At 28.9% G+C, this 66,983-nt stretch overlaps 1 protein-coding gene across 2 annotated transcripts; it reads right to left on the bottom strand.

Moving 5' to 3' along the window:
- Nucleotides 1-13,395: 13,395 nt before the first annotated feature.
- Nucleotides 13,396-60,199, bottom strand: LOC107436307 (pantothenate kinase 3). Of its 2 annotated transcripts, none has more exons than XM_087157347.1 (9): nucleotides 59,753-60,199; nucleotides 44,338-44,447; nucleotides 39,164-39,327; nucleotides 35,355-35,528; nucleotides 32,972-33,216; nucleotides 30,341-30,517; nucleotides 24,944-25,067; nucleotides 16,927-17,052; nucleotides 13,396-13,540 (listed from the first exon to the last, which is right to left on the bottom strand). In XM_087157347.1, exons 1-9 carry the CDS (start codon nucleotides 59,803-59,805, stop codon nucleotides 13,490-13,492), a joined length of 1,224 nt encoding a protein of 407 aa, XP_087013473.1. In that variant the 5' UTR covers nucleotides 59,806-60,199; the 3' UTR covers nucleotides 13,396-13,489. The 2 variants fall into 2 exon arrangements, with proteins under 2 accessions (XP_087013473.1, XP_087013472.1); XM_087157346.1 differs by lacking the exon at nucleotides 59,753-60,199 and adding an exon at nucleotides 51,676-51,859.
- Between the last annotated feature and the right edge of the window lie 6,784 nt (nucleotides 60,200-66,983).

Here is a 66,983-nt window from a genome sequence, read left to right as displayed (position 1 = left end):
AGATTTTGAAAGGCATTCTTTAAGAATATAATTCATTGATAATTTAATTTCGGCAGTTTCATAGTCATTCATTTAATAAGGAAAAATGACAGCATTTTTTTACGAAAGTAGAAAGAGATTTTTAATGATGTGTTTATTTCGAAATGCCACATAATAGAAACGCCTTTTAGTTTAATTCAAAAGTGATTTAAGTAATTCCGTCATCATAATAATTATCCTCGATAATGATTATATAAATTTTGATAATCCTTGTTTTGTTCCGTAAATGATTGAATTATTGATAAATAAATTAAAAAATATATTCCTTAATTAAAAAAAAATTTGACTACATTTTACTTGGCACAGAAATACTTGGTGGTACTTTTCACAGAAAAATATAAAACCAAAAATGCTATTTCGGCAGTATAATTCCAGGAATGAATTTACTTTAAAGAAATTAATTTTCGAAATATCTTCCTTTATCTTTCTTTATTTTTTCACTGTCATTTCTAAAATTTTAAAGGTTTCTTTTATGTAAAAAACCTTAAAAAACAGCTAATTAAAAAATATTCGAAATAAGACTAATAATTTCTGCATAAATACTTTGCTTAAATCGTTTTTGAACTAATAGCTATTTGTTATAGTTTAAATATTTTCCCTCCATATTTTAGAAAATAAATAAAAACCTTTACTTATATACTTTTATATACAAATATTAAATACCTTACGATATGTATATATTTCAACATCAGCAGGTAAGACTCGTACCTAAAATTTATTCAATGAGCACCACTGTTATACCAAACATTCCAACAATTTTTTATCCCATTGAAAATCCGTAATTGAAGCTTACTCGCCATCATTATATATTTGAGATGGGAGCCTCAACAAAAGGGACTCCATGGGGCCCCGTGTCCCAAACAAGAATACGCGTGAGAAGAATTGTCAATATTTTTCACGTTCCACAAGTCAAGAAAATAGAAAGAAAAGGTACTAAGAAAAAAAAATCTTTTTTTCCAGAGGCACTTGGCGCTATTTGCTTGCTTTTTCAACCATCTAATCCTGTCATATATTTTACACTTTGAATAGAAGTATTTGTAAGCTTTTCGTCAATTTTTTTTCTTCCTACGCCATTGAATTTTTAACTTATTTAGGGTATTTTTTAGGATATAGTTCAACAAATATTTTTATTGCGTTTTGATCTGTTGAGATATTTTTTTCCTTACTTCACTATTTATTCATACTTAGAAATATGAAATAGAAATGTAAACACTGTTGAATATCTTCCTTTTTTTCCTTTTTTGAATGATTTGAATACTAAAATAAATTAGTATTTTTACAGCTTAAAAAAAGATTCGAAGATTTGAAAGAAAACAACGTATTTGTAGTTTTTAATTATGTCTAGACAAGTTCATCTTTGAGTGAGAATAAAATATGGATATTGCTTTAGTTTTTCACGTATTTATGTTGAGCCAAACAATTAATTTAGGGGCTCTCGTTGCAATTGGGGTTTTCAATTTATATTCATTTTTCTTTTAATATTTTGTTTTTTTTTACGACGAATACTAATGCGTCATCAATGGGTCGCAAAAGTACTGGATTTCGCTCTCCAGAAAAAGAGGGAGATATAAAAGAAAAGAAAAGAGCGAAAAAGAAGATAGGCTCAAACGATTTTGAACTGTTTCGACTTTTTTACTATTTATGATAAAAAGATGCAGAATTGGGGTTTTCAATTTATATTACTTTTTTTTTTTTAATATTTTTTTTTTTTTGCGACGAATACTAATGCGTCATTAATGGGTCGCAAAAGTACTGTATTTCGCTCTCCAGAAAAAGAGAGAGAAAGAGGGAGATAAAAAAGAAAGAAAAAGAAGATAGGCTCAAACGATTTTGAACTGTTTCGAATTTTTTAATATTTATGATAAAATGATGCTGGATTGGAGTTTTCAATTTATATTCATTTATTTTTTTAATATTTTTTTTTTTTTTTTGCGACGAATACTAATGCGTCATCAATGGGTCGCAAAAGTACTGGATTTCGCTCTCCAGAAAAAGAGAGAGAAAGAGGGACATAAAAAAGAAAAGAAAAGAAAAAGAAAGAAAGGAAAAAAAAGAAAGAAAAGATAGGCCCTAACGATTTTGAACTGGTTTGACTTTTTTACTATTTATGATAAAATGATGCATGAATTTTAAACTCTACACGTCTTAAACGGCTATCTTGAAATTTCCTGATTCCAGGTCCTATTATTGACACCAATGATAATTAATTTTGGTAATAGTTTTTTGTAAATGAACTAAAGTCTCTATACTGAAAAACGTAACTAATGGAGAAATGGTACTAATTAGTTTAAGAGAGCGTAAAAAATCTGCAAACTGTTACTGATGTCGATGATGCTTAATTAATTTTGGTAATCGGCACTAATTGAAATAAAAAACAAGCTATGCATTAAGAAGCAAAATTCATGTAGAAAATGTACTTATTCATTACGGGGAACAGCAAAACAATTATGTACACCAATGACGCTTAATTTTGATTATAGACGCTACTGGTATTCTGGGAATCGGTACAGTTACCAAATATACTCTTATATAGGTGCAAAGTATTTCATAAGTAAATTTCGTGCCTATTAAATCTGCACCAATACTGGGCACTTCCATGATAGATACTTTAAAAATGGGTTTTTTTTTATACCGCTCCTCGAATATATAAATACTTGGGGAAAGTTGCTTGACTGGTAATTAATATTAATTTTGATTACTTTGATGGGATGAACTACTAAATGCGTGTTTTGCTTAATTTAATAAAGTAAATCTACCGGAAGGGCAACAAATAATAATAAATAAATGGAGAAAAAAAAAACATCGGAATTATTTTAGCTTTATTAATGTCGGTATTCGTTTTTCAGCTTTGTGCATGATTTTATAGTGCTGTTCAGCATTGATTTTTTTTCCACCCTGTACGAAGAACGAATATTCAGCTAGTAATAAATAAAAAAATTAAATATAACTTACTTACTGTTTAATTATTGAAAATAATTAAAAATTTTAGATATTAATTAAATACCATTATCATAAAATGTTGCGTAATAAGGTAATATCATCGTATTTCTTTATTGTAGAAGAGCACTAATTTTAGCTTTAGGCATTCAATTCATAGTAAATAATTAAATTCAAAACGTAATAATAGCAAACAATACTAAGAATGATAAGTATATATAACAGGTAAATTAAGAATTCCCTTAAATTACGGATAAAAAAGTATTTTACAGGAAAACAAGATCTTTTAAACTTAGATTAATTTATTGGTGGTGGCAACCAAAGTAATATGAACCTTTACGTGTGAAAACTGGATCATACCATGTGATTTATCCGTCGAGCAATGAGAATGCACGCACAGGTAATCTTTTTCATCTGATTTTAATGTACATAAATAAATAAAAACATAAATTTTTACTTTTACCTTTTTCCTATTTGTTTTATACTGTAATAATAAATAAAGGAAATACTCGGGATTTCAAGCACATGCTGCCGAATAACATAAAATTCTTCCTAGAAGATATTTGTAGAAGTGTGAACTCCATAACTTCTTGTTTATTTTCAACTAATTCAGATCATATAAGGCAGTGGTTTTCAACTGGGCCGCATCCGGCCGGGGAAACTTTTTTTTTTGCGGCCTGCGAACTAAAATATATTAGTTGTTACTTTTTTGCGGACAATTTTCGTAAAAAATCTGTATGGATTTAAAATACTTTTCTCGTTAATAAAAACCTAATTTCTTCGTTTCTGTGAAATTTAACATACCAGCGGTGCAAACAAAATGTATTTCTCAGGTTTTGCATCCAAGAAAATATTTATTCAAATACAAAATCAATCGTGAATGTTGCTCTTTTTTATTTCATTTTTTTGTATTTTGTGAATATAATTTAACATGTGTGAATCAGAAATTTTCTCCAAGAAATTCACCGATTTAACTTTTTGAAACCACTCATTTCGGACGAAAATATTTACACACACATTTGTAAATTTTAAATGTAAATATCTATTCTCTGGTGGTTGCAGCAGACAAACCTCAATTTTCTCATTGAACATTTTGTGTGCTACTATATAAGTTTTAATACCAACCTTTTTAAAAAAAATTTTATGTCTTAACAATTAGATATCTGTTGCACATTAATTGCTTAATACATAGGTGCACATTAAAGTTATTGTAGGCCGAATTTTTTAATATGCAATTAAATATTTTTAAAAATCTACTTATTTTAATTTGTAATTCAATACTTTTGCTTTGTACAACTTGGTAAAAATCTGACAATAACATTTAATGTTCCTTCAAACATAAAAGAGTCCTACTTAAAAGTTTGTAAAGTTGAGGCCCGCCGTTTGATTTGTGTTTTCAATTGTGGCCCCCGGCCTCATGTAAGTTGAAAACCCATGATACAAAGGAAGAAAGCTCATATGTGTTTATGACATTTCTATGTAAGCGGAAGTCATATTTGGTTTTTTAATACATAATTCAACAGTGTGTACATTTCTGATGATATTTATATAAATTCGAAAGCCATAATGTTTTTAATTGTTATCCAATTTAGTTAAAGTTTTAACAATGTATGTAAAAGCGTAGTCATAACTTTTCTTTTTGTCATTCAACTTAGTTTAAGTTTTAACAGTCTTATGCAGGGCTCGAAAAACAGCCCGTCCGCCCGTCCTCGGCGGTCAAAAATTCCCCGCGGACAACGAATTTCTCGAATCCGACGTCCGCGCGGTCGGCCACTTTCCCGTTAATGTTCATGACACATTTTCAATTTTTTTTATCTTACAAGTGTCTAGCGCCTCACTTCTGAAATGACCCTCTAATCTAGAAATCCTGTTAAATCCTTCGTCAGACCAGATTTCTGTGCAGAAATCTCCGTAAATCATTGGCTTGATTGTGGAACTGGCAAACGTCATATTTTATTCATTTAAAAAACGCAGTACCCTTGGATAAATTGACATTGCAGATCACTTGACCTTTGTCATTTAAATTATTTCATAAAAGAAATACATTATTTTATATAAAAAAATACTAGGTTACTATTAGTATTTCTTTTATTACCGTATAATGTAATCCTAGAAACTACTAATTCATTGTGCAATTTATATAAATGTATGTAATAAATATGCGAAAATTATATTTTTATTTACTTAGAAGTTACGGGTTAGTTTTAAAGGAGGATGGGTACATTGTTGGACAAGCCGTCCTCGGGGACGGGTAAAATTTCTGAATTTTTTCGTGCCCTGGTCTTATGTATTTCTGTACACATATTTGTATAAACAGGGAAGCCAAAAATCTTTTTATTTTCACTCGTACTTCTCATTTTCCACTAATTTAGTTGAAATTTTTGAAGCATATATGTTTCTGAAATCATTTGAATAAATGCGGAAGTTATAAGTTTTTTAATTTTACGCTAACTTAACAGAGTGTATATTTCTGATGGCATCTGTTTAAATGCGAAAGCCATAATGTTTTTAATTGTCATCCAATTTAGTTGAAGTTTTAACAGCGTAGCAAAAATTTTAACAGTTCATATACTTCTAATGATGTTTAAATTCAAAAACTATAACTCAAGTAATTTCTATTCGATTTCGTTAAAGTTTTAACAGGACATGTATTTCTGAAGGCATGTGTATGATTACCGACTACATTAAGTTCTTAAAAATTAATTGTAGTGTTGTCCCTTAAAATAAAATGCTTATGGAGAAAAGAAAATATCCCTTTTTATTTTGTTTCAAATATTTATCTCTCACTCTTTCTCTCTATTGACGTTTTGCTTGATCTCTAGTGACGTTATGCTTGAATGAATTGTGAAAGTAAATATTGGAAGCTAAGCTTTTTTTTTCGTTTAAATTGTGGGAAAATAGTATAGACTTCTTGTTCTAAAATTCGCTTTCATGCATCAATTGTTCTAAGTGTTGTTTTTTAGTTGAAGAATTCCAGTAGAATTCACAGATTTTTTTATACTTTTTCTTAAACGTTTTTTCTTTTAGAGAGTTCATGTTACCATCTCTCATAGTCTTTCTCATATTCAAGATAATTCAGCTGGAAATATTTACATCTAAATAAAAATCCGCCCTCTTTTCGGATCACTAAAGGTATTCTTATACACTTCATTGTCTAAACAATAATTATTTTGTCATATAAGCCTTTTTTATGTATGAATGATTCTACAAAATTAGGAATATTTGTGTTTCAAACAGATGTTTTTTGCATGTTTTGAACAATTAAAATGTTGTTTTATCCACACTTTAATATTATATTTGTGATCTTAAACTATACCATAATAATCTTTATTATTCTTTTTTCATTGAAATACTATCCCTTCACCTGTCCTACATTTCTTGTGTTCCAGAAATACCGTAAACTGAAATCGATTTCCTCTTCTATTTTTCTCTAACAACTAATATGAGACAGATAACAAAAGTAAAACAAAATAAGTAAAACAAAATGATAGTTTTATCTCAGATGTGAAATAATATTTTATCCCATAGTTTTTGCGTCTTCCACTTAGTTGAAAAGTTTAAGTTTGCTAAGAATAAAGAGCTCAGTAACTTATTTTTCTGAATAAACAAGTTTGAAGATATTAAGTTCAAGATCCAAAACGTCAAAACATAGATAATGTAAAATTCATCGTTTTGTGTAAAATGTAATGATAATATTAATGAAATATTTTACAAATGGAATCGTTAATATATTTTTGACATTGCGCATGAATTTCCTGTCTCTAAAATTCAGATGGAGAAAAAAATTCTGGTAAAATTACTTTAATTTATGGTGATGACATTTCTTGTAAAGTAAAACAGAAAATGGTTTATAAAACAAAACTATAAACTGGTTAAACCATTCATTTTGTAATTTTTCCATTCATGTGGCAACAGTTTACCAGAAATTCTGGTTTTCAAAATTATACTCCTTATTACCACACATTTAGTAGGAAAATGCAAAATTGAAAAGTAAATTTAACCGAATAAATAGTTTTTATGCTATGCTCAAAGATATGATAAAATTACTAAATTTTGCCATATTATAAAACTATATTTTATAGTTAATTTTACCAAAATCATTACCAAAGCGTCTCGGTAAAAATTACCAAGCTTTTTGGTGTTCCCATAAAACGAGAAACACGCTAACTTTTACCACATTCTGATAGCTTTGATCATCTTTTTTTCAGTGCAAATACGTACTCCGCTGTAGGAATGTCTATACTTAAAAATAATTTTTGAAATAAATCAATACCTTGGACTAACCCAGCTGTCCCTGAAACTGCATAAATTATCCTAATTATTCAGGGTGTTTTGTTATTGAAATTAGGAACTAAAATTTTAGGTGATGTCATTTTAAAATCATTCGATATTTTAAAAACCATAAAAAATTTACGAAACACGACAGGCTTAAACAATGATATAGTGGGCATGACACAGGTGGGGAAAAAAACTGAACCCAGCTCAGCATATTCTGACAAGAATGATACACCTTGTGTTCAGTGCCAAGGTCAGCGTCTGGGATCTCTATAATCGTAATTTTATCGATGACACTGAAACAAAATAAAGCTGCAATTTCAAAAAGAAAAAAAAAGAAATACATTTTATAATTATGATAGCTATATATTATAATGTCTAATTATAAAAACTATGCTTTAGTATGTATAATTATGATGTAATAAAAAAGGTAGTAACTTCATTTATGCTATGCTCTTTCAAATAATTTACTTCCTTTAGGGAAATACGGGTCCCACGACCCATAGAAGTTCCCCAATAATTTTAATTTCATCAGACTTAATTTATAGCTAAGTATAGAATACGTATTGGTCTGGTATCAGTACAACGAATTTGATTAAATCATAACGATAAACATATATATCTTCATCTTTTGTTGATTAATTTTTTTAACTCGAATACAAGAGATGAGTTAGGGCAGGGATGGGCAAACTTTTTTGGTCGAGGGCCAAAAATCGAGAAAAAAAAAGTTTGATGGACCAAGTAAAAATTTCTAAAATAAAAAAAATACGATATACAAGTTTTAATTTAGATATTTAATGAGATGAATGAAATTGCGATTTCATTTCCTTATATTGAGGTTTGAAGTGAGATGCGCTTATTTTAAGGAACGAGGCTAAATGCTTGTCTATTAGTGTACTTCTGAAACGAAGGTTCAAAGTTGAAAACACTTGTTCACATACGTAAGATGAAGCAAACATAGCACTGACTTTCTGGGCATGAGATTAAAGTTTGGAAACTAACTTTTGGTAAAGATTTGTAAAACTCAAACTTTAGCATATTTCGAAACAACTGCTTCAGGTGATTGTTAGATTGCAACTCAATTAATTCAAGCTGCAAATCCGACCTTACTATTTCACAATAGCGTTGAAAGGCATGGTAGAAATATCCAATTCTGTTCTCATGGCATAATGATGAGATGCCACCGTAATGCCATCAACTCTGATGACTAAAAGCATATATGCGCAAATGCATACTTACTTACCCACACCATATAGAGCCGAATATCGGAAGATTTGAAAAATAATTTTTAGCTTACTTCTTTGCATAAGTAGAAAAACTTTTAAAAAATCGTATAAAATAGTTTTTTCCTCCCACAAATGAAACAACTTTCTTGAAAATTGGTCCTCAGATATATTTTCCATCGAACTAGCATAAGAATTTTTAATAATTTAAAAAAAAGAAGCAATGTTTTTAAATAGCAGTTGCATTTCTGTGCCAAAAATTGTACCTAATGTTAAAATAAATCATCCTCACATACAATCAGGGCCCGACTTAGCCTAATTGGGACCCGGGGCAAAAACTTCTTTGGGGGCCCACGCTGCTTTACTACTTCAGTAATGAAGAACTAATCTTTATAGAGTTATTTAAATTTTTCACCTCATTATACATATATAACAAAAAAATTAACTAGAACCTAAAATAGCTATAACCCCCCTCCCCCAATGGTCACGAAATATAGTCCGGTCCACTTTATCAATTTTCTGAGAATTCCATGTTCATCATGCCGATTGTAATTTTCTGATTGTTAATTTTGTCATCTAGCTGCAAAAAACCCATATCCTTGCTGACATTATGGCGAAATTTAGCTAAATTTTCTCAACTGTGATGGCTCAATTAGACCAATCAGAAACCTGTATTTTGTAAACATATCGCATTTTGCGATATGTAAAAATACATGCTTTTGATTGGCCAAACATGTCCATCGTAATTGCGAAAGTTTAGCTGAATTCCGCCTTAGAAAGCCATGGATTTACGTAATACAGATTTTTTGTGTTCATACAACAGATTAATGACGAAGCTAACATAAAACTGACGGATTTTATTTTGTTTAAAAAAAAATTTCATTACGGAAGGGAACCTAAAATGATCTTTTTATTCGAATTGGAGGCCCCCTCTGATGTGGGGCCCGGGGCAACTGCCCCGTATGCCCCTGACTTAGTCTGGCTCTGCATACAATAGGAATTCTTCATAATAATAGAACTTATAGAACTCACATAATAATAAGACTTACTTTTAGAATAAAAATTTATTTGAAAAAGGAAGAAAAAAAATCTGAAGGGTAGTAAACCCACTGACTTATTTTGGAATTGTTTTTGAGTTTAGCGAAAAAAGAAAACTTAAGATGAAATAATGGACTTTCGAAAAAACGCAAGTGTTGCTAAATAAAGCCGCTTTCAGCTACTCAAGAATACAATGCTCTTTGCAAAGATGATGAATATACTAATTTGTATTCTGTTTTCTTTTTGGATTCCTACTTAATTCAAGTACCTGCATCTACAGTTACAGCTAATGGAGTGGTTTCAGAATTCAAATTAATGCTGACAAAGAAACAGGCGCATAAATATGACGAAACAAAATTCTGGAACGATGAATCATTCTAAATGAAGTAGGGAATTCTTTTGGAAAGTATGGTGGATTTCAAACAATCACTTATTGATTTTATTGGTAGGACTCTAAAAATGAAGTTTATTTAACTACATTTAAAAAAAAAGGAAGCCGTAAAGATAAACTTGATCAAAGACATTGATATTTGTTTCATTTTAATGGGAGTAGTAAAGATTTTCATTGCATGGAAATGAAAAAAAAAAAAATTGTCGGAAAGTAAATTAATTCTTGTTACCATTTCAGGACTTAATCGAATAAACTTAAGGTCTATAGCGTTTCCCTCAAAAGATTTTTGAAATGAACAAGTTAAATTTTTTACGCATACATGGAACAAAATAAATAAATTTATTAGCAGTTTTAAAAGGTTTAGCTTCTTTTATTTAGTTCTAAATTAATTAAAAAGTGTTTTGTTTGCTATAATATATTTTTCAGACATTAATGATTTATTATTTAATCTTGATTTCTATACTATGCAATAATGCATCCAATTTTTAAAATAAAGATTATTACTCATAAATTATGAACGACAATAAAAAATGTTGCTAAAAAATAAAGGCAATAAATTTTAAACTAATTAATTAATAAATATAAACATACTCTTTTTTTATTTTCTTCTTTCTAACGTTGTCTAGGCAACAGTAGAACAACTAAATTCTACCAAACGGTTATAATTTTTTTCAATAATTTTCTAACATTTAAGAAATTGGAGTCTCAGGAAAACTCCTCGAGGAGTGTGTTAATTCGCGTAAACGTAATTAAATCACAACTTCAGTATATTTTGAAAGAACACCATCTACCTTTATTTACATATTTCAATATTCATATAGACACAAAAATCCATATTTTGAGTGTCTTGCTTGGCCTTTAAGCAAAGCTTTAATTTTAAATTATGCAGACTATTTTAAATTAAAGACTTGTCTGAACTTTAGAAATGGAAAAATAACTAAAAAATTTTAAAATGAATCTTTTAATAATTTTAAGAAAGTATTCATTTGGTGAGATTCTTCCAGTAGGAATTTTGTAAATTTTTGTGAGTTGAAATAAGTCAGCGTTTTAAATAGCTACTCAGATATTAAAAAATTGAATCACATAAGTTATTGATTTTCACGAAACTGTGACTTTTCTAGATTGGCATTTTGTGTCTTTTCTATAAGTCACATCGATATGAAATCAGTTAACAATCATGTATAACTATTGCAAACTCAAAGCACTTATAATAATAAACTAAAAAAAAAAATTATATCGCATGTCGATATCTCATTAGTTTCGTTATTAAAATATGCATTTAGGGAAAACTCTAAATTTGAAGATATCATATAATGATATAAAACTATTATTTAAATTGTAAATAAATCGAACTTGCTGACCAAACTATTGAATCGGTTTCTGTCTTATTTCCATTATTTATTTATTTATATATGATGCGAATGTTTTTTTCTACTGCTGCCATCTATTGATTGCTTATTAACATAGCTTTAAGTGTGATTTGAAAGAATCGATGTTTGCTCTGAATTTTTCTGTTTTCAGTTCCTTTAAAGCAGTGTTTCTTAACCTTTTTGATATAATGGATCCCTTTAAAAATCTTTTAAGAAGTCACAGACCACCCCCCCCCCGTGAAAAAAAATAATTGCAAAAAACATCAATTATTAGAAAACATTTAATTTTATTATTTTAATAGTATACAAAATTTTTAAAATTAAAATTTTTAATGCGAAGGTTGCTGCTGCTTTTCCTTAATTAATAAATTTAATTGGGGGATGGTTTTCGACAAAGCAACGTGTATATCATGTTCAACATTCAATCGATTTCGATGTTATATTTTTATTGTCACAAGTGTGGAAAATTCCGCTTCGCAAAGATACACTGTAGCAAACGGAATTATAGCTGCCATAGCTCGATTTACAAGCAATGGTTAGGCTTCCAAACGTTTTAAAAATTAGGAGTAGTCAGCGGACCCCTAAAATATAACTCATGAACCCCTTAGGGGTTCATGAACCTTAGGTTAAGAAACCCTGCTTTAAAGTGAGTTCATTTTTATCCCTTTTCATCGTAAAATTAAATGTTACTCTCCTCATTTAAATTAAATTTCCAGATTTAACAAAAGAAATTTTTAAGTATGTTTTGACAATGTTTTCTGCTTCCCTCTTCCAAATATATCAAAGAGACACGCGAATATATATTATAGTATTTAAATTAACAGTTTATTTAAAGTGCTGCCATCTATCGCAAAAAAATATGATTTGAATTATAGTATTAAAGAGTCAATGGTTGCTTCGTATTTATCAATTTCATATTAATGCTCAATAAATTTACAAGAAATTGACTTTTCTTTCCGCGTTAATGATGTAGTTGTAAATTTTATGTTCGAAAATTGTTCTAGTTCATTTAATATGACGTGTCATTTCAATTTAAATGCATTTTTACATTTATCAACAACAATGATTCCAGCTATTTTTCAAGAAGGGAATTGTAAGGAAAACACTAGTATTTAAATTATTAACTAATAATGTAAAACAAAGTTTCTTGCAAAAACTGCGTACACAAAATCTCTAGAATAAATTGTATTGCATATAACATTCATTCATTTATGTGTATATAACTGATATTTCGCTCTTAGAATTTTTTTCATCAAAATTCAATCAAATGCAGTTTGCAGTTGTGCCAATCAAATGCAGTTTGTACAATTTTCTTAAAAAATAAATGAACTTTTTTTTGTGCAATGTATTATATTTGTAAAGGAAATTTTATAAAATAATTAATTCTTAGAATACTAAATTTCAACTGTATACTAGTTAAAATGTGAGCATTTGCAATACATACTAGACAAATGTGTTGTAAATGCATCAGCAAAGTGTGAATGTTTTGAAACACTTGACATGAATTTCCATTATTGAGAATCGTAACATTTAAAAAAATGTAGATAGGAATATCTGCTATTGAGATTTGCAATATTAAAAAATGTATTTAAATAAGAAAATTTAGCATTAAAAATTTCTGTATGATTTTTTTAAATCTTCAGAAATTTTAAATGCCCATAATATCAGAGTTTGAAAAAAATCAAAATAATTTGAAAAATAAATTATTTATATTTATTGCTTTATGTTTAAGTTTCGATGTTCATTTAATTTCCATTTCAATACATAAATTACAAAACGTTTAGCCAAATTGATTTTGAATATATTTTGAATCATTTCTCTAAAACTGAAATAAATTTACAAAATATAACATCTTTTTAGTTTGCCTTTTTGGAAGATAATTTTTACTTTTTAAGCGTTTTTTTCAAGATTCAAATATTGCTTAAAAAATTCTCATATTTAGGAATATTGATGTAAGATATTATTCATGAAATAATATTAGTTCTTTTCTACTTTCTTAATAGAGATTTTAAAGTAGAAATATTTCTCTGCTGTAGTGCGAAAAAAAAAAGATTTAAACAGTATAGTTAATTTATTTAATTAAATTTTAAATCAATCGTTCAAATGAAAAAAACAAACAATATTTTAAACATAAGTATAATGTTTATAAAGAAAAAAAAAATGTTGTACAATATACAAAAGTTGCCCCATGTTAAATACAAGTGTTATGATAATCCTCAGTGACTCTTCATCAACTCTTGAAGACAACCGATAGCTCCAAAGTAACCCTGGAATTATGCATAAATGTTAATAAATGTTATGCTAGAAAAAAAAGTTCACCTTTGATAACACACAATATAATTCAAATCAAAGCAAATATTGATTTAAATATTGATATTTCTCTATTATCGTACTCGTTTATTTATTTACTAATTACTGAAATCAATTAAAAATGTTAAATTTAAAAAAATATATATATTTCAACACAAAGTAAGTTTTACTTTAAAAATCGTTTATCTATTATCGTATCGCATTGCAAACTTATTTTGGAAATAATTAAAAATATTACATTTGAAGAGAAATAAAAAGTACTGCAAATTTATTTCGAATCAAAGCGAGTATTACTTTAAATATTGTTTTTCTATTATGGTACCGAATAGCAAAGTTACTCTGGAATTAATTAAAAATCTAAAATTTAGAAAGTTTACTTTATTTCAAATATATTTCGAATCAAAATAAGCGAGGCATTTATCTATTTTTTCGAATTTGGAATGGAAAAAATATTTTAAAGTATTGCAAATATATTTCAAATCAAAGGTAAGGATTACTTTATTAATCGTTTATTATTTATCGTATCGTATTGCAAACTTATTTTGGAATTAATTAAAAATATTACATTTGAAAAGAAATAAAAAGTACTGTAAATATATTTCGAATCAAAGCAAGTATTACTTTAAATATTGTTTTTCTATTATGGTATCGATTAGCAAAGTTACTCTGAAATTAATTTAAAATGTTAAATTTAGAACAGTTTCCTTTATTTTAAATATATTTCGAATCAAAATAAGCGAGTCGTTTATCTATTTACTAATTACTACAATCAATTAAAAATGTTTAATTCGGAAGAAAAAAAACATTTTAAAGCATTGGAAATATATTTCAAAACAAAATAAGTATTACTTTAAAAATCGTATCGTATCGTATTGCAAGGTTTTTTGTAATTAATTGAAAATATTACATCTCAAAAGAAATAAAAATGACTGCAAATATATTTCGAATCAAAGCGAGTATTACTTTAAATATTATTTTTCCATTATGGTATCGAATAGCAAAGTTACTCTGGAATTAATAAAAAATTTTAAATTTATAACAGTTTGCATTATTTAAAATTTATTTCGAATAAAAATAAGAGAGTCAAAGTAACTATTACTAAATATCATCTATTTTTTATCATATCTTATGATAAAGCAACTGTAAAATTGATTAATTAATGAAAAATAGTAAACTCTGGAAAAGCAGTTCACATCACTGCAAAAAATATTTCGAATCAAAACAAATATTATTTCAAATATCGTTTATCAGTTACAAATGTAATTATAATGGTTCATAGAGGTAAAACCTTCTTCTTTAATTTTTTTTTCTTTGCATAAGAGGACTACAAATAACAGTCCTTTTATGCAAATATTATCCAACTGCATTTTACGCAAAAATGTAGTCCTTTTATGAGTAATTTGAAATAACGTTTATCGATCAATAAAATATTGCCATAATGTTGTCATGAACAAATATAAATATTTTAGATTAAAAAATAGTGTTCCCAAAATTATAATTTAGGTTGAAAAATACTTAATAATTAATGCAGTTATGCCATCAATACAAATATGGTGAATAACATAATTAATTTTACTAAATAGGTTTAATTTATGAAAAACAGTTTCTCTGACATAGCAACTTTTTTCTTGCATCAGTCCGTTAAGAAATTAATTATTCGTCATTTACTCAAACAATTTTGATAAAGACTTAATTTGATGAAAATACAAGAAACATTAATGTCTAACATCATTTTGCCTTCTTAATCACTTAGTTCACCTGCATTATTTTAATTAAGTTTGGTGCAAGGTCAAAAATTTATTTAATAAAAGACATATAAACAGGGTATTTCGTAATAATTACCCTCAATATTTATTTTAAAAACTCTGATAAATAAAAGTATGTAGTTTAAAAGTAGCAAATTCATATTTTAGAGAGAAAAAAAAAACGATAGCGAAATAATATAGAAGAAGGCGAGACTGGAAGCATTAAAACGTGTTTGATTGCTGAAGTAAATAAAGAAGGGTTATGATAAGGCAGTTACTAGAAAAACTTTCAAGTTTCACCAGGGAATCAAATTGGTTATCATGTTTTCGATCCTAATTTCTCAATAAATTTGTGAGTTATGAAATAAAGATAAATGATGAAATTATGAAAGATTTTAAAATTTTTTTAATTGAAATTCCAATTTTATCATACTTAACTTCGAACTCACGATACAATCATTACTTTTTATTTTACTTCATTTATTTATTTTTTATTTTAATACCGGCATTAAACAACCGATCCTCTAAACTTACGACTATTAATATTCAACTAGCCTCGTACATTTGAACCCAGCCCAGAATATCAAGATCTTCAGGATCAAGCATTGGGACAGACTAGCCTTCGTGGAGGACTTTTTGATGCAACTAACCCTCATTTGCGTTATGGGAAGAAGAAAACCACGAAAACATTCCACAGGTGGACGAGCGTCTTGATTGCGAAGCCAATGGTTGCGGCTTCGAATCCCGCTCAGAGCATGGATGTTTCTATCCGTGTTTTGTTCTTTGTTGTGTAATGTGTGATTGTGGCTCACCCTAACGGTGGCAGTGTGGCGTGGGTAATGTTGCTCGTATCCGTGACTTAGGCTGGCAGGTGCCCAACGGATAACGTTAAATGAGCAGCACTTCCGGAAACTCCGAGGCAAAGAATGAGAGTTCAGTACCTGCCGTTAAAAAAGTTAAGAAAGAAAAAAAAACATTTCACCGATAGACGGCAAAGAGATTCCAACCCATTATCTGTCTACCACTAAGGATATTTTACGTCAGCACTGCGGTCAGTGCTGACGTATCAACCAGCTACCTCTGGAATTCGAATCCGGGAAACCTCATTTCAAGGCGAACACTCTATCCCCTAAACTCCCCGGCTCAATGCTTGATATTTTTTCTTCTTCTTTTTTTGACCGTCGTTGAGCAACCGACCCAATTTTATGAGTTTACGACTACTAATGTTCAACTATATAGCCATGTAATTTTGACCAATCCAAAAGACAAGGGAACTCCTGGATCGAGTATTAGGAGAAATTTGCCTCCATGGAGGACTTTTTGATGGAGCTAACCCGTATTTGCGTTACACGGAGAGGAAGACCACGAGAACCTCCCATGGTTAGCCTGACAGCAAGGGGACTCTTCACCCATGATCCTTCTATCACTGAGGACATTTCACGTCAGCACTGTGGTCGGTGCAAGCAGGATGCGGAATTCGTATCGACTGGGATTCGAACCCGGTTCGCCTCATTGAAAGGCGAACGCTCTATCCCCTGAGCCATCGCGGCTCCAATGCCTACTATTAAGAAATTTGAATGTAGAATATGCCTTAATACCTCATGTTCTAAAAACAATGCTTTGAGAGCCCCACGAGACCAAAAATCCATGGCGTATGATAAGAGCTTCATGGCTATTGTGTTACCTCGCAGGAAGTTGCCAACAAATACAACTCTTTGAATGCCCTGGAAAAAAATAATTAATTAAATGTAATTAGACAATACAAATTGGTATCATGCAATTAAAGTTAGTAGAGCTTCTTCACATTTTATCAAAGTAATATTTAAGGTCTGACTATTAATTTTTTGCTAAACTATCCATGAGTTATGTTAACTACATTATATTTGTATGCATTTTTATTACTATTTAGTTATTATGCCTTTATTTAATATAATGAATATAATAAAACCAAGGTAGTTCGTTCGTAATTTATCATTATAAGGATGTTATGGTTGCGCCTTAGGTTGTAGATATTTATAATAAGTAAACTGAAATTACTAACAATATTAATTACAGTTATGTGTCATCGGCGTATGGATTTGTATATTATAATATATTATTTGGAGTGAATATTTCAACCTAATAATCAATGATATGGAGAAAATGAAGGAATTTTAAGAAGAAATAAACAATTTTAAATACCGAAAAATTAATTAGAAAATGCTATCAAAGATACAGAAGAACAAGTAGTTATAACACATTCTACATTAAATTCATAAAATAAAATTTAAAAGCTGAGTTTTCCAAGCGAAGTAAAAAGAAACATTTTTTTTAATTTTCGTCAGGCCTAAAAGTTTGAGCAAATCATTTTCAAAACACGAAGGAGGTGAATTTTTGGTGATGACAGAAATTTAACACGAAAGTGATGCTCCTTACGTTTCTCGCTTTTAGGAGAGAAAAAAAAAATTTTTTTCCTTCCCTTTTTTAGTTTACTTGTAAGACTTAGTTTTCAATTATTATAATTATTATTTTATTCAATAATTTTGTTCGTTTTAATTTTGTGTTTGTTTGTTTGTGACAAAAAAGTCGTCGAAATTTCAATTTGAAATAGAAGGAATATCTTTCCTTGTAACATTTAGAGAACAATTCTAACTTGTAAACTCTCATCAGGCATAGAGCTTCTGTTGAAATTCGAGTCTCTAAGCTATTCGAACATTGGTTGTCATTTCGATTGACTATATAAGTACTTTATGGCGATAAAGAGGTCAGATAACGATTATAACTTGTTATTATTAGTCTAGAGAGAGATTTAAATAAAGTGTGAGTACTCTATGAAAGAAGTAGGAATTCTGTTTGACGATAAATTCCATTTGGCATCAGGTTACAATAACTCTTACAAATATGACTATACTATACTATAACTTTTACTATAACTATTTACTAAAACTATTTTTTTCAGCACACAGCTTTAATTATAACGTCTAGGTATTCGAGGTGGAGCTGGAATATTGATTAACATTAAATTTCGTTTAGCGATAATATCGCAATAAATACCGCAGCAGCGTTTAAGAAATTAAACTTGTATGGTGAGTTCTCCGATAAAAGTTTGAGTGTTCTATAGCGATTTGAAAAGTAGTCAGAATTTTAAGTGACAAGGTGTTCGTTTTCGTATTAATATCGTAATATTTTTTGAATAAGGTAAATCATAAATTCTGCTTTTAGTAGTCAAGTAAAGTCACAATCTATCTTCTATATTATATAAAACGCTAATACGTACGTATGTATGTATGTATGTATCAATAAAACCGATGATATTTCTTTTCTCGCGCTGGCAACAGTTTTCATTTTTAATTGATTGGATTCGGCGCGCAAGAGCACGCAGTGAGCAACCAGATAACAATAACCAGAGTGAGCATTATCAGGTTGTTCAATTCAGATTCATGCACTAAAAACATGACAATATTTAATTTAAACTCAATTAGGAATTGAAGTGAGAATGCTTTAAAAGGCCGCTGTTGAATTGATATTTTTCTACTGGGAGCTACCTAAACGTCTAAAAAACGTTCAAGTGTTTGTATTGAATGCATTGAATCTTTTTATATTTCGCGTTTATTTATGCATTGAATTTTCACGCTTTAAAATGCAGAATATTAGTGAAGCAATATTTGATAATTTATTTTGCTAATATGTTTCTTATTTAGCTAATGTTTTGATTTTTTCACCATGTACAATCTAAATAGCTAATATACTTTTTTAAAAGCCGATAAGAACATTGGTAGAATTCTTCTACATAAGTACAATACTATGTCTTTGATGATAAAATACTATGTCTTTGATGATAATATATTATGTCTTTGTGCTAGAACAATGTGTTCATTGGCGAGCGAGCGCAGCGAGCCATGGATCACGGCGTGAACCACATAGGATTGCGCAGCAATTCTCGGGGGTTGGCGAGCGTTAGCGAGCAGGGGGCGGAGCCTCCTAGTATTATATAAAACGCTAATACGTACGTATGTATGTATCAATAAAACCGATGTTATTTCTTTTCTCGCGCTGGCAACAGTTTTCATTATTAATTGATTGGATTTGGCGCGCAAGAACACGTAGTGAGCATCATATGGCTAATCCATGTTATATAAAACGCTAATACGTTTTAGTTGATAGGCTTCGGCTCGCAAGAGCACGTAGTGAGCATCATATGTCTATCTCCGATTGTCACCGAGAAAAAAACGGTTGGTTGGTTATGAGTACTAAAATAGTTCCTTTTCATTGGCAGAAATGAGAAGTGTTATGCTATTGCTATTTTATTTTGAATTATTTTAAATTGAGCGCTTTACTATTCCAAGTTTTGTTATATTATCTTTACATCCGGCGTTCAGTGGCAGACTACTATTTCATATTGTTTTACAACACATGGCTTTAGCCCTTTTGTGGGAAAGACTTTAAAACAAAACTTACAACAGTTACTTTTCTCAACAACTGAAATTTAGAATAGTGTGATTAAGAAAAATATGTGAACTGTTTGCAATTTCAAATTAATATTGAAATGTACAGGTTTAGAATTTTCTACAGTGAAAAGTTTTCGGAACTTCAGTGTTCAAAAAAGTATGCAAAAGCTAGTAGTTAAGAACGTATCCAATGAGCGAGTAAAGCGAGCATCGGTTTGCGAAGCAATCCGAAATGAACTGCGAAAGCAGTTCCGGGGGTTGGCGAGCACCAGCGAGCAGGGGGCGAAGCCTCCTAGTTTAATATCATTTCTTTAAATGAACCCCTTAATAAAGTCAACAATAAGAACCCCTTAACAATAACCCCTCAACTATAAATGAAGACTGAATAAGAAAAATGAAAGTTTAAAAATAGTGATTGTTTCTAAAAAATTTTTTTACCCAGAAACTATTCGATCGATTTCGTAGAAATTTTGTATTTTGTCTTTTAAAATTAAATAGTTTAAAATGAGGCAAAAATGTGTATACCTTACAATACAAAAAAATGTTCGACCCTTATTAAATAAAATAATAAATAATTACTTAAATTTATTTTTAAGTAGATTTAACTTTGCATAAATTAATTTTATTATGGTGTTATTGTGCTGCGGTTTGCCCAGAAACTTATTAATTAACACATTTGATGCATTGATTGGCTCGTAGTTTGTGAAAATCTAAGTATTAGAACAAAAGTTATTCAAAGTGTTTTCTCTGCCTGGGACCATTTCAAACTATCAAATAGTTCTATCAGTTTTATTCCTTTCTTTATTTTTTTAGTTATTTTTAGTACCGTATATGTATGCGTCATTATTAGGTTTTAAATCAGACAATGACATTTTTTAGTAAATATGTACCTTCTGTTTAATTTGCATTACCCTGTAAATACATCATATATTAATTATGATGATTTATGCTCTAAAATTTCAGTTAATCCTTTAAATGCACTTAAAAAATTATTCTCTAGTCTTAAATACACTGTAAAATATGATTTTTCACTATTATTTTTAATTTTAAGTTCTGGAAAAGCTTTTAGAGTTATGTTTCATTGAAAAACATGATGTACAAAGTTTAATAAACCTAACTACACAAAAGGTGAATGAAAAAAGAATTTCGAAATTCCATCTTTAAAAAAGAAATAAAGTTTATAAATAGAGTTCATGGAAGAAATAAAGTTGAGTAAAACTATCTCTAAAGGTCACTAAACAAATAATTTTAAACACATAACCCTCGTGTCTCGGCTTTCATAAATGAGTAATATGAAAGTAAATAGCAATATAAAATTATGAGATAAGTAAAATATTTTATGACTCCCAATAATCTTTAAGGAAAGCTAAAGTGAAAATTTCTATTTTTAAAAGTGTAGTGTCTTCTTGAAATAAAAGTTCAAAAGCAATCTGATCAAAAACAATAGTAAAAAAAGCGCATTCATGGCATTATAATGAGTATATTTGCCTATAATAATAATGGCCTACATAACTTTTTAGATCGAAGCCTATTTGCTGATACAAATAGCTACTTAAAATGCTTTTAAAATAGGGTTTCGAAAAATATATGCCATTTTAAGACCATGTTATGTTTGAATCTTACTAAAGTGTATATTTGCTTTAAGTTCTCAAAGAGCTAGAATCTAGCAAAAAAGTTAACTGATATTCCTCATCACAATTTTTTTTTGTCCGTTCATTTGATTATATTTTACAGGGTGTTCTATCCCGAATGTACATTTTTAGAATCTTTTTCAAAAAAGAACTCAAAAAAGTTCATACATTGGGAGTTGCAAAATAATATTAAGAAAAAGAAACAAAATCGCTATCGAAATCTGTAAAATCCTGACTGAGGAAGGAAGAACTATAAAGATCGAAACCAGTTTGATTGTCTAATGAAACTTGAAGATGTTTCAAATAATCACCATCCAACTCCTTTGTTCCCTTCGGCAATCGAACTGCATTTAATAAATTTACTCCCGTCTTCCTCAGTTGTAATTCGGCATATTTTGATAGTATTTGCTTCAATTAAGTATAACGTGCGACCCATTGATGTGCATTTTAACTTCATTATCGACAAGGATTCTAAAAATATAAATTTAGAACAGTCCTTACAAAACACCCTGAATTATTACTACACAAACATTCGAACATTGTTTTAAATTTATTCTAACAGACCATTATTTTTTTATGAAATTTTTTTTTCTGTGAAACTTTCCACCATATGATGCCGTGGGAAATGTTCTCATAATGAAGACAACTTTTAGTACAAGTACTGTTAAATGTATGCTTTTTTTAAAAAAATTCAAGTTGAAATTTAACAATGGACAGTGATTTTAATGGATTTCTAAATTTGGATACAATTTTAAGCCCAAAATTTTACAATAGCAAAATTATTTTTGAATGTATGGGGAAAAATATATAAACATTTACCAGTCATATATGATTTTTATTTGCAGTGACAATTTTTTGAAAATATCTTCTTACTTTACCATATTTTTGTGTTGATTTTTTAATATTATTTTTAATTTTCACTAATTATTTCTAAATTTTCACAAAATAGGTTCGCTGAAAAAAAAGCCTAGACAGACCCCTACTTAGCGAGTTCTACTCCACATGAAAGTAGTAATTTAAAAACAAACAATTACAAAGAAATTCATAATGAACCTAAATAAAAACAAAAGTTCAACAACCCTGTTTGAAGTGAAAATAATCAGGAAAAGACTATTATCTTAAATTAGATACATATTAGTGAAATAATGTCATGGTTAACTTTCTAAAATACAGATTTTTAGTAGCATTTTCCTCTTAAACATGAATCACTCAAATTTTTCGCGTTATCTAGAGCGATGTAGATTGTAATTAAATAATCGATAATAACACGGTAAAATGTCATAAATTATTTGAAGTGTAGTAAACATTATTATTAAGCATTTTTGGAGAAAAACGGATATCTGGTTCTGAAGGAAATATCTATTTAATAAACAAAATGAAGGAACTACCAAATGAAATATATATTCTGCTTAGCTATAAATTTAAAATAATTATCAATTTTAATTATTAAAATTAATTTAATTCGAATATGTGAACGTTTTTGCCATTTTTTATAATTACGCTGCTTTCAAAATCTTTTTTTTTCCTCCATTAATACAAATCCTAGATCTAAACTTTTAAATCCTTGTAAATGAAATTTAGACTGTTAAATTAATTAGAACGTATTTCAGTTCCCTTCAAGGCGCTGCTGATGTTCTAGATGTCAAAACAGGCAGAAAAATGTGTAAAATTTTGAGAGAAAAAATCAAAAGATATTGAATTAACAGAATTTAACAGTTTGATAGGTATAGGTTTGATAGACACCTTTAAAGTTTCTTTAAAGGTTAGTTTCGTTAAAGGTTAGTCTCTTTTATGTTTTTTTATAACTATGAAGCTTGTCCTTATTCAATATATTCAATATATCAAGAAATATTATTTTTTTAGCATTGTGATAATGATATTTTATAATGAAATCTCACAATATATAGTGAATACAATATTTTGTGATAAATATGGAATCTAAGTTATTTATTTACAAATCGAGCACATAAATATGGAATACGATCACGACAACGCTCCAATGATACCGATTACGATAATTATCGAACACGATAGTTTCGACATTATTATCGACAACATTGATATCGATTACTATAATATCACGGAATGTTATCGGAAACGACAGTTATATCGAATACGATATTTTTGTGAGTGGTGATAAATTTTATTAGGGTATTTGATCATAGAAAAATAATGTTAGTTAGTTATATTGGAAAAATATTTCGATATATCATGATATGTATATCGATATATCAATGATATCGATGTATCATTTACAGACAATATATCAGGATATTAAAACTCCAATATTGCTCAACACTTATCTTAATTAGAACTACTATATCCTTCTACTAAGAGAGTTATGAGATACAGGAAACAATTTGAGAGGCAAAATTAATTGAAAAGAAACAAATAAAAAAATTTCGTGCACTAAATATTAAATGTTCGGCAAGATATTTTTATTTGGCGGAATCTTAAGATTATAGATATATAATCTTTTCCCTTAACTTTAAAATTAACCATAACTAGCTCAAGTATCTATTATAAGCAAAATTAAGGTTAAAAAACTATAAATTTTTGTATTAATTGGTTATTAAAAAGTATAATAGCAAAAGTATGGTAGCTATGCTCAACATTTTATGCAGTCACTTAAGTTTATTATAAGCCAAACGGTTGATTCTATTGGTAAAATGTTAGCTTTTAAATAGCAGAATCAGTTTATCAAAAATTTATTCAATTTTCATGTAATTTGGTGTATTTTTTGTTGATAGTGAAAAACACTTAGCTTGATATTATTATGGCTGGGGTCGAAATTACTAAGACAAGTGGCCAAAAGATTTTGTTAGTACGTACACAATTTCAGACGTTCGTTTACATGTTCGTATTAGATATTTTGTTTTATTTAATGAAAACTCGAATTTGAATGAAATATTACACTCCAAACGCACTTAGATTCATGATGAAATATGTTACTTTGTGACAGTAAAACAGACCAAAAACCAAAACTAAAAATTAAAACAGCATACTATCCTTTTACATCAATTGCTAATCCGTGGGACCATTGATAATTAATTTATGGTGGTCCGAAACTAATTTTAGTGGTTCCAGACTAATGAACTACCATTATCTATAGACTAGCTAACATAATCTTGAAGTGCAGTAAGATGCTTCATCTAGTAACCGAGTCTTATATCTTCCTTTTCGCTTTTGGATTTTGACCTATTCGCTATAGGGGGACCGGAAAGCAATGCCGTTTCGGCGCATTAAATATTGGTTAGTTTTCAAAACCAATTCCTTTTTTTTTCGATTCGTTTTTGATCCGGCATTGAGCGGTTGTTGCTAACGAGGGTGAATACATTATTGATTAAAAATAAAATCTTGATAACAAATATCTGATGCACCGAAACGGCATTACTTTCCGGTCCCCCAAATAATTTGATTCGGACTATTTTAAACTGCTAGTCGCATAAATCTCTAACTGCGTTTGATTAAGAAGTTTACTCTTAGACAGATTATCAGCAATTACTTTCTCTAACATGGTTAAACAATATTATTTCACAAAAGAAAAAGACACAAACCTCGTTTAGAGCAGCCATCCTTGCTATCGAACCAATATTATTGGTTATTGTGGCCAAAGTTGTTCTGGCAAGATCTTCTTTAGTTACTTCTGCTCTCTTCTTTTTACTGCTCATTTTTCCAAAACTATACATATGAAAAATAAATAAATATTCATAATGCAAATGATATGTTTCATTATATAAAAATCAATATTTTGCAGTCCATTGTGAAGTTTGATACATTTTCATAATTACAAAAATGAAACTATGTAAACGGCATCTGTAAACTTAACATAAAGATTATTTTCAAAAATATTGAAGTTTTTATTCAACACTATTTCTCGCATTTTATAATTTTAAAAGGAAAGTAATATTCTAAAATCAATTGTTTAAAAAATTACTTCTATTGAGTAATCAGTCTCGCGTAAACTATAACTTAGAATACAAAGGAACATTATAATATAAGGGAAACCAATATACTTTCTCTTTATAATAATACATACTTTCTCATTAAAATAAGAGCTGTATACTAGCAATAACAATATGTATACTAGCTTTCTGCGGATTAATCTATATGGTTTTTAATACTTTCTATATAATTTTATTTGCAAATAGACATAAAGGATTCTGCTTGATACAATGGTGCAATCTAGAGTACTTCAACTAAATAAATGTTTCAATAGGAAAAGGTCAAATCTCCCACCTTTTTCCTAAATATTTACTAATTGTTTTCACCATTTAAGGCACAAATAATATTTATAAACAAATGGGGAAAAAAAGAAAGCCTAAATGAATGCCCCAATTTATATAGCTGCACTGTAAATGCATTCATTAAAACTGTCTATTCATGCATAGAAAATATGAGCAAGTTTTGAATGTACAGTCCGCAAAAAAAAAAAGATATCACCCTGAATAACTTTCGTTCTAACGATCCGATTTTCACGAACTAAGTGTCAATCTTAATGGTTCCTGGGGGTGACCTCAAATATGCTAATTAATTAGTGCTAACTATTAATTAAGTTACGAAATCAGACACAAAAACGTACTTTCTCTGAATAAATATATATTTTTTTTTACATATTTGGAATCTAGATACTTGAATTAGGGGGGGTAGACAAAATTTTAAAACAATTGGGTCGTAAATTGGGTTGCAATAAAGGTTTATATATTTGGCGATAGTCCAGAAAACCGCTAAAAAAAGTCGCCTGCGCAAATAAATATTTTAAGATAACCCATTGACTGATTCAAAAGAGAAACGCTTAATTTTACTAGGTTGCTAGGCAACCAATTTCTGACTGTAAAAAAATTGAAATAATGTTTTGTGATTGCTCTGAGAGGTTTAATTAATAGTTAATAGAAAACATCTCGAAGTTTCTAGGCAAAAAAAAAATTATTTTATTCTCCTTTGAAAAGAAAATTTGAATCGATTTATAAGTTTTTAGAATTTAAATACATGAACTTTTTATCTGATATTATTTAGATTATGCTATTTTTGCTATGTTTATTCGAGGATTTCATACTAAAATCAAATTAACATAACTTATACAAATTTCAGCTATATACAAAATTAGCTATATACAAAATTTTAGGGATAATGATTTTTACAGCTTTAATCGAGTCTTCTAGGCATGAAAGTTTGAAGAAAAAAAAAGTGCTTGAAAAAAAAATGTAGATTGTATAGTAATTCTAATGCACATTCACAAGGTTTTCTATAATTTACGATATTTCTTTTTTCTATAACTCAATGAATTGCTGAATGTTTAGTGACATTTTAAAAACATTGAAATATTTTATGTTTAAGAATAAGATATTGAAATAATATGTTGCATATTGTATGATTCATTGTTTAAAAAATTGCTTCATTTTGCTAGATATTTACGTTACATGGTTTTCTTTGGATAAAGATGATTAGCAAATAGCATCCACATGTTTCGATACATTCTGAAACTTACGTTCCCAAATTCACCATAAAATGTCGCACAGCATATTCTTCAATTACGATAAGCTACATTTACCACCAAATACTGCTACTATGATTATTTTTGTTTTCTTATATATATATATATCTGATATGATACTCTCTTTTTAAACAGAGCTCGTAAGGCCCTTAAGATACTGAAATGGGGGCACGAAATCTTAAAAGATTTTTTTTTCCTAATGCCCGCCTGTGTTAACATCCGTCAATTCAGGCATCTACAGGGCGACAGATATCTGTGTGGCCTAAGGATTCCTAACGAGCATCAAACATTCTCAAAATTAAGTGTTCATTCACTGGAAAATTTAGTGTTTATTCAATTTAAGTTATCTGTTCCTTCACTTGGTTATCTTACTACTTATTATTTAAACCACGAAAAGCTTAAAACAATATTATGTAAGTTATCTAAATTTTTTTTTTACATAATTTGCATTTAATAACAAATATGTCGACATGCATTTAATAACAAATACGTCATTTAGCTAAAATTACAAATTTTGAAATTTTTATGATTTTTTTTTAAAGACAAGCTATATTCCTTCACTGGTTAGTTTACCCTATAAGATTTTGAGAAATTTGCGATGTTGTGAGAGATGCTTAAAAATGTTGACTACGTATTTTTATTAATATTTATAAAATATATATTCAAGAAATTGATGAATATTTTATTCCAAATTTATTCATTCGTATGTATATTATTGAAATTTTATCAGTTATTGAGAAAAAAAACTAAAAAATAAAAAATAAACACATTAAAGAAGCACAATCTGTTGTATAATCATATTCTATCAGAAGCATGCTTTTATAAAACTCCACATTCTCTGAATAAAATGTATTTTATTCAATAAAATGTTTTATTCAAATTTCTTTACTAAATTGCAAATAGAATTTTAGACGACTAAAAAAGAAACATCGTATTTTATAGCTTAAAAAAATAAAAATGAAAAGATAAGCAAACGATTATTAGCGAAAAAAATATGAATGAAATTTTATGCTAAGCGCACGAAGTCAAGTTCCTCGCAAGTTTATCACATTTTAATATTAATCGCCCCATTTAATCATTTCTTCATTGTCGCCAAATTATTTTTTTAAAAATAATTAATTTTAATTTTTCTCAGCTTCTAATAAATAAAAACAGTTGAAACTTTAGATTTTTCAATTGAAAAATATGTAGATTAATATGGTATAAAAAAATTCATACCTTATAATTCAAAAATTTTTCATCCTTAATTTAATTAAATAATAAAAAATAATTAACAATTATTAAAAATTATTTTTTTCGTGAAATTATCTTTGGGTAAATGAGTTTTATGACTGGGTGAAATTTTCTTCGAATTGCTTTATTAGTTTTTGAAATATGACTAAAAACGTAAAAAGTGAAATTAACATTAAGGGGTACGAACTTTGGATCGCTCTCCTGACCAAACTATGGGGACCATATTTCCCAGATTGCGGCTACCCCCTATATTTTGAAGGTTAAGAATCCAAATATGTAAGAAAAAATATATGTTTATTCAGAGAAAGTACGTTTTTGTGTCTGATTTCGTAATTTAATTAATAGTTAGCACTAATTAATTAACATATTTGAGGTCACCCCCAAGAACCATTAAGATTAACACTTAGTTCGTGAAAATCCGATCATTAGAACGAAAGTTATTCAGGGTGATATCTTTTTTTTTTTGCGGACTGTACTCTTCACAAATGTTCGATATACGCTTTTGTTATATTGTATGCATCACACCTGAAGTGCTATTCTTTCTAAACTTAGTTCAGTATGTCTGTATTGATGCTGGTGGTAAAAGTTATGATACAAGCTTTCAAATCAATCATGGTTGCTGGGCCTTGAGGCGCATGCACGCGATATTTTACAAACCTGTACGGCAAAAAATCGAATGGGATTAGATCTGGGGATAGTAGTGGCCAAGAACAGAGTGTTGTGTCTGAGGTAGATCGCAACCAATCCACCGTTGTAGTAGCATGTTATTAAGAGAAATTTTTTTCTGATTTTTGCTGGTTTTGTTTTCGTAGAAACGCTGATGACAATTGGACTTCCGGCGCAGTCTATTGGCCACTATTCAAAATTTATTTATAAGTTGTACATATAATGTTATTGTATGTTGTATGTATGTTATAGGTCATACAGTACATTTATGAAATTGGGGTATTCATTTGACTTACCTTGTGCAGGTAAGTTAAATCAATATTCATATAAAAAACTTTGACATTAATACTGGTGAATCAAATGTATTAATAACGAATTTAATTTTTCTTCTAATTTCTAAAAACTTATAGATTGAAGTTTTGACTCAAGGAAATAGTTTGTTATTATATTAATTAATCTGCTTAAAAAATAAATTTTTGCTTCACCTATTTCCATTTATTAATTCACTATTACTGAGATAAATTTTAAAATTTATGGCTATAATTTTTTTTCCAAATAAAGTTTCAAACATTTCTAAAGTGCTAAAAATATTTTCTTTAAAATATTTCTTTAAATTTGTTTTATTTAGACTATTTATGGTTTCCTACAACAATATTCGTAAAGTAATTAGTACTTAAGTCTGGAAAATTCAAGCGAGCTATTTTTAGTTAATTGTCCTTTGAGTGAATATCTTATGATTACATTGTTTTCTAAAAAAAATCCTTGCCTTATTTCCTTTCAACTTAATGACACCTTAAGCATTGTGTGAATTCCTTTCCGCAATTGCTATTTATGGTTTTAAATAATTACTTGAAATAATGTCGAAGGTTAAATTAGCTTATTACATGTCACGGAAAGTTGTAATTTGTATTTATATCACTGATATAAATTTGAAGAAAAAAAATTCTGTATGATAAAATGTGTGCATGTACAAAAATAGTTTCTACAGCTTTTACAAGTCTACTATAAGCTGCAGTTCATTTTTTCAAGCTAAATTAAACAAATAAAGAAATCGAACTATTTTAATTTAGTAAGTTATTTTTTTCCTATAAACAATGACCATATATTCTTTGTTGCAAGAAAATTTATTTACCTCTCGAAATTTATAAGTTTGCTCTTCTTTGTTGGAACTGAAAGTAAAATAAATAAATCGAACTATTTTAATTTAGTAAGTTATTTTTTTCCTATAAACAATGACCATATATTCTTTGTTGCAAGAAAATTTATTTACCACTCGAAATTTATAAGCTTGCTCTTCTTTGTTGGAATTGAAAATAAAATAAATAAATAAATCGAACTATTTAAATTTAGTAAGGAATTTTTTTTTCTATAAACAATAACCATATATTCTTTGTTGCAAAAATATTTATTTAAATCTCGAAATTTATAAGCTTGCTCTTCTTTGTTGGAATTGAAAGTAAAATAAATAAAAAGTAAATCGAACTTATCTAATTTAGTAGCTTAATGTACATACAAAATTATCCCAGTTTTTTATTCTTTAAAATAAAGTCAAAGTAATTACCTGCTGGCAACTGTATTGCCCCTCAGATTAAATTTCATGTAATCTCCTCCATATATGTCCTTGACGAGTTTATCCACTTTTGAGCTATCTCCTTTTTCGGCCAGAGCGATCGCTTCTTCAAAAGTTTCGCAACCAGTCAATAGACTGCAAAGGCCTAAAAACGTGCCTCCACCCAAACTAAAATTTTAAGAACAAAAGTAATACTGTTAGTCTGTGAAATAAAACTTTTACATTTGTGTGACAATGTGATCATTAATTCAGTGTAATAAGATATTAGTCTATAAATTAAATTATGAATCATGGTATTTGTGTGATCCATTAACATCAACCACACCAATAAGTGAAAAATAATGCATATAAAAATGCATAAAGGAAAAAAAATCCCTTATTAAAAAAAATTTAAATTTTTTAATTCATATTAAGTTTCGCAACCACTTTCTCTTAACTAATAAAGGAATCCGTTTAATTTTATTAGCAACTTAACGTTGTTCTACGAAGCTCAGTCGCCAAGGAAAATATAATAAGCCATAGTTTGTGTGCCTTACACTTGAAGTAATGCGATGATTTTAAACTATATACATAATCTTGCCTTTATCTGGGCTTTAGAACAGACAAATAACTTTATCTGTTCTAAATTTTTTCTAAATCTGTTCTAAAATTAAATAAATAAAAAATATTTTAAAAGTTATTAAACGTTTTTTAAAAATCGTCAATTTGGTGACATTTTTACTCCTAGATAAAAACTATCAAAATCACTGCCTGATTCTTAGTATTTTCAAATTTTTATGAGCCCAGGTAATGCAGAATTAGAGTAAGTTTTTAAATTTTAAAAAATTTGACCACAAACGCTTTTTATTTTCACAAAGCTGTGGCCTTTCTCCATATTGACGTTTTGCGCCATTTTCAAATTAAGCGTAAAAAGTGCTGCCTTTAGATAGGCTTAGCTTGACCTAACAGTCCTGAGTAACAGTTGCAAACTCACAGCAGTATAAAAAAAATTGCATATTATTCGCAAAAAAGCCTAATTTCATATTAAGAAGAATAATTAATTTTAATTATTGCTATTTTAAGTGAATTTTCACGAATTTTTAGTACTCATTTTGCTTTAAAAATTTGTTTTTATCCCTTACAGAAGAAATTTTTATTTATCTTTCACGAGATCTTTTTTATAAGCTTGTGCTTGAGTTGATGTCGAAAGTTTTATCGAAGTTTCAACAACAATAGTTAGTTTAAAAATAGATATTTTTAAAGAAACCATTTCTTAAGACCTCCAAAACTCTGTAGTCCTAAGTTTAGTGGATTGTCCTTGCTTATTAGGCATTTTTTTCCATTTTGACAAGGTTTACGACTATCGCGTTCCCATGTAATGTTTTTCAACTGATGCTTTTGGTGTTTATAGGAATTTAAGTTGTCGACATTATTGTCGACATTTTACAACAGCTGCAGGTGCACTGCGTCTCAAACAGTGATACTAAATAACAATTGATATCAACACGTAGTTCAAAGGACACCCTGCGGACGTTAGTGCTACTGTAAAGTAATCAACAGTTCTTTATTTCGCTTTCACCATCATTTAAGAAAAAGAAAAGTTCTGTAAGTCAGGAATCATAAAACTCAGTGAAAGAAAGAAGTCGGAAGCTCTCGAAAGATCGCCAATGTCAAGCTGTCGAACGGAATTGGCCCCAGTTATTGTTATCTCCGTCACATTGTCAGATACATTTAGTTGATAACAAAAGTAAATGTTGCCAGATAAAAAATTATAATAATAACCAAAATCAAGAGGCATAAAAAAAACGTTTCTAATTGGAATCGCTATAAGGATATTATTTATAGTTAACAAATCGTTATAAGGATATTATCTCTCTTGATTTAGAGTTACTTCTAATTTAATAATGAGAAGTAATTATAAATCATAAGAACTCATGAGGATGTTATTTATAGTTATACTATCAATAATATCCTTATGAGTTCTTATGATTCATAATATCCTTATGAGTTCTTATGATTCATAATATCCTTATGAGTTCTTATGATTCATAATATCCTTATGAGTTCTTATGATTCATAATATCCTTATGAGTTCTTATGATTCATAATATCCTTATGAGTTCTTATGATTCATAATATCCTTATGAGTTCTTATGATTCATAATATCCTTATGAGTTCTTATGATTCATAATATCCTTATGAGTTCTTATGATTCATAATATCCTTATGAATTCTTATGATTCATAATATCCTTATGAATTCTTATGATTCATAATATCCTTATGAGTTCTTATGATTCATAATATCCTTATGAGTTCTTATGATTCATAATATCCTTATGAGTTCTCATTTATTTTTTTATTGTATCACACATTCTGTATTCCTCAGTTGATTATTTCTCAAATCTCGGGGTAACTTTTTCTTAAGTTACCCCGAGTCTATAAGTTTAATCTATTAACAATGTATTTTTACATTATATTATAATATTGTATATTTTAATAACAAAATTATCCCTTTTTTTAAAAAAGAATATCAACTTTTAAGAAAAAAACAACGATGAATGAAAAGCTATCACGTAGATTAGCTGGTGTTTCCTAGATTGAATAAAATCATTTTACCAAACATACTAATTTATACAATACCTGGTTCCCGTAACTCTTTTGTACTCGTTTGCAGAATAGACTGCAAGAATGCTCACCCCAGAGCCAATATTGACCACAAGGAATGGATAAGGTTTGCTGAAGTCGAATGGAACTTTCTTACATTTCTCGTCATCAACGGGATTGCTGTAGTAGTAACATTCTCTGGCGTTGTGTTTTTCAACAAATTGGACTCCTCTTATCAAGGCATCCATCTCATCAAACTTATGGATCGTCAGGGACACTTCCTATTAAATAAATATCTTGGAATATTAGCTATAACACGAAAAAAATGGTTACTCAAAATTAAATATAACTGTGCCTTTATATTTTAGAATGAATTTAAAAATATTGCAAAGGTTAATCAATTTAGATGACGTTTATTACACTGTAATTTAGAAAGATATCAGAATGCAGCAACGATTAGAATCGTAAAAAAACCATTAAATAAATAAACGCATTTTAAGTTCCAAATGGAATAAATTATTCCACTATCAACAACGTCTGAATTCTGAACTAAATGACTGATGGACATTTTCCAGTTGAACTGTTAATGTTTAAGAAATAATCAACAAAAAAATAGTATGTCTTAAAAAATAAGTTTGGAAGTTTTAATTAAAAAACAAGTTTTTTTTACGTCAAATGAAAAATATGTAGGCAATTGTTTAAAAACCAAATATTAAGGGGTGTCCGAATTAAAAGTGATAGTATCAAATATACACAAGAGATTGTAGAATCACAATTCATAGAAGAAGGTAAGAGTATCCCACAAATCTCATAATTTGTTTAGCTACTCACATGAGAGCATTTAAAGTGAATGTAAAGTCACGCTGGAGATTATTTTGTCCAAAACAGCGCTTTTGAGTACAATTTCTAGTGGCAGAAGATGACTTCACACCGTTCATTTTTTCTCACAGAATGCTGGACAGATGTCATAAATCTTAAATCATCGATTATTTACATAAAAACAATCATGGATCATAGTGTTAGCTTATTCCAGTGTCGGAAGATCCGGTATTGATGTTCTTCCTTCACGAAAACCTTTACACAATAAATTTACAGCCGATTTGCCTCAGACTTTGTTCGCCATTAACAGCCATAATTCGATGATAAATTACACCTTACCCTTATCTTTTGTCATTAAAAGTTTAAATTCCAATCTTTATGCTGATATGAAAACATCCATGTTTAGCACGACTTTACATTCACTTTATATTGTCGCATACGAGTTATTAATTCAGTTATATCCAACTCAGTAAACTCTTCCTAACTTTCTTTATAACCCTGAATGGTGGCGCCCTTATCGCTCCTGTATTTTTAACGCTATGACAAATGTCTACATTTTGTGGGAAACCTTTTTATATTTATCTAAAATATTCAATAATTTAAACCCTAAACAACTGCAAGTGAAATTTACCTGCTCATTTAATTAAAAAAAAGCAAGATATTGAGCAAGAGGATATACATGAGATACTCAGTTATCTCAGGTATATCTTTCAAATCTTTTTGAACTATACAGTTTTCCAAGTACTGCGTTTACGCATGACATGATTAAGGAAAATAATTTTGTATCACATTTCGAAATGAAACTCGAGAATGAATTTTATTACAGTTAATAACTAGTACTGATTGTCAAGTACTAGTAATATTTGTAATAGTAATTAACTCTAGAAATGATCAATTAACTCTAGTAATGATCAATTAACTCTACTAATGCCTAATAACAATCCTAGTTAACTATTCTGACAATCATATTCATTGAATTGAAACACTTATGGTTATAGAAAGCAATCCAATTACAATGAAAGGGAAATAAACAAAATGTATTCTTAAGTTAATCACCATAAAGAGCAAAAAAAAATAGAGTTCATAAAATATTATTTATATACCTTACATTTTGGTTGCACTTCCACATATTAATTACAATAATAAAAAAACAGTTTGGCAATTAACTGAATCCATATAAAAATTTGCATAATATAATTGCATGCCTAGAAAAATTTATTTATAATTTTTTTTTCTGTGCGTGTTATTTATTTTTATGCTTTGAACACGCTTTATTTTTTAAAAAAAATGCGCATAAATAAATTTGTTTTCAATGATAAATATAAAATATGATCTAGCAGCTGCATATAACCACATTCACTATTCTTACATTGTAATAATTTTTTCAATTAAATTCCTAGTTTTTTCAAGCATTGTTCGTATACTAATTCTGCTTAACTTCAAATTAAATAATGATAAAACTGAAAACAAAATTCATTGAGGTTTTAGATTTATAAATGTACTTTTTTCACACTATTACCTTATATACTATACCAAGGTATAGTACATAATATATATACTCGAATATTTTTACAGTTAAATTTAGAATTTATCTGTGTACCTTTTGAAAATCTTCTTCAAATTTAAAAGCACCACCTCCGGTTGCGCACACAGAACTTGAGTCTGCAGCAATTTGTTTGTTCCTTATGAGTCGAAGAAACACTTTCATTTCACTGGTTGGAAATCGAATGAAATGTAATGTTCCCTTTCGTTTCTTCACTTTTACATTGTCCATCTAAAACAAAATATAAATGAACATATAAAATATTTTTTTCTTGAAACTGAATGGCAGAAAAAAAAGGTTAAAATTATGCCCGATACAACTAAGTCACAAAATTCGTATATTAGTTTTGATAAAATGAGTTCCGATAACATCTGAGCCACATCAAAAAAAAAAAAATTCTTTATTAAGAAACAGGAAATATATATATACACCGAAGAGCCATTACATTATGACCACCCTGCTAATAACTTGTAGGACCACCTTTAGCCCTCAAAAATGCTAGCACCCGCCGTGGCATTGATTCCACAAGGTGCTGATAGGTAGTCTGAGGTATCTGGCACCAAGCGCACACCAACTGGTTCCCTCACATTGCGAGGGGTTAGCGTGGCAGCACGAATTTGGTTTTCCAAGTAGGACCACAAATGCTCTATTGGATTAAAGTCAGGTGAATTTGGGGACCAAGACATGACTTCAAAGTCACAAGGAATGTTCCTCGACGATTCGACTCTTATGACATGGTGCATTATCGTTGGTAAATACCATCCCCCGCAGGAAAAACGTTGCAATGAATGGGTGAACCTGGTCTGCAACTATGTTCAAGTAGCTTACAGACGTCAGGGATTGTTCTATGAGGATTATGGATCCTATTGTGCCCCATGAAAACATTGTTCCTGGGCGAGTCCATTGTTATAGATGGAGAGTGGTCATAATGTAATGGCTCTTCGGTGTATATATATATATGAATAATAGAAATTAGCTTCAGTGGGGGACTTTTTCATGGAACTAAGCTGAGCTTACGTTACCCGGAGAGGAAAACCTCTCACCGTTAGGGCGCTTTTTCATTACACGACACGATAACGACAAAACGGATCCGATTGTCGGCGAACGACATAGGGTCAAGTAAAATACATGGTCAGCAACGGAGCGCATTTTCACTCACCGATACGATAACGATTATGTCGTATCCGACAAGGCGATATCGTTTGTCGGAATTAAATGTCGGTTAGGCAAGCAAACTTCTCCTCAAATCGTGGCGATTTTATAAGTTGTTGTGTATCTTTCCTGTTTTATCTCCGCGTTTGATATCATTATTTTATTCTTTTAATCAATTTTAATATTTTATTAGATCATGTCAAATGTAAAATTCGAAAATAAAAGTTTTATATAATTTATTCTCATGTGTGGTTATAAATTTTTAATTTTATGAAGTTGCATTTTTTACATTATAATGAGGTTGAAAGACGTAAACAATCATAAAAGTTTCATTGAAAATTTTTATAAATTCATTATATGCTTTAATGAAGGGATGGTATTTTTTATAATAGTAACGGTTTGATAAGAAGGTAAATAAAGACCCTTATGTATTTCAAACAGAACTCGATCTTACTACTGGTTTCTGCTTGATTGAATAATATAAAGTCTGTTCCCTGATTCAACTGAAACATTTTTTTGAAACATGATAGAACGGCTTCATAAGATAAATTTGATAAAACTCATTTAAAAAATCATCTGAAAAAATTTTTCTAAATGAAACTAATATTTTAATTCGATTTGAATAAAACGTTATTACTTTAAAACATTTAAAGAATTTAAGTAATGTTAAGTGATTACAGACATAATTTTAAGTGTAGATTGGCGGCACTTAAAAACCGCCAAATCTGTAGCTGCGATGGCGTTAATACGTAAGTACCATTTCGTGCACCCGAAAACGTTTCTGCACTGCTAGCTTTTTTCTTCTAAAATAAAGTAAGAAGTTTGAGACGACGATTATCATCCGGCATATTTAAAGTTTGCAGAAAAAAATCACAGCAGAACACAAGCAACTGCTCACTTGTTGGGTCTTTGTGCCAACTAAATTAAATGAATGCCAATTTACGATACTACCAATAATTTTATCAAAAAAATAACATATTTTATTTCTTAAACATTTTAGAACACAACAACATTTATTATATATCTAACTCCGTTGCCAAAACGAATTCAAAACTAAAACTTATAATTTTTCAAAACACGTTCAAATAAATTATTTAAATTTTATGCCTCTGCACACTCAAGCTCAAAACATTGAATGAACAAGAATTTCTACTTCTCGGACTAACGATATCGGACAGGTGAAAAAACAATTGCTTAAACGATCCGGCAACGACATTGTCGTTCACACATTTGTCGTCCGATTTTGTCGGTATCGTGTCGTGTAATGAAAAAGCGCCCTTAGTCTGACGGCAAGGGGACTCTAACCCATGATCCATCTACGATTGAGGATACCCTTCGTCAGCGCTGTGGTCGGTGCAAGCCGGGTGCAGAATTCGTGTCGACCAGCTATCGCTAGGATTCGAACTTGGTTCACCTCATTTAGAGTAGAGAGCTCCATCCTCTGAGCCACCACGGCTCCATTAAGTGAAGTTAAAAACGTTAAGTTAGTTGGAAAATGGAAATTTTTCGTTTATTGGTTCCTTAATCATAATACCTGATACAATCTTCAAAATACTTCTTTACTTAAATTCCGTCTGTACCAAGAGAATTGACGAATATAGATTTTGATTAGAATTCAATATCATAACGCCAATAAAAATTGTTGTTATCACCTAGTTTTATTTTATTATTCACAAATTTTTATTCAAATACAAATATTTCACATTTAATTTCATTATGTGCTATTTCATGAAATTTTTATTATTCTCTATAATAAAATAATCCACTAAAATAAAGTTATTTTCACGAATTTTTATTTTTTGCATCCTCTGCCTCATAAATTAATTATTAATAAGCAAAAAGATAAGGAACCCTAATAGATAAGGAACCAAAGATAAGGAAACAAAAAGATTAGTAAACATTGCCTAAAAAAGGCAATGTTAATATATTTATTAGATATTAGTTGCATAAGTATAAAAATAGGAAAATTTGTAAAGTTATAGTCATATATTTAAATCTTGATTTTAGGAGAAGTCTTCGATTAATTCCGCTCAAATTTTAGATTTTATAATTTAAATTTACTACTTTAAAATGACGTCAAAATTTCTATACCTTTTTTTCGATTATTGCAAAATAAAATAAGAAAAAAAAACTATTAAAAATTATTTTTTACATATTTGGAGTAACAATTTTATAATTGTGTGCAAAATTTTTTTTGATTCGCTTAAAAGCTACCCTACATAAAGCGAAATACACAAACAGTGAAATTAACATTAAGAATACCAAGCTTTTGGATGTTTTTCTGACTAAACTATTAGGACCCTATTTTGCAGGTTGCGGCTACCCCCTTCCCATGCTTTAACAGTCAAACATCCAAATCTTTCGGGAAAAATATATGTTTATTCAGAGAAAGTACGTTTTTGTACACGTTTCCGTAATTAACATTATGACGTAGTTAGCATAATTAGCATTATTGTAAACATTAATTAGTATATTTTAGGTTACACCTTTGAGCCATTAGGATTGTTACTTAGTTAGTTGGTGAAAATCCGATCCTTAGAAAAGTTATTTTAGGTAATATCTTTTTTCATCGCAGTGCACATTTATAAATTATCAAGAGTGCTACATTCGCGCAATACTGCAAGATTAAAAAAATCATCTAAATTTGTTTCGTGATTTGTTCAGTGCACATCTGACTTTTAAAATAAATAGAATAAAAAACCTTGTAGTTAAACCTGCAAATTGATGTCTCTAATCCCTGTATTGCAGTAAGCAGATCTGCCTTTCACAAATTCTCGTAGAGTTTGTTGACTATCACAATCGTCTTTATTGTCGGTGGGTTCAAAGTAAACTAATTTAACTAATGATCCACCAATGTCGATTCCAAACCATGGCATAGCTGAAAACGTATTTTTATATAGATAACACTTTTTATTTATAAACATACTATGATAGATATAAAAATATATTAATTATAATAAACATAGATTATACCTAAAGTATCATACATATTATTTGCATCAACATTATAAACTGAAAATCATATAACGGCACAATAAGTGAAGCTTAAATAATTTTATTTTATAGCCGTCGTTGAACAGCCGACGCAATTTTTGGGTTTACGACTACTAATGTTCAACTACGTAGCCTTGTAATTTTGAACCCAATCCAGAAGACAAGGGAACTCCTGTATCATGTATTTCGCCTTTTTTGTTGGCTCTACTTAGCAAAGAATTTTCTTCATGTACTATATGATCTCACCAAAGACGGCGACAACTATTTTACACCAAAGTGTTGTTCCACTACCAAAATATTCCTGGTGCTGAGAAACACCTATAATGTCATTTAATTTTTTATGTTTAAAGGAATAAGGGAAAGTGTTATACCTTGGACCATTATATAGTTGACATTCTATAAAGTTAAGTTAGTTATAAGTTAAAGTTTTTTATAGTTAAGTTTTTTTTCACACTACTCCAATAGAAATTATTGAATAAAGATAGGATTTGATGAGTATATGTTGCTTCAAAATTAAATTATATTGTGCATTTATGTAGAAACATAAAATGTTCTAATCAGTTTCAAAACCTATGTTTTACATTTTAGGTGTATTATATATGAAAAAAAAGAGTTTCTGTCATATTATTATTTACTCTTAATTATTTCATTCTGCCATACAATAAATTACTCTATCAAAATGGAAAATTTAAAAAAAATCTACATAAATAACGCATTTTGGAATTCACCTTTCAGTTTAAAAGAAGTAATGGAGCATGTCATTCATATAAATATGTAACTTATTAAACATTGAGATTAATTTAAGAATGAGAAAAATGGTGAGACGTTAAAGTATTTAAAATAAATTGCAATTTATTTTGCAAAATACACTTTGGTCTTCATTAACAACATCCTTAAAGCATAATCCTTTAAGAATATCATTAAATTAAAGTTAATTAAATAAGCAAACGATTACAAATAGCTTCCAAAATACAAGTTGAAATAATAAAAGAAAACGATAAACTTATCAACCTAATTAGTAGTTAAGCTTTTTGCCATAAGGTGAAGCTGAAACCGTTTGGGTAGAGCAGTCATTTTGCTGAGCGTTAAGAAGAAAAAAAGCGTGTCGCCATTTTTTATACTCTAACAATATATATATGAAGAGTAAAATAACTATAATAAGTGATATAACGATTATATATGAAGAGTGAAAACTCTTCATACATTTCTCTGTGAGTCAAACTTAATTAAAAAGAAAAAAAAATTGCTCTAATCCGCCTTCAACGAGAAAATTGCTTGAATGTCGTAAAAGTAAACCTTGACTATCATGCGTGGACACGATTAATAGCATCATTTTTGATGCCGAATTAGCTAATATTTTAAATCAGCTAGAATTAATTTAAATTTTCTTTTACTGAATTGAAATTCAAAAAACAAGTTTCGCTTAATCTAATAATGTAAAGTCCCTGGGAAGGACAACAAATAACAATAAATTATTTTAAATTGTTACTGTAAAAGCCTTTTAGTTTTGCACACGATTGCGTAGAATTTATGAATACATATTCATTGATTATTTACAATTAATTTTTATCCCACAAGTAGTGCGGGTATTGATAACGAAATTAAAATTAATGAGATTTTATTATCTTTCAAAAAAAAAAAAAAAAAAAAAATAAGTAAATAAAAAAAAATCTGTTACGTCAAAAAGTCTTCCTGCAGATAAAGAAAAATGATGAGGTATGAGAGTATAATTGTAGCGTTGAAAAAGTAATGGAAATTCCCATTATTTCCAGAACTAATAGAGGAAACGAAAAATACACTTTATATTTTGATGTAAAATGCGTTAATAACTTTGACCTTGATTCTTAGTAAATCACTAAACAAATAGTGGAAAAAAATAAAGCAAACATCTCTTTTATTTCTAAATTTTATTTTAATACGCTAGAACCCTTTGTATTTTGTTTTCCTGCAATTTATTTTACTACTTTCCGTCACAGTTATATAGAAAAACTGTAAATGACGCAATTGAGAAATAGAAAATTATTAACACAATGCCACAAAGATTGCTGTTAAGACAGTTTGATACCTGATTAAATGTACAATAGATAAAATATTCAAAATTTAGAGCTACTTCTTGCTTACTAATTCACATCCGGGAAAATCCATTAACTGTTAAATCAAAATATGGTGCAAATTTGTTGATTTGAACCATCCATCCTTTCACGGAAAAAAAGTACCGATCAAATTACGGTAAAAAGTACCAGTACTCAGGTTGCAGGTACTTTTTACTGTAAAATCTATTTTCACCGGAACATGTTACAGAACAAAAAGTCTGATGTATCGTAATTTTACAGTAAAAATGTATTTTACTGTTTATTAGATTTACGATTTTTTATAGTTTTCAAATTGAACCATAAGATCGTATAATCAAGTTCAAGATCGATTATTTTGATTGATTAGTGACTTATTATCGAAGAAAACATGGGTATACATCATCGAAAAAGTATGAAAAAAATTATAAATATAACCGATATTATCGAAATTAAGTATCGATACTATCGAAACAAAATGTAGATACATTTTGATACCTTATAGTATCGTTACTGAATATTGATTAATGCTTTCAGTCCATTGTAATCGATAGTAGTACATTAATATCAAGAGTAATGTGTCAAGCACCGTTTGCCAATTGCATTAATTGTAATTAGAAAAAGCAATATTTTAAACAGCTGAATATTATATAGATTTAAATACAGTGAACAAAAGTGTTGATGTAATCGAACGTAGGTAGCGATACTATTTCAATGTTTTTATGTATGATTTATGATTCAACTTGGCAACATACTAAAGTTGCAGCAAATTTGAACAGTATTATGGTTCGATGCGTCCCAATGTTTCCATAATTGATAATAACAAATAATTAATAATATCAAATTAATGTGTTCCATAGTTAATAATAGCCAAATCAGTACTTTGATAACTATTTGTATCCAAATTAGTATATTCTATAATTATGAATAACCAAATTAGCAATTCCATAATTAATAATCTGTATATTCCATAAAAAACCAAATCTGTATATTCCATAATTATTAATAAACAAGTTAGTCTTTTCTTAAATTAAGAATATTAAATTAGTATATTCCGAAATTAAGAATATTCCCAAATAACAGTTGGGTTGAAAAGTTCGTAGGCTAACATAGAAAAAACAATTTTTTTCATAAAATTCCATTTTATTACTCAATATAGCTTCCTTCAAGGGCGATACAACGATTATAGCAGTCATATAATTTTTCGATACCATTTTTATAGTACGATTAGTCTTTAGCCTCAAAATAGGCCTTTGTTTCGGTGATTACTTCTTCATCGGCTCCAAATTTCCTTCCAGCAAGCATTCTCTTGAGGTCTGAGAACAGGAAAAAGTCGCTGGGGACCAGATCTGGAGAATACGGTGGATGCGGAAGCAATTCGAAGACCAATTCATATAATTTTGCCATCGCTTTCATTGACTTGTGACACGGTGCATTGTCTTGATGAAACAGCACTTTCTTCTTCTTCGAATGGGGCCGTTTTTCTGCGATTTCGTAGTTCAAACGCTCCAATAACACTATGTAGTAGTCGCTGTTGATGGTTTTTCCCTTCTCAAGATAGTCAATGAATATTATACCATGAGCATTTCAAAATACTGACGCCATTACTTTGCCAGCTGACTGTTGCGCCTTTCCACGCTTCGGAGTTGGTTCATCTCGTGCAGTTCACTCGGCTGACGGTTGGTTGGACTCCGGTGTGAAATTATGGAGCCATGTTTCACCCATTGTCCCATATTGACGCATAAATTCGGGTTTATTATGATTAAACAGCTTCAAACACAGCTCAGAATCATCAAGTCGTTGTTGTTTTTGTCCAATTGGGATCTCGTGCGGCACCCACTTTGCCTAGAGATTCCGCATACCCAAATATTCATTCACGATATGTTCAACACGTTCCTTTGATATCTCTAGAGTCTCAGATATTTTGATTATTTTTTTGATGTTTACGCCGGTAACAGCCTCTTTGGGGCGACTACTGTGTGCATCGTCGTCGGTGCTCATTTCGCCTCATTTAAACTTAGCAAACCACTTCTCAATGGTTGATTTTCCTAGTACAGAGTCCGAATAATGTTTCCCAAGCCAAGCCTTGGCTTCAAGAGTTTTCTTTTTCGCTAAAAAGCAATGCTTTAAAAATACACGAAATTCTTTTTTATCCATTGTTTTTAAACTAACAAAAGTTGCTTCATTAAAAATACTATATCTCCCAAACTAATAGTCGGGTAGCTGTCAAATTTATATACGTGTCTTTCAAGGATTAGAACTAACTAAAAATCATATGTACTTAATAATAGTATGTGTCAGCTTACGGACTTTTCAGCCCAACTGTTAAGTAATAAACACATTACTATATTCCACAATTAATAATAACCAAATTAGTATATTCTATAGTTAAGAATAACCAAAACCAGTATATTCCATAAATAAAAATAAACAAATAAGTTTATTACATAACTAAAAAACACCAAATCAGTATAGTCCATAGTTATTAATAACCAAACTAGTAAGTTCCATAATTAAGAATAACAAAATTAGTACATTCCATAATTAAAAATAACCTAATCATTACAGTCCATAGTTATTAATAACCAAACTAGTAAGTTCCATAATTAAGAATAACAAAATTAGTACATTCCATAATTAAAAATAACCGAATCATTACAATCCATAGTTATTAATAACCAAACTAGTAAGTTCCATAATTATGAACAACCAAATTAGTACATCCCATAATTAAAAATAACTAAATTAGCTTACATATTCATTTGATCAAGTAACAAAATTTCAATAAATAATACAATAAAATTTGAGTAATTAGAGAAACTTACGGGTGGAGTCTGTCACTATTGTAGAAACTTCGGTGACCGGACTCATTCGGACTCCACCATTCCGTAAACGGAAAAAAGCTTTTATTCCATCTTGAGTCCCTGGAGCGGCCCTAAAAACAAATAAACATCACAATATATAAGAATAAGTCTATATAAGTACTGAAATTATTTACTTAAACTATGTAATTGCTTAATATCAACGTAAATGCTGAATGTTTTATTATGTAAATGCTTATTTCCTTACTTACTACATAAATGCTGAATGTTTGTTAAAAGTTCTATTTAACGAAATATTGAAACATTATTTTACGTTTTTTAATTTCATAAAATGCATAATTGCAACTTTGAAATAAAAGTAAAAGATAACAAACAAAGTAGAACTCTGGTTATTTAAACTAGTACTGACCGGCACTAACACAGAGTTATAAAATTGTGATAGTAACGTCCTAATAAAGTAAAAGTACAATAGTGATATGCACAAAAGCTTATCATAAAAAAAAAATGTGGCTTTTTTATGGTGCCGTTTCACAATCAACAAAATTTGAGATACATAAAAAGTAAATAGCATACGTTACAAAGTTGAATAGTCTCGGTTCTACGATAATATATTTTAAAATAAAAGTTCCATTTTTTTAATATTAAAGAAGAAATTAAAAATAAGGTTGAACCTTAATTATCTTATCCAAACCTAATATTAACTGGCAACAATACAGATGTATAAAATCAAGATAAAAACTTCCTTCAGTAAAAAAAGTACATAAAAATATATTAACAAAACAGTAGTTTTGCATTATAACATTTTTAAATATATTAAAATTTAAGATGTATAAAAATGAGCAAAATTATTGATAAAATTAAGTAATCCAGGTTATACTACAATGCTAAAAAAAAAGAATAAATCTAAAGTCATTTACATCGTTTCTACAACTTCTTCTTTTCCATTTTCCTGAAGTACGCAGTAAATGAAGAATATTGCTGAAAATTTTGCTGAATATTGCTGAAGTCTTTTTATAAAACAAAACGATTTATAATTTCATCATTCCTTCTGATGAGACGATATAATTAAAGAACATTTTACCTTACTTTTGAAAGTTCTATAGGTGGTGCAAGGTACGGTAGGAAATAAATTGTTTTCCTTTAAAACTTACATTAAATTCGATAAGCAAAGTGATTTATTTTTACTCGTCATTTTGTTTCTGCGCTTTGTTTTTAATCGAAATTTACTGAGTCAACAACTGAAGAAAAATAAAAAAATTGCATTCCATAATTCTTTTTTAAGAAACACGATTTTTTTCTTTAACCGATATATTTCACTATTATACGATATAATTTTGATATAATATACGATTAGAAAATCTTAGTCTAGGGAATACCGAGCAAATGTATGCCAAAAAATGGCTCTTCAGCATAAAAAAAATAATTAAAAAAAAATAATAAAAAAAAAACTTCAGTGTAGATAATAACGAGTCAAAAAATAAAAATATCAGTAAATAAAATTAACAAATTAAATATTTTTTCATAAAATTTTTTTCATGATAATAATTGTGATTTTTATGATAACTAGCATCATTAAAACATGGATACTACAGTTTAAAAATTAAATTTGACACATAAACTATAACATAGAAGTTTTTCTGAACTTAGGTATGTGTTCAAGAACGGCACTATATTAAACTGAATCAATTAAAATGAAAATAATTTTAATATTATAAGTAGTTAAAACTAAAGTGATTGGGGCGAAATATTCTAGGTAAATGAGACAAGCCGACGAATTTAAGCACGAATTATTGCAAGGAAAGAATTTCATAACATTACATTTTTCTTGTTTTTTAATCTACGTTGCTATAAAAACTAAGTGCGGCGGAGAAGCTGTTTAGATAACGAACCTGACATCCGTCTTATCAAACATTAATCCTAATGTTTCAAAATTGTGACAGCTAAAACTACTTCACTGACCTTGCCATTAATTCAGATGACTCGATTTTTCAAATTATTATATTTGAATTTTGTCTGCTTTGATACCTATTGAGTTTCGGCTTTTTAAATTTTATTTTTGCATCTCAAATTTCATAAATAAAGATAAGTAAGTCAAGCACTTACCTAATGTAAATTTTAATTGTGATACCTGTCATGCAAAAATGTGCATAACATATTTCCGATTATTTAAAAATTAAATTTCATAAAACTAAAATAATTAAAAACTAACATTTATTTAACATTTTTTCTCAATAAATAAAAATCTTGTTTACAATCGGTAATCTTCTTAATCAACAACCTTGACTTGACTGCTGAATTAATTTGTTTTCAAATATTTCCTCGATAGCTATCTAATACTATTTTAATTTATAACCATCGTCGAACAGCCGACCCAATTTTTATGGTTTACGACTATCAATGTTCAATTCGCTTGTTTTGTAATTTTGTTCCAGAAGACAAGAGAACTCCTATATCAAATATTGGGAGAAATTTTTGCTTTCGAGGAGAACTAGTTGATGGAACTAACCCACATCTGCGTCACATGGAGAGAAAAACCACGAAAACCTCCCACTGTTAGCCGGATGGCAAGGGAACTCTAACCCGTGATCCATCTGCCACGTAGGGTATTTGTAGCTAAGGGTAGGGTAGTTAAATTTTTTTCATTTAATTTAATTTTTATGTGTTAAAAAAGTAAAAAAACAAAAAAAAATTGGAGATCTACATTGTTTGGCGACTTTTTGTCTGCGCCCGGCCAACCGCACTTAAAATCTAATCACTCTGCTTGAATACCATATCAACTTCATTCACAAAATTATTTTTGAAATTCCTTTTTAATTTTTGGTAACTATAAAAACTCACCAAATAGCAATATTAGTGTAACTTTAAAATTTTGAGTAGCTATTTTTTTTGCGTTACTTTAATTTTATACTTTAACTTATGCAGACTTCCTAGTAAATTAAAAAATATTAATTGGATATTTTTGTTTTACACTAAATTTACTTAAAAATAAATACAGCTGATTGAAAAGGAAATATGGCCATTTACCGTTTAATACATGTAAAACTAAAAATCTTCATCATAAAATGTAGCAGCATTGTGAGGTAATACTAGATTACCACTTTTCAGTACACAATAAATTATATAAATAAAAATAATAACATAAAAAAACACTTTTATTATTAAGCCTTAATGTTTCAAATATCTCCGTAATAAAAATAGAACAGAATAAAAAAAAATACCGTCAAATAACAGGAAATAAATGATTTACAGGTAAATAACTAACCGCATGTACAGGTAATTATGCTGATGTCAACTTAGTGAATCTGGAATTTTATGAGGGAAAACAGTAGTTTCGCAATTTTGAGTTGTACTCCTAAAAAATATTTTTAAGCAGTCTCAAACAGTCTTTTCATTGTTTGTTTACTTTATGGATTACATTTCCATTTTATTTTTCCCTATATTTTTAAATTCAAATTGTTAATTGTTATTTCGTGCAAGGAGTGACTAAGGCCTTTAAATTTTTCCCCCCACGAAATTGGTTTTTTCTACCTGAGGGCAAAACAAGGTGCATAGGGGTTCAAAGTAGCACTTTAATAAAATTTAATTATTAAAAAAATATATATATATTATTTTCGATTTCATAAAAATGCTTAAAACAGCTATTGATTCTGTGACTTGATTTTTATATTTTTTTAAAAATTTTGAACATTTTTTAACTATTTGAATATATTTTGTTTAATCATTAAATATTTATTTTTTAAATGACCTAGTAAAATTCCAGGTTTATAAGATTTCATAACATTCAAATTATAGGATTATAGCAAGGCTCGAAAAAACTCAGAAATTTTACCCGTCCCCGAGGACGGCTTGTCCAACAATGTACCCGTCCTCCCTTGAAACTAACCCGTAACTTCTAAATAAAAAAAAATATAATTTACACTTATTTACTACAAACATTTATATAAATTGCACAATGAATTAGTAGTTACTAGGATTACAAATACTAGGATTACATTATACAGCAATAAAAGAAATACTAGGTTACTAGTATGTCTTTTATGAAATAATTTAAATGACAAAGGTCAAGTTATCTGGAATGTCAATTTATCCAAGAGTACTTCGATTTTTAAATGAATCAAATATGACGTTTGCCAGTTCCAAGCCAATGATTTACAGAGGTTTATGCACAGAAATCTGAAAGGGGTTTTCCATTTAGGTAGATGTTCATAATTGTGTTTAACGCTTCCTGTTTAAGACCAGTACGTAATGTGTTTTTTTGAAAGTTCAATGCTGAAAAGCCCCTTTCAACCGCTGCAGTACTCCCAGACAGAGAAAGCATCAATTCCACCATGCGCAGTATGTTGCTTCTAGATTAGAGGGTCATTTTGAAGTGAGTCACTAGACTCTTGTAATATAACGAGAATTGAAAATGTATCACGAACATTAAAGGGAAAATGGCCGTCCGCACGGACGTCGGATTCGAGAAATTCGTTGTCCGCGGGGAATTACTGACCGCCGAGGACGGGCGGTTTTTCAAGCCCTGGATTATAGTTAGTCCATAATATTTTTATCAATAAAATACGTAACTGGAACTAAGTTTTTTCCATGGAGCCTTGATCCCAACGTCACGTTGCGGGCCTTAAAGTCTATCCACCCTGTCCTAAGTGCAATGTGAACCAGTCTGCTCCTGCCCACATGCTATCGTATATTGGCTGCCAGAAGAGCCACCTGGTCTCCAACCCTGCTGCAATAGTACATGGCTTTGGGAGCTTTTTGGAAGAGTTCATGGACTTGATTTAATGCTTCTGTTGGTCAAGTGGGCATAAGCAACAACAACAAGTTTTTTTTTGAGGAAAAACGATTGAACAATTTTCGTTAAAAAACAGCTGAAACGGTGTTAGACATCACTTAAATTGTTGTTGTAGTAACATAAATTAGAAAGATAAATACAATGTCCAGTTTGGCTTTTTACTTTTACTCAATATTTAAATTTCCTGAAATAAAAACGTTAAAAATTTTTTCATGGTTATCTAATAAATGTTTTCAGCGGTATATTTCTTCCAGCGTTTTGTTCAATTTACACCAAATTAGCGCACTCAAATTAGATCTGAAAAGTTGTGCTTCGAAATAATTCCCAGAAATCTGCACTTGATCTGGAAATCTTAACTTTGGAACGCCACACAAGAATAATATGAATTTACAACAATTTCTGAAGTGCGCTAAACTTTTAAGAGCCGAAAAACTGATAAATTTTCGCTACATTTAGCGAAAAATATTAATTACGAAATTTAAAACTAATCTAAATTTGCTCTCAGGGAGCAAATAATTCAAATATGCTGTTCATTTTAACGCATAGATACAGGCAAATAACCAAAAGGGGAAAAAATAAGACCTAACGATCATTTTCCCAATTTTTTTTCGGCTACGGATTCCTAAATGATAGAGTTTCGTCTGGCAAGACCCAAAAAAAAAAAAAAAAAAAAAAAAAATTCATTAACACTAACCAAAAAAAAAAAAAAAAAAAGACTGCTGATTGTTTGATTATTTTGAAAATATTTAAAGGAAAATGTGATAAAAATTACAAAAAATTAAATTCATATTTGCTGAAAATAAATAAAATAAATTGAATTATGGTTTTTCAAAAAAGAACTGCTGTATAAACCTTGGGAAGCAGAAAAACTTAATTCATTATTCGTGAATTTTATTATTCTATTTTGAATTTAAAAAAATAATTGAAGACTTGTGTAATTTTTTATGAATGCATATCATTTCATAATTTATTCAATACGTTACTAAATAAAATAAAAAATTTAAATTTTGATTTTTTTTTCACTGATATTTCACATAATTAATTTCATATAAACAAGGAAATGTTAAATTAGTTATGGATTATTCATTGAACACAAATATAGCAATAGATGAATTAAAAAATCCTCATTCTCGGAACCCTAGGGCTCCGCGGGTCACCTTATGGGAATCGCTGCTTTAAGACATGTCTTTAACACACTACTTTAAGACTACATCTCTTTAACACACTACTTTAAGACTACATCTCTTTAACACACTACTTTAAGACTACATCTCTTTAACACACTACTTTGTTACTACTTTGAGAGTATCATGAAGCACATTATTTGTTTCATATACAATTGACGTAAAGAAAAAGGAAGATAATTTCTTATTATTCCTACACGCCTTCAGAGGCTGCTACAGTACTTCCGCCTTATTCAGGCGAGGCAAAATGAAATTTGTCAACACTTTTCAGAAGGTCACCAGCGTTCCAAGGGATGTTTTAGTTTCTAATGACCCAATGATCAAGTTTCTGGTGCATCCAAATTTAGAGTCCCTCGATATATATGGGAAACAACACAATTTCTCTAAACCTAAATCGTTTGCATCTCTTTCAAAAGGCACTCGCGTGAAGATTTGAACATTAATTGGGAAACTGAGACTTTTAATTCCATTTACCTTGGGTTGACAGTGAGAGGTTTTTCAAGTACGTGAAATGCGAATATCACTTACTTAGTTCCCTAAAAAAATAGTTTGATCTTTTGAATCAGGAGCTTAGTTGTTTTTTGAATCAGTATTAAAACTATTTAGTTTCATTCAGGCGTATGGTGTTGTTATAATTGAGAATAGTGCACGGAGAAAAAAAAAATTCTGGTAAAATTATCGTATTGTATTGTAATGACATTTCTGGTAAAAAGAACCACATTTCTGGTTAATAAAACCAATATAGATGGTACTTAAACCATTCATTTGGTATTTTTTACGTATATGGTAGCTATTAACCGTAAATTCTGGTTTTTAAAATTATAGTTCTGGCAATTATACTACACATTTAGTAACAAATATAAAACTGTAAAGTAAATTTCAGCGAATAAATGGTTTTTATACCATGCTGTAAGCTATCACGATAAAATTACCAAATTTTGTCACATTTATCAAATGTTTCACCTATTATGAAACTATATTTTATTTCTAATTTTACCAAAATCATTACCAAAGCGATTCTATAAAAATTATGGTGTTCCCATAGAGACAGGAACATGGTAAATTTTACTATATTGTGGTAGTTTTGACCATACGATTTTTTTTAAGCGTGAACTAGGAATAAATTAATTACATAAAAATGCATCAATTTTTTAATATATTATAATATGCAGCAGTACATTACGCAGTATAAATGCAGTTTTTTTAAAATTTTTAAATCATTGAATTTTGCTTATATTGAATAAATATTCATAGGGGATCCACAGAATACAGTTTGATTGCTAAATATTTAACTCACTTAAAAAATAAATCAATATCTTAAACATCATTTTCAAGTTTTCCAAATAGTGCATCATTTTAGCTGCTTACCTGTAGAATATGATTTCATCAATCATAGATTCATACATGGAATGTGGGGTGATATCAAGCATGATGCCAAATGGTAAGGAAGACAAGTTTCTTGCCGTTCTAACTCCAAAGAGAGAATTAACTAAATGGGCAAATATATGTACTTTTCTAAACAATCCGAAAATCACTAACGATTTTCCTTTTATAAATGACACACCAGGTGATTCTAAATAGGTTGTTGCTTATTACGTAATTTCTTGCCTAATCGATCACGTAAACGTGAACTACTATAAAATAAAAAATAAAGATAATTGCTTAATTGGATGTTAATTGAATTGTTAATTAGCATGGAATAGATTTCTACTTAGTATAGAAGCGATATTCCTGTAAAACTCTATTTATTGCAAACTAAAGTAGAGTGACCAAAAGAAAAAGAATTAACTGAGATTGACGTAAAGCAATGCGTATCAAGTAAACCACAAGAAAATAAAAGTCTTCATTTAAAAAAGTAAATAACCAAATAAATAAATAAAATTAGGGAACATTTTTTTATTAGCATTGTTTTTCACTTAAAGCTGCTTGCAAACAACAAAAAGTATCAATTGGAAAAAAATTTCAAACTGCACAGTAAAAAATTGCGGTAAAATGTACACCAATACCCCAGGGTGCCGGTACTTTTCACTTATTGTTCACCTAAAAATTTTACCATATCTGATATTTCATAATTTTTAAAGTAATGTTTATTGTAAAATCACTGTTGTCAAATAATTATAAGGTAATTATAAAATATAAGGTAAAAATTTTACATTTAAAACTGGATTTTACAGTAAAATTAATTTTGAGGATGATGCACCCAAGGTGCTAGTACTTTCTACCGTAATTTGATCCGGAAATTTTTACAGTATAGTTAAAACAAACAAAAATTTGAGAGCTAATTTTCTAAATAATATTTTCTACAATCAATTTTAATTTGATATTTTTTTGAAAAATATTCTTGCTAAATTTTTAAAAAAATATTTTTTACAAAAAATTTAATTAGCTAAATTTTTCCAAAATAATATTTTAGCCAAACAATTTTAAATTGTTCAATTTTTCAAATAATATTTTTTTAAAAACATTAGTTTGCTAAATTTTGTTAAATAATCTTTCGTACAAACAATTTTAATTTGATAAATTTTTTGAAATAATATTTCGTACAAACAATTTTAATTTGATAAATTTTTTGAAATAATATTTTGTACTAACACTTTTTTTTTCTGCTTCGTTATAAAGACAACAAAAAATAAAAATAAATTTTAAATAGAATTTAAAGTTAACTTAGTTTTCCATTCACAAGCGATTGATCAAAAAAATATAATTATTATTTATCTAAACATATCAAAATTTAAGAATATTACTACTAGGGATAGTGCTTTATCAGTGGTAAAATTATAAAACTTTTAATAAAATGTAATAATATATTTTATTTTGATTCCGGATATCTTATATAATATCTTATGTAAAATTACAAAACTTTTAATAAAATGTAATATAATATATTTCATTTTGATTCCGGATATCTTACGTATACTTTCTTCGTGCTTTTGTAATGGATTCCTAATGGTGATGAATTTTTAATTTCAAGACTATTAACATAAACGTCCAAGCGTAATGTGCTAAGCTCATTTAAATCAAAATCTTAAGCTAACTAAAGATTTTACAGAGTATAAAAACGGGAATGGAATGACAATTCAATGTTTGTTAATCGTAACAAGAAACACCCCATTATAAGTGTTTATTTTTCAACTTAGAAAATTGTGTGACGTGTTGTCAAGTTAAGCACTTTGCACTTGTTCACAGCACTTCTATCTGATATAAAATTGTCAACCGATACTAGATGTGACAATTTATGTCCTTTATGTGAGTTTTTAGGCGAGATTCGAAACATTAAATATCTATTAAGTACTTCAGCACTTAATGGATTCGTTACAATTTTTCAATGTAAATTATCTAATTTGTTGTTAATAACTTGTAACTATAAATTGTTAAAAAAAAAAAGAAAGAAAGAAAGAATGATCAATAAGTAAAATAAACTTTCTTAACGTCTAGAGGACGAATAAATGACCATAAAATAACAGCTTTTAATATAATTATATATATTTGAAATCTTTGTCAGAAATAAAAACAAAACAGTATGAACGTTGTGATTGAAAATTAATATTAGCAACGAAAGAGTAAAAACGTTATTGAAAACTGATAAAGCACGATTAAGGAAGGTGGTTGTACATAACATCAAAACCAGTTTGATTACATGTTGAAACTTGAGTATGTTTCGAATAATTGATATTGTCAGGCTCTTCTTAATCAGTTGTGCTAGTTCCTTTGCCGTCAGGCTAACCGTGGAAGATTTATATGGTTCTCCTCTCTATGTACCGGAAAGGAGGGTTAGTCCCATCAAAAAGTTCGCCACGAAGGCAAATATCTCCCAATACTTGATCCAATAGTTCCGTCTTCTTCTGGATTGGGTTCGAAATTAATAGACTACGGAGTTGAACTTTGGTAGTCGTAAACTCAATAATTGAGTCAGCTGTTCAACTACGGTTATAAAATAAAATAGAATAAAATAAAATCAGTTTTGATACATTGAATTGCTATAGCGTTTATGTTTTTCATCGCTAAATATTAATTTCAGGCCCCGTGATGTGCACGCCTTTTTCTTTTTTCATTTTAAATAAGGATAATGTATAGCGCATTAAGAGCATACTGCATAGACAAGAATTTACAAAATTTGTTACTATCTCTCTCCATATATAGTTCAAAAGGAAAAAGTTAAGAATTAAAGACTGCAAATTTTGCGTCATCCTGAAAAATAATAAAATATAGCATCCAACTTAAATGACTTATACGTCACTTATACCACCATCTTAAATACCTTAGACGTCACACTATTACCTCACATCGAGTATGAATGTGAGGTGATAGTTTGACGTATAAGGCATTTAAGGTGGTGGTAGCTTAGTTCAATGATTCCGAAGTAATGTAATTTTAAAAACCGATTCTCTGTCCGGGCAATAAAAACATTCAGTAATAAGTTGCGACAGGATGACGTTATATGCATAAAATATCCTAAGAGATTTATGTGTGTAATGTTGTTCGGATTTATACTTTGCGAACTCTACTTTTTATTATTCTATAACTGGTGTAGAAAAGCCAATCCATATCAGAATTGCACTTCAACTCCGTATCTTTGTAATTTTGTACACAACTCAGAGGACGTTGGAGCTCTAATGTCATGCAATGGAGTTAACCTCTCTTGGTCGAGGACGTTTTAATAGAATTAATCCGCTTTTGCGTTATAAAGAAAGGAAAACCTCGAAAGGTTAGACTGACGGAAAGAGGATTCTATCCCATCATACGTTTACTACTGGGGGATACTTAAAGATAGTCGGTGTAAGCCGTGAGCTATATGCGAATCGACCATCTATCGTCAGGATCCGAACCTTAGTCGCCCCAGTTTTAGGCGAGCGCTCTATCCCCTGAGCCATCCCTCTTTCATCTCCATTTATAAGCATCATTTCTGTTTTTAATTCATAATAATAATGTCATTTAAAATAATTAATAAATATTCATATATTACTTTGATAAAAACTAGACAACGTTAAGAAATTTTATTTATTTATAATTTTGGAATTCCGTAGGAAAGAAAAATAAATGTGAAATGAATGTTGAAAATAATGAAAATATACTGATTAAAGGGTGTACATATTCCTGGCACTCGGTCATCACGGCACCTAATATTTAACCTGTTTTTTATCTTTAATTTAATCAGGGTGCGTAGCAAAATTTAACAAAAAATAAGCACCTTTTAAATACTGAAAAAATATTTTTAAGCACTTTTTATGTAGATAAAAAAAATTATAATTAACGTAAGTTAATTCCCGTCCAACATAGTAGATGGCGGTATAAGTGTAAATTTAATTAATTGCTCGACTGAGTGCTGAAGCAGTGTGTGTGTAACTGACTCACGAGAGAGTCTAAAATACTGAGATGAAATAAATAAACATTAAGAGAATCTACAATCCAATTATTGTGAGTCCTGAGCAATAAATTTCACTCAATTGGTCAACGCATGCGCACTTATACATTTTTTCCCTATTGTTTAGTTTCTCATGTTGTCACCCTACAATAATTGATGAGACACTATAAGATTTTTACATTTTGTTTCTAAATTTCTCTAGAAAAGGAAAGAAAAAAACGCTTGGAAAGTTGTTTTCCTCATACCTATCAATAAAATTTAAAGTTTTCAGAGGTTCAGTGGCTTGACAAGAAATTACGAGAAAAGAAAGGGTTTTTGAATGTCCAATGTCAGAAAACATAGCAATCAACTTGGCTCGATTACTGTAATTACTATATGCAATAATTGTATAAAATTTTGTAAGTTTAGCTTAAATATTTTCGAAGATACGGACACTTTCATAAAAAAAAAAACTAATTTTTTTTGTCTTAAGTTTTATTGCTAAAACTTAAAAAATATTCAAGAAAATTAACAAAAAAAATTTGGAGCACTTTTTACTTAATAACAAAATAATTTTGAAATTTGAAAAAAAAAAAAAAAAAGGCTTGTTAAAAATTTAACATGATATGAGCATTTGAAGTATTACATTCATACTATTCATACAAAAAATTCCTATAATTTGGTAGAGAATCGTAATTGATAACTAACGAAAAAAATTCGATTTGAATATCTTGAAAATTAAAAAAGTTTCAAGCAAAGAAAATAAAGAACTTTTCACAAACACACGATGAAAAAAAGAACTTTTTAACCTGCTAATTAATTAATTATTTTTCCAAGATTAGAAAAAAAAATTATATAATCGAACCAAAAAAAGGGGGATTATTCTAAATATAACTAGCACAATGTTATATTTCGCGGCTTTTATGATTTTCTGGGATAATTATTTAACACCATACTTCAGACCACTATACTCATTGTTTGTCAGTAAACTCCATAACAAGCTGGTATCTTATAATTTTGTAGATTTCTGATAATAAAATTTTTACGGAGCCTTAACATCCGTCTTTTCGAGTGAAAGAATTCAAAATTATAGAAAAATCGTTTTATTGCGCTTTTTTCTGTTCTGGAAGCATCGATCTCCTCACAACTTTACATACACTTTAAATGCTCTCATGCGAAGGGGATAATCAGTTACACGCAATTTGCTGCACATTTCTTTTAATTTAATTTTTAAAAATGTAGGTCGGCGCTGCTATCGTTACTGTATTTCACTGAAGTTATCGCACTTTGCCATTTTTCATTTAGGCAGTCCTTATTCTACAATGCTATAAAAAAAATTGCAACAAGAACTACATAGGATATAATTTAATTTCTTTATATACTTTAAGAAATACTTAGTAGTAGAGAATGTTTATCTTCCCCTGTTTTAAATAGTAATTCGTAGTTTCATTTCGTCAATGGGTCTCCCCGAAACCAGGGCTATATTTATGCCCGAAACTGAGTTTTGAGATTATGGTGCCCGCTTCAAACTGTTCTGGCGATGCCGTTCGAAAACAAACTGAAAATTTTAATCAGGTTTCATCTTAGGAATGGAGATATTCCTTCCTTCCTTTTTTCAAACAAACCATTCTGCGTAGAATTCAGATGTTTTGAAAATAAATTTTTCATTTTAATGCAGTACATTTTCCAATGACGCACCGACTACACTTTTGTCACTTTTTCATCAAAATAAAAACTCATGCAAAATTTACATTTAGAAATTGAGAATTTGATTGGTGCATTTAAAGTATAATGATCAAATCACATTCAGTAGGAATGTTCACAAATTTGCAAAAATCGTGAATGGTATGTTTATATTCTTTAAGATTTTAACTTCTTTCCGGAATTTAATTTTCTGATAAAAATATTTAAAATAATGATAAAATTATTCTTATTAAACCATTAAGCGATTAATAACCATTAACCGTTAAACTTAACAAAAGTTCAAGATATTTGCAGCGGGTTTCATAAGTTCTGTGTAGCGGAACAGGCACAATGTAATTTACGCAAAAATATTGTAAGGGCATAATTTTCTGGTAGTAGTAGCTTTAAAAGTTAAACAATCATTTGAAAGTCTATTCTTGTTTCGCTGAAGTGTATAAAATACTTTTTCATCCTCTTTTCTTATTTTACAGAAAAAAATTTTTTTTATAAATATTTATAATGCAAGTATATTTTACTCGTGAATATATATATAACCGTTTATTTTATTACTTCTCCAACGTAGCGATAAATACCATTCATTCTAAGTTTTTATTTATTTATTTTCTAAACTAACTATGAAAGAACCGTAGTTCTGAAGCACTTGTACTAACATATCTGCATTACTAGTATTAAGTTTTTTTTCGGCTACCGGATACATAAAATTTAATAACATTTTTGAAAAAAAATAATAATAATAATATCAGTTTCTGAGAAAAGAAGATAGTAAACTCATTCATTTCCAAGAAAAACTCATATCGATATCGATCTTTTACCTTAGTCATAAACACATTTCGTAATAATCAGTGGCGGATCTAGATATTATGAAATGTTTCGTATTATTAAAGCCCTCTTTTAATGAACTAACAACAGCATGCTAGAGGGGTCAATAGCCCCAGGCATCCATTCAAAGAAGGCATCCAATCAAAATACTATGCTTTAAAAAAAAAACATTAAAAACTTTCCATACAAAAACTTATAATTTTATCTAATTTTGTTCTAACAGCAAAGGCGTAAACAAACGAATTTTCAAATATCAGCCTATTTAAAATTATAAATTAGATACTGTTTTAAGCTCCTCTAAATTTGTCAAGAAAAAGAATACAATGGGAAACTTTTGATTTTTTTTCTGACTCAAATTAATGATAAACAAACTAAAAAACATCAAATGTTCGCTTTGAACAACTAAACTAAGGCAAAAGTATAATTTAAATCTTCAAGTATCTAATTTGTAAACAAACTTGAAAGTTGTTGACCTAGAATCGACGAGTTCATTGAATACATGATGTCTCACTTTGTATTCATCATCTGACTGTATAAATAATGTTCTTTTTTTTACTGATTAAAACAAAACATTATAACGTTTACGGAATTCTCAAGAAGATATACAGAAAATGTATAAGGAAAACTTAACTTTAGAATATTTATTCAGCTAAGCTAAATAATGTATACGAGTCCCGTTGTTCTAATCTTCTTCGTTTTTGAATAGGTTTTTAAGCTCAGAAAAAAAAAAATTTTCTACAACGTCTTAAATTCTAAAATCATTAAATAAAATATATTATTTTTGCAATTTATTTCAGTTCAAAGATTTATAAAATTAAATCGAACTTCTTTATGCTGTTTGTAATGTATTATGAAATCAATTATAAATAAACAGGAAAAATTATATTCTAGAAATAATTTAAAAATGTTCTTTTAAAATCGTCCCGATTATTCTGAAAGAATTTTATCAGTATGGAATAAGATGTAAATTCTTGACTGAACATTCGCATTTTTATTCTATAGTGTTAAAAAAAATTCTGTACTCTTTAAATAATTTTAAAAAAAAATTCTTTCTGAAATAAAACAAGTAATATCAAAAATTATTTCACTACGGTAAAATTCACGGAAAAAGTATTTTAAAGTATTAGAATGGTTTAATAGTGCATTTATATGCTTACGCAGTATTTATAGCAAATCGTTTGACTTTAAAATATTATTATCTGTTTCAATTCGTTCGTAAAATTTATTTATGATAGAATTTATTAGGATTAAATATTGACTTAGGGTTTAAGTATATGAAGTAACAGTAATTATTGTCATAAAAAAATTATTTTCCTTTGCATTCAACATCTTTCAATGCAACAAACTGAAAAGTGTTTTTAACACTTTATGGAGAGAATAAAATATTCAAACATTATTATTTCAACGATGTGATATATATTTATAAACTATTAAAAACATTTTTTCTTCATCTCTCATTTTTCCTCACCCATTTTTAAATAATTGGAAAAATAATCTGCCATAAAATAAAGCTCAAATATCACGTAAGTAAAATCATTATTTGAGTTCTTATATTGGATAACTAAAAAATTCTATATTTACCAACTGGCTCTCCTTTGGTCAACCAACATCGCAATAGGTAAACAAGAATCCATGGAATATGCGAAGAGACACCAGTGAGATTCAAATATAACAGACCTTCGTAAGAAGGAAATCAAAACGGTGGAAATCCAAAAGAAGGTAAAAACGAAAAACTAGTTCCTAAATTATTTAAAATAAATCTAAAGTCATTTTAAACGTGAGCAAGTGATCTATGTTAACAGAAGAATGAAAATCCACACTCTGATGATCGGCTAACTCATCCACATATTTAAAATTCTTTTAAAAGTTAAACAGACATTTACGAAAGAAGAAGAAAAAAAATTCAATCAAAAGTTCTTTCCTTCGCTTTATTTGATATCGTCATCAGATCACGTGATTCGACCCCGTTTTTATGTGGATAAGGTCGACGCTGCTTGATGGACGGATTAGTAGCTTCGAGGCACAGGTAAATGTTCCATGTTGACTGTAAGAATCGTAGCAATAAGGCAGACTTTTTTCTTCTTTTAATTTTATTTCGTTTTTAAAGTATGAATTAGATGCGAAGGCTTTCTGCAGAATAAAAGCTTTTTCTAGAACCAGTTTTTTCTTCTTGTTGTTACAAAAATTTTAGTGTTTTTTTATTATTTTATCAATAACGCAGATGGTTTAAATAAAGAGTTAGTTAAAAGCTTTTGTCAAAAGGCTAATGACCAAGTAAGTTAACTATCAAAACACATTTTGGCCTTCATAGGAAAAAAGAATCCATATTTGTATTACTATTGGGAGGGGGGGGGAAATACCATGGTCAGCTCAACGTCATTGACACTCAAATCTAAAATACAGTATAGGGGACATTTGAGTGAAGATATGAAAAATACACCGAACTGCTAGAGTTGGGACTCAAACCTGGGTTAATTTTTGTTTGTTATTAATTATTTACTATTATTTGTTTATTAATTTATTTATTATTACTTATTACTTAATTTTTATTATTTATTAGTTAATTTATTACTAGTTTTTTTATTATTTTTAGTTTGTCATTTTTTAAAAAATAGTTGAAAATCTGCTATTAAATTATGTAGTGGCAAGTAAGATAGTCAGTAAGGAATATAATATATCGGTCTAAGCGCATGAGCAGAATGTTAAAACGCAAATTGTAAGTTATTCGAATACTTTACAGACTAAGTACAGTTTAGAAGTAATTAATTAAAATTCATTATATGCTCATCCACAACTCGCAAATTCGCTGAGACTACGGTTCATTGGTTCGCTTTTCTTTTCCTGATTTTTTTTCCGGTTTTTTTTCTTCCTACATTTTTTTAATTTTTTGTTACTTTGAGAATAATTCATACTCGCACTCGCAGTATAGCGACACAAGTCTATAATAATGTGCACATAAAGTTAAAAGTAAACAATCTTAAAAATAAATAAATACGTGAAATAATTCTAAAAAATTATTTTATATGGAATTTCTGCCAAAATAATAATGAAAAAAATTTTTTTTTATGTCATAACATTGTTAGAGCATTATTTTACCAGTGGTATAAGTAACGCTTACAAAAGCAAAATTCACCCTCTACAGACTATAGATAAATAAAACTCTAACATAAACTAGACAAAAGGGATGAAGTTGATTCTTCCCGTTGGCAACTAAAATGCCTCTATTTAATTGAAAAACGAAAATTTAAATAGCTTATAGAATATAAGTAGTATGTTACACAGCAATGAACCAATGAGTGAGGTTCATGCCAAGAGTTCATTACTTTTCAGCCAGTTGTTTTTGGATATTTCAATTAGCAATTTCGATAGGTGGCAATCTACGGTTTATTTTAAAGTTATATTTTTGTTCATTTCAGTACGATCATATCATAAACGATGATTACAGCATAAAGGAATAATATACTTCTCTCAGTGTGATTTGTTCGAAAATTGTGATTTTTCTAGCTTTATTACTGAATAAAGATAGGATTGCGTGAATTTATGATTGCGTTTTGAAATATTTTCATACTGAGCATTTAAGTGGAAACATAGAATTTTCTGATCTATTGCATATCTTTTATTTTGGATTTAGTCTCATTATACGTAAAAAGTGTTTCCGTCATAACTTCTATTTACTCTTGTTTATTTCTTTGTCATTTAAGAGGATGCCATACTGCGGAAGAAAATTTTAGTCGCAAATTCTCTTTCTTCTACATTACTAATTTAAAAGAAAGGAAAAGTTCAGGCAAACCTAGAATTTAACATGAATTTTCAATTGCTGAAAAAAATACTTCAAAATATTAAAATGTAAACAAATAATTAGAAGAGAACTTCTTTTTTGCGTACTCCTAAGTTATCATCTCATAATTTTTTTTTTCATTCGTACATTTTTAAATTTTCTTTTCAGTATTTAAAACTTTATGGCTTACTCTAGGTTTGTCTGAACTCATTTTTTCTATACTTTGAATTTTAAATTAGTAATGAAGAAGAAAGAATTTGTGACGAAAGTTTTCTGCCGTGGTATGGTGTCCTCTTAAAAAATTCTACTGCAAACAGAGAAAAGAAAAAATCTATAAAATTACAACACTTTTCGGAATTTATTCTTTAGTTAAAAAAGAGTAACGAGATATGTTAACCTTATAAATATGTATTTTATTCAACATTGAAGTAAAATTTTGATGCATTGAAATGGTGGAGAAATTAAATTATTTATAATAATTACTTTACAAAATGTACTTTTGTTTTCATTAATACATGACATCTTTATTTAGCATCTAAGCATTTCATAGAACTAAAATTAAACAAATAACGAAATGATTACAGCAAACTTAACTGAATAAAACATCGGCATAATTAACAGAATAAAACATCGGCATAATTAACTGAATAAAACATCGGCATAACAACATAAATTAACTGAAAAATAATAAAAGAAAACGATAAACTAATCAATGTAACTAGTAGTTAAGCTTTTCGTCGAAGTGGGGCGCTAAAACAGTTCTAGGCGATGGTTGCCATTTTGCAGCGTAGTAAAAAAAAGAAGAAGAAGAAAAAACCCGTATTGCTTTTTTATATGCTTGAATGTGTGAGAACTCTATATATTTCTCTGAGGATTTAAATTAATTATTACGGGAGGAAAAAACCTATAGCCAATCTGAATTCTCAGAATTATTTAACTCTAATATGCATTGTTAACTATAGAATTAAAATATAGAATATCTTCAAAATGGAAATGACTATTAGCAAAATTATTAACATATTGGAAACATTTCGTAGATGGAATGAATTTGCGGTATGTATTGATGTATTAGCGAAGTGAGCTATCGACGAAGTACTCGTGTTAGAAAAGTAGCAAACAAAATCATTACGGTAACTCATCATATAAGATAAATTTAAGGAAAAGTTGTAGCTCTAATGGCTATTAATAGTTTAAAAACGAAAAACATAAGAGATTACATCGTGACAAACATCCTCCCACACAAACATTGTGAACATAAACTTTATATTAATTCCTTATGTAAGATAAATTTAAGCTTATGCTATCACAGAACTATCAGACGATAATCACGTGACAGTTTTCCTTAATTCTAAACAAGTGATCCTGGTTCCTATATTTTTCTCTTCTTTCATTATTTATAAATAGAAAGAAGAAAATTGTGACCTATTTTTGAAAGATATTTAATATTTTTTTCCTTAATAATCATCTAAATACTTAAAAGGTAATGATACTTCCACGTAGTAAACATTCATTTGTCACGTTAAAATTCTAAACCCAGCATTCAAAATTTCTGATAAGCATTATGTTATCTCTGAAATGTCAGACGATTATCACGTGGCATTTTATTTTCAATAAATACTCCCAAAGAAAATATATTTTGTTTATGTTTCTTAAATTAGATAAATCGTTTGACAACATGGATAAGTTTAATTTTTATTTTACAACATTTTCAACTCTCTTTCATGTCTATAAGGGTGAAATCTTGCAATTTTGTCCACTTTCCAACTAGCTAGAGCTCTCTAATCTTGACCGAAGCATTTTGCCTGATGAAATGACAAGTTTTAATCTTTTCCTGACTACTACAAGCAAAATTTATCACCAATTATAGTTTATCGACTACCTAAAAGTCTCAAATCTCATCTGGAGCTCTTTGCTTAGACAATAAAAGCCTGAATCGTTTCCGGACCGCAACGAGTAGAATTTATGGTCAAATCAAATGTTGTCCACTGTCTGACTTGCCAAGATGTTTCAACTAATTGGGTATACTATAGCCTACATCACAGGTCGTGTTATACCTACTAAATTTAACTAGTAAACAGCATTTTCTGCGAACCTGATTTCTAGCAACAAGTAAAAGCATCAAACGAAGTGTCTTGTTTATAAGTCGCTACTCGCCAGGTTGGAATTGTATTAGTCTAGTTCCTTTGGAAATAATTTATATTGTTGTTTTACCGAAGTTTATGAATTTAGTAAACATATTTAAAACTCAGTTTATTAATTAAACTAAAAGGTAAATGTTATTCCTAGTGAGTGGAAGTAGTTGTGCTTTTTTCATATTATACCCAATTGGGTATAATATAAAAAAAACACAACTCCTTCCACTTAGTAGGAATAACATTTACCATGACGCAATGCTAAATTCTATGCCACTATCCACATAAATCAATTATTAATCAAAAATCGAATATCAATTACTTTTCTTTATAATGCAATAAAATCTGGCGAGCAGCTATTTAAACGATCAAACACTTCGTTTGTTTATTCGTGGCTTGAAGTTAGGCTCGCAGAAAATGCCGTTCATGGGTTAAATTTAGTAGGAATAACACAACCTGTGACGTAGGCTATAGTATACCCAATTGAATCGCTAAGCGTTGTGCTGGATTTTATTAAAAAAGTTTCAGTTTCCCTAGCAGTTGCAAAAAAAATTTATCATCACGTTATCGCAAAAAGGAATTTATCGTCCACCTAAAATTCGATTACTTACACAGTGATCAAAACTGAACTTAAACTTTGTGCTGGATAACAATTCAATACAAGTGTTAATCGTTTTCTAGTCGTAGTACTAACCCAATTAGAACATAAGGTTCGTCGAAATTTCGATCACTTTCTGTTTAAAGTGCTAAAAATTCAACACTGGTGGCCGATACCATTACAAGTAACAATTGTTGATTGCAACGTTTATCTCCCTTTATGTTTTAATTAGTTTTTTTTGTTTTGTTTTAGTAGTTCCCCTTTTTTTACATAAAAAATACAAATGTCTGAAAAAGAGAAGAAAAACAAAAATTTTAAACTCTATGTTTTTTTTTCAAAACGTCTAAAACGAAGAAGAAATAATATATTTTTGTGGGACTTAAAATGAAAAGAGAAGAATATCCCTTTCGAAATCTGGTAAAGAAATAAACGTACGTCTATCGTCTACCTAACAAAAAGTTAAATTATTTATCGCTTTTAGCGTCATTTTTAATAAAAATTTATTTCTTCTTCTTTAGCAGCACTACAGCCTAGTGCAGGTTCAGGCTTTCTCAGTCTGCCTCTTCCAGGCTATTCGACTTGAAGCTAAATTTCTCCATCGATTTATGCTCAAAATTCTCAGGTCCTTCTCCACACAGTTCAATCACTTTGTTGCCGGTCACCCTCTCTTCCTTGTACCTTCAATCTTTGAAAATGTTAAGTTTTTTAACTGGATCAGAATCTTCATGACGAAAAACACGTCATCTGATTCTGTATAAGTTTCTAAATTTTCAGTTTTCTATACTTATTATACACTTCATGGTTAGATAAACTTCTCCGTGTATTATTTTCTTTCACTGCTCCGAAAATTGACTGAAGGATTTTTAAAAAAAATTTTTATATCAAAAGCAAGTAATTTATTTTCTTCAACTTCATTAAGCTCCCAAATCTAGCTGCCATACAAAATAATCGGTCTAATAAGTGTTTTATACAAACTTACTTTAATATTCATGGAGATGAATTAATTTTTTAATTGGTTCATCAGTCCAAAATAACGTCTATTAGTCATCAAAATTCAATTTTAATTTATTTTATTTAATTGTTTATAATTTAATTGACTTGTATGTAACAAATATTTTAGTAAATGCAACTTTAAAAATAGTTATTTTCGTTGATTCTTAGACAAATTTATATTTGTACTTGTTTAAAAAAAATTTCTAATAAAACAAAAAAATTTCATGCAAAAGTGATTTTAATTTTTTATTTATTATTATTATTATTTGTATTTTACGTTATCTAAAATAAATATTTGAATATTGAGACTTGGGCATAAATGGATAAATACTTTTGAAACAACTCTTAAGAGAAGTTTGAGCAAACAATTGAACGATAACATAAATAAAAATTAGTCAATTGTCAGCTTGATACTAATATTAAACAAAGTAAATGTGTATTTCTAAAAGACGAATATAATGTTTAATTCAACAATCGTTTGAAGAAATTATTTAAATTAATTTTACACAAATTCTAAATTGTGCTCAATCTCTCAGGGCTAAATTTTATGCTAAGACATTTTTAAAATACTATAAGGCTCTGCCCCCTGCAGCATTGATATTTATCATTGTTTATTTCTGCTTAAATGTCAATGTTTTCCACAAAAACACAGACCATATTGCTTGATTAAAAACTTTATTCGCTTCAAAAATCAAGTAATGTCTTACCGCTTCAGTTTCTTGGAATTATTTGTTTAACAGAACATTTTGGTTTCAAAATGTACAATTATTTTAGCTTTATGTGAGAACATTTTGTTAACATATTAATCATAACAAAATGGATAATTACCTGCATTGGAAAAATAATAATTTGAACTTGAAAAAAAAATTTAACCTAAGAACCCTTTTCAAGTTTCTAAGCCCTTTAGTTTTTTCACAGCAAAATGTAATGCCAAATTGAACACCCAAAACAGCTGCATTAGCCCTAACGATTTCTCTATAGAGAGACTTAATTGTGCTAAAAATAAATAGTACACAAAGCTATGGAATATGTAATTAAAGTTTACAATTCTATGCATATTTGAAGTAAACATTATTTTTCACCTATTTTCAAAAGGACATTTTTTTAACTATTTAGCTATTAAAGAGTCCAACATTGTTTAAGTCATTAAAGTTTATCATATAAAATTACTTGGACAATTACATAGGCTAGAAACCCCCCCCCCCCCCAAAAAAAAAAATCTGACTTTTAACAAATACATAAAAATAAACAGTTCTTAGAAATTTTTTAACTTTGTTAAAAAATAAAATTGCTTTGATTTAATAAATTCAA

The sequence above is a fragment of the Parasteatoda tepidariorum genome, chromosome 2 (genome assembly GCF_982258835.1).
Source record: "Parasteatoda tepidariorum strain Cologne lab strain chromosome 2, Ptep-v5.0, whole genome shotgun sequence".
NCBI classification, from domain to species: Eukaryota; Metazoa; Arthropoda; class Arachnida; order Araneae; family Theridiidae; genus Parasteatoda; species Parasteatoda tepidariorum.
This window is presented reverse-complemented; position numbering and strand designations above follow the sequence as displayed.

What these genes read in the sequence shown, in the direction of transcription:
- LOC107436307 (XM_087157346.1), bottom strand. Translation starts at nt 51,737, where the DNA reads ATGCTTGATATCACCCCACATTCCATGTATGAATCTATGATTGATGAA. An exon ending in AATAGTGACAGACTCCACCC is followed by an intron (nt 39,328 to 44,337) that starts GTAAGTTTCTCT and finishes ATACGTTTTCAG; the next exon opens with CTATGCCATGGTTTGGAATC. An exon ending in AAAAGAGTTACGGGAACCAG is followed by an intron (nt 30,518 to 32,971) that starts GTATTGTATAAA and finishes TTAAAATTTTAG; the next exon opens with TTTGGGTGGAGGCACGTTTT.